Source organism: Heterodontus francisci, unplaced genomic scaffold (assembly GCF_036365525.1).
Source record: "Heterodontus francisci isolate sHetFra1 unplaced genomic scaffold, sHetFra1.hap1 HAP1_SCAFFOLD_157, whole genome shotgun sequence".
Taxonomy (NCBI): domain Eukaryota; kingdom Metazoa; phylum Chordata; class Chondrichthyes; order Heterodontiformes; family Heterodontidae; genus Heterodontus; species Heterodontus francisci.
In genome coordinates, this window is record NW_027140118.1 from 1,908,463 (window position 1) to 1,980,551 (window position 72,089).

The 72,089-nt window shown below is 43.6% G+C and overlaps 1 protein-coding gene across 1 annotated transcript; it reads right to left on the reverse strand.

Moving 5' to 3' along the window:
• Nucleotides 1-15,342: 15,342 nt before the first annotated feature.
• Nucleotides 15,343-47,996, reverse strand: LOC137358856 (scavenger receptor cysteine-rich type 1 protein M130-like). The gene is made up of 7 exons (XM_068025074.1): nucleotides 47,867-47,996; nucleotides 40,254-40,286; nucleotides 39,086-39,400; nucleotides 26,689-27,003; nucleotides 21,993-22,307; nucleotides 15,983-16,291; nucleotides 15,343-15,383 (listed from the first exon to the last, which is right to left on the reverse strand). The coding sequence occupies exons 1-7, from the start codon at nucleotides 47,910-47,912 to the stop codon at nucleotides 15,343-15,345; spliced, it is 1,374 nt and encodes a 457-aa protein (XP_067881175.1). The 5' UTR covers nucleotides 47,913-47,996.
• Nucleotides 47,997-72,089: the final 24,093 nt, after the last annotated feature.

Below are 72,089 nucleotides of genomic sequence, written 5' to 3' on the forward strand. Positions count from 1 at the left end.
ATGCCGAGCTGGTACAGTGTGAATATGGGTCAACCAGCCCAGGATACTGATCACATGCCGAACTGGTACAATGTGAATATGGGTCAGCCATCCCAGGATATTGAGCACCATGTCGAGCTAGTGCAGTGTGGATATGGGTCAAACAGCCCAGCATTCTGATCACTATGCCGAGCTGGTACAGTGTGAATGTTGGTCAACCATCCCAGAATACTGATCACCATGCCGAGCTGGTTCAGTGTGAAGAAGCATCAACAAGCCCAGGATATGGCACTGATACCTTCCTTTATTAACAAAGTTCCACTTTTGCCTTTTTTCCCCGAATGTCAGATATCCTTGAATTTTGAATTCCAAGTCTTGGTCAGTCTGCAAGCATCTCTCTGTGATTTCTCTCAAATCACATTCATTTATTTCTATTTGTGCTGTCAAATCATCTATCTTGTTGTAGATGCTGCGTCCATTCAGATAAAGAGCCTTAAGCTTAGACTTTTTTCCCATTACTACTCATTTTGGTTCTAATTTCTGCTGCAATATTTTGCTGATATTTTCTGCTCCTTCCTGTCACACTGTGATTACTGTTCACCTCTTCACTACCCTGCATCTCTGATCTCTCATTTCCTTTTGATTGTTTTTAAAACTTCCCTTGAATTGAAACCCACCACCCCCGTCCCCCGCACTAATTAGTTTGAAATCGAATCTACAACCCTAGTTATACGTATGGGCATATGGGCAGGACACTGGTCCCAGCATTGTTCAAATGAACCCCGTCCCAACGGAACAACTCTCTCCTTCCCTAGAACTGGTACCAGAGCACCATGAATCGGAACCCATTTCATACACACCAATCTTTGAGCCATGCATTTACCTCTCTAATCTTATTTACCCTGCGCTATTTTCCACGTTGCTCAGGTAGTATTGCGGAGATTATTGCCTTTGTGGTTCTGCTTTTTAATTTAGCACGAGCTGCTCATAGTCCCTCAGCGGAACCTCTTTCCGAATCCTTCCTCTGTCGTTGGTACCTACATGGGCTACAATAACTGGATCCTTCCCCTTCCATTCCAAGTTCGTCTGAAGCCAAGAAGAGGTCTCCTCAACCTTGGCACCAGGTAGGCAACACAGCCTTCGGGACTCTCTATCTTTGCTGCAGAGAACAGTCCCTATTCCCCTAACCATCCTAACCCCTATTAGTACATTTCTCTTTTCTTACCCACTTGAATGGCGCTCTGAACCATGGTGCTGTGGTCAGTTCGCTCATCCTCCCTTCAGCCTGTGCCCTCGTCCACACTGGGAGCAGGAGCCTCATAACTATTAGATATGTCTCCTCCAAAGCTAAATTCTAGATCCCCATACTTGCCTCACTCGCAGTCACACCCTCCTGTCCCTAACTGCAGTCCAAAGTTGATGTAATTAATATAAGGGGCGCGACTGTCTCCGGAAGCACAGTGTCCAGGTAACTCTAACCCTCCCTGCTGTGTCACATTGTCCGCAACTCGGACTCCAGCTCATCAACTCTGAGCCGAATGTCCTCGACCAACACTTGTTACAGATGTGGTCACCGTGGATCGCACTAGTGTCCACCAGCTCCCACATAATACAGCTACAACACATCGCCTCCCCAGCTATCTCTATTCTAATTAATTAATTTGGATGTTAAATACTTTAAATGTGAATTTCTTAACTGTACTCATCATCTGTAATCACGTCTCATCATTTAAACCACTTGGCTAATCAAAACAGGCACGGATGAGATACCCACCAATCACCTACCTGTTTTTCTGAGATGACACACCTCAGCTCTGACAGGTGGAGAGAGATAGAAGGGATTCTCTGCCACAGCTTTTTATCTCATGCCGCCGCTGCCCTTCTCACGCAGGTCCACTCTCCATGTGCAGTGAAAGCATGCGAAAGGATGACTTGATGTTCGCTGGTGTGATCATGGTCCAGGGAAATTGGGAAGATACGCCAGAGAGTTCGAGCTTAGGCGCCCCAAGGTTCTTTTCAGAAAACAACAACAGAGATTCCATTGTCAGCAGGTTTAATGACAATGTCATGGTTGAGAGAATGAAGTGTTGCAGATCACAGGGACATCGATCAGAGAGAGTAAAGGCGACGGGATTCATTTAATCATACCTGCCTCCATATTAACATAAACCTTAACTATTTTATTCCCTCCATGCCTCCTTAGATTAGATTTAGATTAGAGATGCAGCACTGAAACAGGCCCTTCGGCCCACCGAGTCTGTGCCGAACATCAACGACCTATTTATACTAATCCTACACGAATAGCATATTCCTACCAACCATCCCCACCTGTCCCGACATTTCCCTACCACCTACCTGTCCTAGTGACAATTTATAATGGCCAATTTACCTATCAACCTGCAAGTCTTTTGGCTTGTGGGAGGAAACCGGAGCACCCGGAGGAAACCCACGCAGACACAGGGAGAACTTGCAAACTCCGCTCAGGCAGTACCCGGAATCGAACCCGGGTCCCTGGAGCTGTGAGGCTGCGGTGCTCACCACTGCGCCACTATGCCGCTTTTCCCTGGTTCTGCCTTTGCTAAAAGTAATAATCTCAATCATTACATGGTTCTGAAGAAATCGCATTAACGTGCAAAGCTGGTGCTGTTTCTCTCTCCACAGATGATACCAGACCTGCTCAGTGTTTCCAGCATTATCTGATTTCAAGTCTGATAATGCTCGCCTTCTGCTGGTGGTTACAGGTGTTTCAGTCAGCCGACCAAAAACAAAAATCACCATCAGCTGGAGAGTCAGCACGATGTAGTCGTTCTCCCGACTGAGTAACAATTGCACACCACTGGTGACGAACTAAAATACTTAGAATTAAATTGCAAAAACACATTAATTTCTGATCAGATTCTCCTGCTCTACCGCCATACTCCGGGATAGTGCAGCACAGTAAAACAACATTGTATTGTATCTAGGAATTGGTGTATATTTAGAACTTGAATCATAATATTGGAATTAATATTGACAAAGACACACATTACAGCTAAAACATGGAATCAATGTTTTTATTAATTTTGCATTATTTCCATTGTACATCAACACTTACATTATAAACTGCAGTAATTTGTCCACATCGAGTAGATGGCGGTGGAGGAAGCCGATACAATAAATGCAGATAAAAGAGACAGACCATTTATTCTTCGACAGACGTATTCTAAACATTCTTTAATAGGATATGAACATGTGAAACGGTTACAGAACGAATTTCATACCAACTCTTTATTAATAAGCAATGGATTTAATCTCTGTATCAGTGTTGGTAATTACATGCGGAGGAATGTATCTCAGTATTTGTACAGACAGAAAAATGATCCGAAATCAATTCTGTTTGGTATTTTAATTAAACAGATTACACACACTTTCAGAGAAAATATGGAGAAAAGCCAAATTTGTTATTCCAACACCAAATAATCTGGTGACTGATGAACGCAAAGTGATGCTTATATCGTGAAGTAAAGCACATTCAGCATGTTCACACAGTTGGAAATGTTCATGCCAATGTTTCAGATTTAACACAGAATATTTTCCACCAGTCTGTGAGACACCTTTAGACATCATTTGCTGGATTTGAGGCTGACCTTTTAGCTGAAAGGATAACAGAAACGACTTGAGAGGGTTACAGCAATGCCAACCATCAAATAAACACATCAAATACAGTACATGTTCTCTGCTCAGAATATTTCAGTTTCAATAATCCTCCTATTTCAATAGTAAGTACACAGAATGTTCTCTGCGATACTTTAGAATCACTGACTGCTGAAAACACCAATCATTATCATATTAATATAAGAACCAGCCGGGACTGTACACTGTCAGCACAAATAAATGGAACAAATAATACAGCATTGGTCTTACCGGGTTTATGCAGATGTAAGATGTTGAACCGCACAGTCACTGCCCGTCATTGGTGGAATGTCTGCTGCTGTGAACGTGTCACAGTGAATATCCTCATTGTTTTCAGGATTGGAGGGAACCAGCAAAGCTGTTTCAGTGCGGGTCTGGGAGTTGCATACTATGGAGAGAAAGATGATGGATTAATTATTGAACTAAAAGTGAGTTCAGTGCGGGTCATCTGTATAAGTGTCAATGAGGTGATGGGGACTGGAATTTGAATGGTTTCCAGCTCCATTCACCGTGTTGTTATTTTCCCGCTGGGTGATAGCAGATGAAGTGGATCTGCTGAGCCCGAATCAGGGTGTTTAGATTGAGCAACTGAAGGATTTCCAGTGAATGTGTTCATAACAGAGATAACGTCAGGATGTATTTTCTAAAATAAGTCCAGCATTTACTTTTGTTCAGAGATACAGCACTGAAACAGGCCCTTTGGCCCACCCATTTTCGACTAATCCTACACTAATCCCATATTTCTACCACATCCCCACTTGTCCCTATATTTCCCTACCACCTACCCATACTAGGAGCAATTTATAATGGCCAATTTACCGACCAGCCTGCAAGTCTTTTGGCTGTGGGAGGAAACCGGAGCACCCGGAGAAAACCCACGCAGACACAAGGAAAACTTGCAAACGCCACACAGACAGTACCCAGAATTGAACCCGGGTTGTTGGAGCTGTGGCTGCGGTGCTAACCACTGCACCACTGTGCCGCCCCATTGAGGAGACTAATTTGCTTTAATCACAACATGAATTTAAATTAACCAGCAGTCTGTGAGATCGCCGATTGGAATGAAATTCAAAGTAGAAACAGAGAGATGGTGACTGTGGGAGTTTAACTCACTGAGAGTGGAGAGATCACCGCCGGCACTTGTCAGTGTGAAGAGATCATCAGGAACACTGTCCAGCAACAAGTGACCATCCTGAGTGTCAATGGCTCCAGTCTGAACATCATCATAATCACCGGGGACCAGACCTGAGAGGAAATAATGATTTTCACAAAAATCACATGGTAACACTGAATATTTAGAATGATATTGTTAGACGCCAATCTACTCAGGCTTGCCAGGTTTGACTGTGATCTTCAGCTGGAATGAGATTTGAGGCTGACGAATGGTAGGACCATGTCGTGCCGCGGCAGTTGAGTCATCATAGGCCCGTCATATATTTGAAACGGCAGCCAGCAATCGATTGAAAGACAGGAGCACTGTAGGACATTGGGTGGGAGGACTGACAACTGGTGTGTTTGTAAGATGGCAGCAGTCAGAGCAAGGGTGGAGCCCAGGTTTTCTCATGTCTCCCTGTACGTGTTCCTCCAAGCGGCAATGGCAGGAGGGAAGCGCTTTTCCCATCGGAACGGGTGGAGGAGGCCGGCTAGGCTGGCAGGCAGGGCCTGGCAGGAGATTGAGGAGGAGTTGAGCAGACGTGAGGTAGTCCCATGTAAGAGGCTTCAGTGCAGGAACAGGATCAATGCCCTGATGTAGTATGGCAAGGTGAGTGCAGTGCCTTACATTAAGCTGACAGCCTTAAATGTCACACAATATTAAAATGAAATTGGAGGAGGGGTGCCCCCACTCATTGGTTCAGATCCTCCTCCATCAGATCCTCCTCCAGCTCAGTGACCACCTCCCTGATATGGCACAATCTTCAGTGACACTGCTGCTCTGACATTTGCAGGAAGCAGAGCCTCTGATGGTAAACCCACTCGTGGGTAGCATCATCTGCACTCAAGAAGCTGCTTGCGTGCTACTGTGCTGCCCTGCTAATCCACACTCTGTTCCAGCCTCACGATTACTGTCCCTCTCTGGGTGCAGCAGACCAACCCTTGGGGACTGCTGTTCTCTCCATCTCTGATGCTCCTCCACAATGGGAGATCTCAAAACAGGAGTGGATGACACCTATTGTAAATTGCTGCACTCACTTCTCAAACCCTTCATTGTTTTCATTTTTTATACCTATATTATAAGTCAGAGAGGATGCTCATTCTGAATACCTCTGTTGTGATCGCCAAGATCGGTCAGCCTCCTGATTGCCAATACCGTGATTCAATATCTCTCCCCCTCCCTCCAGTGCCACAATGCTTTTCACAGCCAAAACTGACCTTCCTCTGAACTTCCCCTTGGTTATCGATGGCGAGTCTCTGAAACTGTTAGTCTCGCCCGCCTTTCACTAAATTGTGAATAGTTTGGAAAATTGCCATGAATTTCCTGTTTTCTTTGACTGTGGTCACTGTGTAACAAAATTCTGCCCTCCATTTAAAAGTCACGTGTGTCCCATTGAATCACCCATCCAACATACACGCAAATTTCACATTGCACCGCCAAGACAACAGTGTCAGAAAACATCATGAACTGAAAGTTTCATTCCATTATACTACTGGATACAATCGGGATGATTTTGTAGAAATCCAAATTATTTCTCCATTTTTTTAAGCTAAACTCACTCAGCAAATCTCCATGTCTTCAGCAGCATCATTTTCGGGCGAGTGAGTTCTGATTGATTTAATTGTTGATTTTAGATATCAGACAGAGTGATGGATTAAAAAACGTGATGGTAACAAGTAAAAATGTACCCACCCCGAATTCTAGAGATGTTCCCTTCAGGATATTCTGATCCAGGATCCGTGTCACCCAAACTGTAACTGGTGTAATATTCAATCTGATTGAGGGACTCAATGGAATCAGTAACTGTTAAACACAAACATGGATGGTTATTGGAGAGATTGATTGGCACGTTCGAATAAATAACATAATACCGTCATCATCTGGTGACAACGTCCTGGGACTTTGTATCTGACGTGATTGTGGAAAATTCATCACAGGGACTGCAGTGGTTCAAGAGCAACTAGGGTTGGACCTTAAATGTTGGCTCATACAGCGAGACGTTAAAACAATACGCAGTACAGCCGGTCGGTCAGATTTCAGACATCAGAGCAGAGACAATAGTGTAAAACATAGTCAGTGAGCACAGTTTCTTAATCCAAAATCCCTCCACCCTGTCTCTTTCCCTTTCAGAGTCTCAAACGGCAGGTGGTGGGGCTCCAAAACCGAGCCCCACCCCGGATAATGGGGTAGAAAAGTGTGCAAGGAGGGCAATAACGGATTTGAAATTCGAGTCATAGAGTCGCACAGCATAGAAACAGGCCCTTCGGCCCACAGCGTCCATGCCCACCATAATGCCTATCTATACTAGTCCCCCTGCCTGTATTAATTCCACATCCCTCTATGCCTTGCTCATTCAAGTACCTGTCCAGATGCCTCTTAAATGTTACTACTGTTACACTCTCCACCACCTCCTCTGGCAGCTCATTCCAGATAAACACTATTCCTTGTGTGAAAAATTTTATCCCCTTTAAACCTCCTCCCTCTCACCTTAAATTAATGCCCTATAGTTTTAGTCACCCTTAACATGGGAAACAGACTCTGGCCAGTTAACCTATCTATGCCTCTCATCATTTTATATACCTCTATCATGTCCCCTCTCAGTCTCCTTCGGTCCAGGGAAAACAGACCCAGCCTATCCAATCTCTCTTTATTAATCAAGCGCTCCAAGCCAGGCAACAGCTTTGTGAATCTGTTCTGAACCCTCTCTAGCTTAATCACATCTTCCCTGTAGTGCAGCGACCAGAACTGCACACAGTACTCCTAGTGCAGCCTAACCAACGTTATGTGCAACTGTAACATGACGTCCCAACTTTTGTACTCAATGCCTCGGCCGATGAAGGCAAGCATGCCATTCGCCTTTTTCACCACCCTGTCTAACTGTATTGCTACTTTCAGAGAACTATGTACATGCACCCCAAGGTCTCTCTGCTCAATAACACTCCCAGGGCCCTGCCATTCACTGTTTATCTCCTTCCCTGGTTTAACTTTCCAAAATGCATCATTTCGCACTTGCCTGCGTTAAATATACCATTTGCCAATCACTTGCCCACTTTCCCAGTTGATCTATATCCTGTTGTAGCTTTAGATAACCTTCTTCACTGTCCACTATACCACCAATTTTGGTATCATCTGCAAACTTACTAATCATGCCCCCTGCATTCTCATCCAAGTCACCAATATGTATGACAGACAACAGAAGGCCCAGCACCGATCCCTGCGGCGCACCACTGGTCACAGGCCTCCAATCTGAAGAACAACAATCCACTACCACCCTCTGCCTCCGATCACTAAGCCAATTTTGTATCCAATGTGCTACCACACCCTGGATCCCATGTGTTCGAACCTTCCGGAACAACCTACCATGCAGGACCTTGTCAAAAGCCTTGCTAAAGTCCATGTAGACAACGTCCACCGCCCTGCCCTCGTCAATCCTCTTGGTCACCTCCTCAAAAAACTCAATCAAATTCGTAAGATATGTTTTCCCACGCAGAAAGCCATGGTGACTATCCCTAATCAGACCTTGCCTTTCCAAATGCATATAAATTCTGTCTCTCAGAATCCCTTCCAATAAATTCCTCACCACTGATGTAATGCTCACCGGCCTGTAGTTCCCTGGCTTATTCCTGCTACCCTTCTTAAATAAAGGCACAACATTAGCTCTCCTCCAGTCTTCCGGTACCTCACCCGTTGCTAATGATGATACAAAACTCTCTGCCAGGTCCCAGCAATCTCCTCCCATAGCCTCCTAGGATACACCTGGTCAGGCCCCGGAGATTTATCCAACTTAATGTGCTTCAAAACCTCCAACACCTCCTCCCTTGTAATGTTGATATGCTCCAGGATATCGCTGGTCCCTCCCTTGAACGCATTAGCTTCCGTGACGTTCTGCACGGGAAATACAGACGAAAAGTATTCATTTACGACCTACCCCATTTCCCGTGGCTCCACACATCGATTACCACACTGATCCTTAAGGGGACCTACTCTCTCCCTAGCTACCCATTTACTCTTAATATACTTATTGAATCGTTTAGGATTCTCATTTATCTACCAAGGAAATCGTCTTTGTGTGTTTTGTTGTAACCTCAGAAATTTATCTCAATGGTTAAATCGCTCCTTAAATATATCACAGGACAAAGCTTTCATCGATTTTCTAGTGTTGTTGCCCCAGTATCATGAAGTGGAATTTGTAGATATTATGTTAAGCTTCAGAATACAAAGTGTCAGAATAAGTTTTTTTGTAGAAACCACTGATTTCAGGTAAGGAGTTCCTGATGGGAACGTGTTTCTAATCCAGAAATCCAGTCACCTCGAGAAATAAAATCTGAGTCAATGTGACTGTCTCCTCCTGAGAGCAGTGATTATTTATGGTCTAGTTTAAATGGAATAAAATTACATGAAAGTTACAAACAAACTGAAATCACGTTCTTTAACCATTCGCGATGGGTGGGAATCTTCCCAAACCCATTGCTCATCTTACTATACACACTGATATAGACACACTCGCACTGTGATAGGCCACCTTCACAGGGTGATAGTGAACGGATTTCTGACAGTGTTCAGTCAGTAAACTGACCATTAAAATGGTGTATTTAAGTGGAAGTGACATTTGTTTAGACAAAATTCGGTATGAAATATAAAACACAGACCTGAACGCCGGATCTGATAGGAATCCTTGCCAGGTGGAATATTCTCAATCTCTTCATAAATTGCTTGGTATAAACCAGCCGGTGAACCCTTGCCACCAGTGACAGAACCTGTCAGATGAAGGGTAGGGAGATTAAAGTTTAGTTGCAAACCACGAGCGTTTAACAGTAAATTATCTGCGAACACATCCAAATCACAGAGATGCCGATAGTAAAGAGACAAAGCCAGGTATTGTGAATGCAGAGTAGTTTTGTTGTGCATATTTTCGGATAAGTCTATGTATCTATTTTTTTTGCATTCTCATATATTTACCTGCAGCAGACTGGGGACAAATTCAATCAAGTTTGTTAGAAACGATCTCCCCCTGACAAAGCCATGCTGAGTTCCCCGATTAATGCCTGCCTGTCCAAGTGGAGATTAATCTTGTTCCTCAGGATTTTTTCCAATAGTTTCCGTACCACTGATGTCAGATTCACCAACCAGTAATTATCTGGTTTATCCCTGCTACCCCTCTTGAATAATGGTACCACATTCACTGTCCTCAGTCCTCTGGTACATCTCCTGTGATCAGACAGGATTTGAAAATCTGTGTCAAAGCCCCTGCTATCTCTTCCCTTGTCTCACATAACAGTATGTGGCACATCGTCCCAGGGCGGTACTGTGGCGCAGTGGTTAGCACCGCAGCAACCCGGGTTCAATTAGATTAGATTAGAGATACAGCACTGAAACAGGCCCTTCGGCCCACCGAGTCTGTGCCGAACATCAACCACCCATCCACACTAATCCTACACTAATCCCATATTCCTACCAAACATCCCCACCTGTCCCTATATTTCCCTACCACCTACCTATACTAGTGACAATTTATAATGGCCAATTTACCTATCAACCTGCAAGTCTTTTGGCTTGTGGGAGGAAACCAGAGCACCCGGAGAAAACCACGCAGACACAGGGAGAACTTGCAAACTCCACACAGGCAGTACCCGGAATCGAACCCGGGTCCCTGGAGCTGTGAGGCTGCGGTGCTAACCACTGCGCCACTGTGCCGCCCTTACCTGCGTACTGCCTGCGTGGAGTTTGCAAGTGCTCCCTGTGTCAGCGTGTGATTCCTCTGGGTGCTCCGGTTTCCTCCCACATGCCAAAGAATTTCAGGTTGACAGGTAAATTGGCCATTGTAAATTGCTCCTAGTTTAGGTAGGTGGCTGGGAAATATAGGGACAGGTGGGTATGTGGTAGGAATATGAAATTAGTGTAGGATTAGTATAAATGGGTGGTTGATGGTCGGCACAGACTTGGTGGGCCGAAGGGCCTGTTTCAGTGCTGTATTTCTAAACTAAGCTATCTCATCTGGGCCTGAGGATTTATCCATTTTAAGCCCACTAAAACATCTAATACTTCCTACCTTTCAATGTTAATTTATTCAAGTATATCACAATTCCCTCCCCTGATCTCTACACCAACATCATCCATCTCCATGGTGAACACAGCTGAAAAGTAATAATTTAAAACCTAATCTATGTCATCCGGCTCCACACAGATGGCTACTTTGGTCCCTAATCGGCCCTACTCTTTCCCTGGTTATCCTCTTTCCATGAATATACTTTAAAAACTCCTTGGTATTGTCCTTTATCTTGCTCACAAGTGTTTTTGCATGCCCCCTCTTCGCTCTCCAAAGTCATTTTTTAAGTACGGCCTGTGCTTTCTATACTTTTTTAGGGCTTGCGCTATTTTCAGCGCTCTGAAACTGTCATAAACCTCCTTTTTATTCCTTATCTAATCCTCCATAACCCTTGACATCCAGGGTTCCCTTGGACTTGTTGCTCCTACCCTTCAACTTTACGGGAATATGTTGGCCCTGATCTCTCCTATTTCCTTTTTGAAGGTAAGAGCCCATGGGACCCAGGGCAATTTGGAAAATTGGATCCAAAGTTGGCTTAGTGCCGGAGGCAGAGGGTGACGGTCAAGGGTTATTTTTGCGATTGGAAGCCAGGGACCAGTGGTGTACTGCAGGGATCGGTGCTGGGGCCATTACTGTTTGTAATGTACATTAATGATTTAGACGTGGATATAGGAGGTATGTCAGTAAGACCGCAGATGACACGAACACTACTGGTGTCATAAACAGTGAGGAAGAAAGCCTTAGATTGCAGGACGATATAGATGGGCTGGTAAGATGGGCGAGGGAGTAGCAAATGGACTTTAATCCTAAGAAGTGTGAGGTGATACACTTTCGGAGGACTAACAAGGCAAGGGAGTATACAATGGATGGTAGGACCCTAGGAAGTACAAAGGGTCAGAGGGACCTTGGCGTACTTGTCCATAGATCACTTAAGGCAGCAGCACAGGGAGATAAGTTGGTTAGGAAGGCATATGGGATACTTGTATGTATTAGCCGAGTCATATAATATAAGAGTGGGGAGGTTATGATGGAGCTGTATAAAATTATAGTTAAGCCACAGCTGAAGTACTGTGTACAGTTCTGGTCACCACTCCAAAGGAAGGATGTGATTGCACTGGAGAGAGTGCAGAGGCGATTCACCAGGATGTTGCCTGGGCTGGAGCATTTCAGCTATGAAGAGTGACTGGATAGGCTAGAGTTGTTTTCTTTAGAGCAGAGAAGGCTGAGGTGGGACCTGATTGAGGTATACAAAATTGTGAAGGGCATTGATATGATAGATAGGAAGAAACATGCTCCCTTAGCGGCGGGGTCAGTAACCAGGGGGGATAGATTTCATGTAAGGGGCAGGTGTTTGAGAGGGGTATTGAGGAAGAAACTATTCACAAAGAGGATGATTGGAGACTGGAACACACTGCCAGAAGGGGTGGTAGAGGCAGTACCCCTCACAAAATTTAAGGTATTTAGATGAGCATTTGAAATGGGATAGCATGCAAAGCTAAGGGCCAAGTGCTGGGTAACGGGATTAGAATAGATAGGTGCTTGATGGCTGGCACAGACACGTTGGGCCGAAGGGAGTGTTTCTCTGCTGCATAACTCTATGACTCCATGACCTGATCTCGTGCTTGTGATCGTTTGCAAACTACTTCCAGTCTAGTCAAGTTACAAGGCTCGATCTTTTCAGCTTTATGATTGTCTTGTTACAGAGGCTGTTCTGGCCGGGTCCTTGGCAGAGATAACAGGTCTATGCTGTCCTAGCTATGGACTCTTTCTTATTCAGAGAGAGAAAGAGAGATTTTTCTATAAGAACTCTATATTATTATGAAAAGTGCTTTTTATTAAGAGGTCCATTTCTTATAATAAATCAGGAGTGGGTTAGATGGGTGAAATATGAGTGCAAGCGTTGTTTTGGAATGTCGAATCACCGCTGGTGAATACAGGAGGTCCTATACAAGTATCACTTGTCAAAATAACTGACAGGCCCGGTTAGACAACTCGCGATTGGATGCCCAGAGCCCGAATCTGAAGGGCAGGAATTGATACCCAATGGATGAAGGAAGATGAACAGTCAAATAAATAGCTGAATGCACAGCCCAAAAAATCAAATTATCTTCCTGATCCATTGTTACAATAAGTAAATTCTTCCAGAGTTTCATGTATTATGTGATGAACTCTCACAGTGAATGTGAACACTTCAAATCACTCTCCGTTTTGAATGTCACATTTTATTCATTCTGGAGCACCTTGAATGGAGAAAACCAGCAAAAACGACTGCAATGTATTTCTAACAAGGTCACCTGACAGTCCATAGAAAGCTGCATTGACCGAAAGTCTTGCAAGTATATGACATGAAATCTGCGATTTTCTGTTTGTTCCACGGTAAGATATGAGCCTCACCTCTTCTGATTGACTTTTTCTGTATAACCACCATCAGTGAGACCAACACACAGATTAGCAGGACTCCGAAGCAGACTGCAACTAGGATGGAAGTAGTTTTATATCCCTGTTCTTAATGACAAAAATAAAGAAAGGTTTAGCACAGACACAGTCCATCTTGTGTGATAAAATATTTGCAAGAAGTATTTAATAATTATATCCACTGCTTCCAGGCAATGAGTTGGGCTGAACATTCCCCATTATGTGGTGCACATTGCACCAGAGGAAAGTGTGAAACAATCTAAATTACAGAGACAGTGCCCCCATGTTTCTGATCAGTGCAGGACAGTTCAGGTACAGCCAGAAACTGGGATTAACGGAATTTAAACTGCACCATTTGAAATATGCGGTGAGGCAACAAAATGTTCCAGTCAATGAAAACGTGCAAATAGCATCTTCAGAAAATGACAACAATACCAATTCAACTAATACAAACTCTAATGCTAGCTGGACTATTAATAATGGTAAGTACCTGCAGATGTGGATGGGAAAGCAATTGGAGGCACATCGAACCCTATGGAATATATTGTACAAAAAGTTCAGGAGGATGAAATTTCAGCACTTTCCATTTAAACGATAAATACTGTTCTTAATTTCCCGAACTAATGAGTCAATTTAACAAAACAAGGTACCCTAACCCCACTCTCCAAACCCTGCCACCCTCACCGGAACAAATCACACTGGCATCTTCCTTGTGATCACAGTCAGATTGAGCCGGCGATGAGGAAGGACAGTCGGCCAGAGAAGATTCGCTTCCAGTGCACTTCACCTCATCCAGCCAGATAACACCGTCACCCTGAGAAAAAGTAGCTCCTCCGGGGGCCAATAGAGCGTGACCACAACCCAGCTGTCTGCAGACAACATTGGCATCGGACAAATCCCAGGAGTCGTCACAAACCGTGCCCCAGCTGTTATTGCACAATATCTCCACTCTCCCAGAGCAGTTGGTGTTACCTCCAAACAGGCGCAACCAATGTCCAGAATCTGGCAAAGAGAATCAATTATTATTATTGATGTAGTATGAGACAGGAGTACAAGTCAGATAGTTGGCATAATAAAGAGGAAGTAGCACCTGGTGAAAGTACATGTTTACAATCATATTCTCGAATGCAGTCCTCTGATCGATGGAGCTGCTCCTCAGTTACTTTTGCTTCTGTTGAGAAGAGAAACATGCTGATTGTATCAGCCACCAATGTTTGAAATGACACTCACAGATTGAGACGTTTGTTGTGTTACCTGAACAAATAACACCAGCATCCTCCCTGTGTTCACAGTTGTGTTTCCCCCACGGTTCTGTTTGACACTGCCAAAGGAACGATTCGTGTGAAATACACTCCATCCCATCGAGCCAAATGGGTCCAGATCCTTCTCCGAATGACAGAGTGTAATAATCGATAGAACTGAGGGGACCGCACTGTAACTGTTTACAGATCACTTCTGCATCAGGTCCATCAAGTCTATCCGAGCACACTGTTCCCCAGGTGCCATTGTAGAACACTTCCACTCTCCCCTCACAGCGATGCTTCCCATTCACCAGCCGCAGCTCTTTGTGCTCTGTCAATGACACAATTGATATCCAGGTGTTTGGATTGATAACTCGTTGTATGTTCATACTGCACAGCTCAACACATGCTGCACCAGTTGTGTTCACTGATTTCCGGTAATTATTCAAGAAAAGCGAGAGAAAAACACCGGCAGCCCATAATGTATTAAAGAATAATCAACACGGATTGAACAACAGAAAGACAAACAACGTTACTGAATTGTTTTCAGACGTTACAGAAAGATAACGGGGATAATGCAGTCGATGCAACATGCACGTTTTTTTCAGAAGGCCTCCGACAAGGAACCACATCGTGAGATCATGACTGGGGTCAGAGCATGTGAAGTCAAGAGATCAGTGGAAGAATAGTATAAGACGAGCTACAAAGCACACTGTCGGGTTTAAATGTGGTAACCCAGAATGGCGGAAGGTGGGAAGTCGTGTTCCACAGGTCTGGGGTCACTGCTGCTCAATATTTACATAAACGATTTTGACTTAGACAAGGGAGACATGTTTTCAAAATTTCAGATTACAGCAATTTGGGGATCTAGTTAACACTAAGAACAACAAATACGAAATACGGAAGACGTTAGTAAAAGAGCCGAATGGGCAAACAATTGCCAAATGAGTTGAATACAGATAAGTCTAAGATGGTCAGTGTTGATAGGAAGAATAAAGAGGCAACGTACTTCTTGTAAAATAAGGATTAAAATGATGTATAACAGCAAAGAGACCTCGGGATACAGGGGCACTAATCACTTATAAAGTGACAGAGACCGAAGCTAGTGATCATAAATATAGGATGATCATGAACAAATCTAATAAGAAATTCAGGAGAATTATTTTTTTTAGCTCGGAGTGGTTTGAATTTTGAATTCCGAACACATGCAATTGTTGAAGTGATGAGCGTCGATGCCTTCAAGGTAAAGCTGTATAGGTACATGAAGAAGAAAGAAGTAGGCGGATATGCAAAGAGGGTTAGATGCAGTGATATGGGGCGATACTCGTGGGCAGCATAAACACCACATTGACCAGTAAGGCCGAATGGCCAGATTCTGTGCTGTCCATTGTATGTAATTCGATGTCATATCTTCCCTGTGAAGCCATGTGCACAACACTACGGAAAATGGGCACATGGAAGCACCCTTACCTGAACACAAGATCCTCACATCTTCTTTATGAGAACAGTCGTGGTTACCCCACGATGCTGAGGGACATTCCCAGAGAAATGATTCGTTACCGAAACACTTCAGTTCATCCAACCAAACTGGCCCTGAGCCTCGTTCACAAGATGCCGGAAGTGCCAGGTCCAAGGCCTTTCCACAACCCAGCTGTTTGCAAACCACGTCAGCGTCCGCCAGATCCCAGGAATCATCACAGACTGAACCCCATATCCCATTGTAATAAATCTCCACTCGGCCAGTACATGGGCTTCCACCGTCAGACAGCCTTACCTGCACGTGGTCTGTTGGACAACAGTACAGGAGGATTATACTTTCAATAGACATTCACCTCATCACTCAATGTAACTCATTGCACCATCACCAGCTTTAAAACAAGACATGTTAAATGCGCCTGTGACAGGTAAATAAAGCTATAAAACAGAATATCTGTTTACACATGCTTCTTACACAGAATGTAATGAACAGAAATGTTTCAGATATCCTACTACATCTGGCTTTGACATGTTATATTCTCCAGTTCCCATTTTATGTTTTGAACGCTGTGTACGTTGTTGTACAGGCGATCACTCACACGATTAACAATTAATTTATACCCATGTTATATTACTGTATATGTTCGTTGTCCATGTATGTTACCCTTATCTGTTATCTTGGTCAGACATTTACTGTCATCTCCTATTGCCTTTATCTTGAATTGCAAGTGACTTGCATTTATCTAGCGCCATTAACGTAATGCAACATCCCAAGGCGCAGTACAGGAGTGATATCAAAGAAAATTTAACACAGAGCACCGAAGAATATATTAGGTCACATGACCAAAAGGTAAGTCAAAGAGTTTGTTTGTTATGGAGTATCTTGAAGCAGGGAAGAGAGGTTGACAGGCAGCGAGATTTAAGGAAGCAATTCTGGAGCGTGTGACCTTTGCAGCTAAAGGCACGGCCGCCATGGTGCTCAATTGAAATCAGGAATGCTCAAGAAGCCAGAACTGGGAGCTGCCAGTCTGGAGCCGATTGCAAAGAGAGGAGCTGCGAGGCCAGGAAAGGATTTGAAAACAAGGATGAGAAATTTAAAACCGCGCATTGCTGGGAAAAGTAGGTCAGTGAGCAGAGGGCAGATGCCTGAGTGGCAATTGGTCGAGACAGCAGAATTTGCAGAGGTTGGAACTAAGGAAGCCAGCCTGGAGTACATTAGAATTATCGAGTCTGGAGGGAAAAGGGCAATCGACAAGAATAGATCACGGCAAATTCGGGTGATGTCCTGGAGGTGAAAATAGACAGTGTTAATGAAGATATGGAGATTTGGTAGGAGGCTCACCCCGGGGTCAAATGTAGCACCAAGATTACAAGCAGTCTGCCTGAGTCACAGACAGTTGGTGTGGAGAGAAATGGAGTTGGCAGCAAGGAAACATGCGATGGGGACTGATAGTTTCTATCTTTTCAATACTGAGTTGGAGGAATTTTCTGCTGATGCAGTACTGAGTGTCAGACTGGAATTCTGACAGTGTACAGGCTGTGGAGGGCTCAAGAGAGTTGAATGTGAGGTAGAGTTGGATACAGTGAGATACATGTGGAAACTGAGGCTCAGTTTGTGGATATCACTGAAAGGCAGCATGTAAATGAGAAATGAGGTATCAATGGATAGATCCTTTGGTGACACTATAGGTGACTTTGCAGAAGCGGGAAGAGAAGCCATTGCAGGTAACTTTCTGACTATGACTGAACAGATAAGACTAGAACCAGCTGAGTGCAGTCCCACCCAGCCAGGGGATAATGGAGAGGGTTTGGAGAAGAATTTCATGATCAATCATATCAACATTTGTAGACAAGTCAAGAAATAGGAGGAGGAAACGTTTAGATTTGTTACAATCACTTAGGATGACATTTGTGACTTTGATAAGAGTTATTTTGGTCTTGTGGTGTGGATAGAAATCTGATTTGAGGAATTGGAACATGCAGTCCATAAAAGATGAGCATGGATTTGGGAGGCGACAACACATTCAAGGACGTTGGCGAGCAACGAACAGTTGGAGCTGGGGCAATAATTGGCATGGACAGGTGGTCAATGGTTTCTTTCTGAGGAGAGGCATGATGACTGCCGATTTGAAGGAGAGGGGGCTGAACATGAAGAGAGAAAGAGAGAATCGTTAATATTGTCAGCTGTCATGGGACCCAGGAAGGGAATGTCTCTGTTCAGTATCTTAGTAGAAATAAGGCGCACACAGCAAGACGTGGATTTCATCAACAGCACAGGTTCAGAGAGAGCATGAAGGACTCTAGGAGAGAAACAAGAAAAGCGAATTCAGGGTGATGGTGCGGGGTGGGTTTGAACAACTGATAGGAAGTTAGGCCCGGTGGATTGGGGAAGAAAGGTAAGTTGTGGAGGCGACAGAACAGATATTTTTGAAATTTGTGACAAAAAGTCTAGGAGTCCTCTCATTTATTTTTGGAGTTCAGGGTGGACGAGGCAGGGGAGTGGTTCAGGGGGAAGATTTATGATGGAGAAGATATGCTGCGCGTTTCCTTTGCCTTCCTGGATGATCATTGTCTAACGGGTGGTTTTAGCAAAGAAGAGCAGGACCCGATGATGCTTTATGTGATTGATCCATTCAGGATTATATTACCAGATTGTTGGCCAGATGTCACCCAGCCTTTCTGTTTTTTTTAAATTCTTTCATGGGGTGTGGGTGTTACTGGCAAGGCCAGAATTTCTTTTATCCACCCTATATATTACTTCCAATTCATACTGGAGAATGTAACGTCCACAAGTTCTACCCTTGAACATCAGTCTTGCAATATACAGTATCTTCGTGTAGAACTATGTTCCAGGGTCGTGTTGATTATAACATTATCATAAATAGATGTAATATTAATTGCATAACAGAATCACTTACTTTTGTAAGGATGGGACTCTGTCTTTGACAATGAAGACATTTGAGTAATTTTAGAGATAAACCATACGTCTCAACAGAGAATATGCAGACCTCTCTGTCCAGACAGGCTGCTGCTATTATGTTCAATGAGCAGACGAAACTTGTGAGGCATATTATCAATTGCTATTGTCTGTAAAATATCAATGATCTAAACTACCAATTATATCAATATATGACTGTTGGAGTGAACAAAGAGGGCAGAAAACAGGATCTCTCTGCAAAATGTTGGACAGGATCAGGAAGTGTCATTGGACAATTGAACTCCAGATGTGTAGACCTCCTGGCTGAGCAGGAAACCAGTATTTAATCTGGACGAGACAAAAATGATTGGACTAATTGCGCCAGGCACTTTGGGGAATAAGAATCAGGATGTGACCCATCAGATAGAGAAGTAGAAGACAAGGAGAAGACACATGGCTTCTGTAGGCGGACATAAATGTTGGGTGGAGCTGAACATCTACCTAACTAAAGAACAAGATGACATACTCTACTCTGTCCAGTGACTGAGTGTGTAATAACCATTCGGCACTGTAAACTTCTGACGTGAAACGATGGAATGTATTGAATGCCGCTGTGTCCGAAAAAAATACTTACTGTAACCAATCGGTATTAAATCTGAATCATTAACTATCTCATATGTTGTAAGTTCCACTCTGTCATATTTAAATAAATGTTCGTTGGAACAACCCCAAACTATCATTAGCGAAATATCAGCACGGTTTTGTGAAGGGTAGGTCGTACCTCACAAACCTTATTGAGTTTTTCTAGAAGGTGACCAAACAGGTGGATGAGGGTAAAGCAGTGGATGTGGTGTATATGGATTTCAGTAAGGCGTTTGATAAGGTTCCCCACGGTAGGCTATTGCAGAAAATACGGAAGTATGGGGTTGAAGGTGATTTAGAGCTTTCGATCAGAAATTGGCTAGCTGAAAGAAGACAGAGGGTGGTGGTTGATGGCAAATGTTCATCCTGGAGTTTAGTTACTCGTGGTGTACCGCAAGGATCTGTTTTGGTGCCACTGTTGTTTGTCATTTTTATAAATGACCTGGAAGAGGGTGCAGAAGGGTGGGTTAGTAAATTTCCGGATGACACGAAGGTCGGTGGAGTTGTGGATAGTGCCGAAGGATGTTGTCGGGTACAGAGGGACATAGATAGGCTGCAGAGCTGGGCTGAGAGATGGCAAATGGAGTTTAATGCGGAAAAGTGTGAGGTGATTCACTTTGGAAGGAGTAACAGGAATGCTGAGTACTGGGCTAATGGGAAGATTCTTGGTAGTGTAGATGAACAGAGAGATCTTGGTGTCCAGGTACATAAATCCCTGAAGGTTGCTACCCAGGTTAATAGGGCTGTTAAGAAGGCATATGGTGTGTTAGCTTTTATTAGTAGGGGGATCGAGTTTCGGAGCCACGAGGTCATGCTGCAGCTGTACAAAACTCTGGTGAGACCGCACCTGGAGTATTGCGTGCAGTTCTGGTCACAGCATTATGGGAAGGATGTCGAAGCTTTGGAAAGTGTGCAGAGGAGATTTACTAGGATGTTGCCTGGTATGGAGGGAAGGTCTTCCGAGGAAAGGCTGAGGGACTTGAGGTTGTTTTGGTTGGAGAGAAGGAGGAGGAGAGGTGACTTAATAGAGACATATAAGATAATCAAAGGGTTAGATAGGGTGGATAGTGAGAGTCTTTTTCCTCAGATGGTGATGGCAAACACGAGGGGACATAGCTTTAAGTTGAAGGGTGATAGATATAGGACAGATGCCAGAGGTAGTTTCTTTACTCAGAGAGTAGTATGGGCGTGGAACGCTCTGCCTGCAGCAGTAGTAGACTCGCCAACTTTAAGGGCATTTAAGTGGTCATTGGATAGACATATGGATGAAAATGGAATAGTGTAGGTCAGATGGTTTCACAGGTCGGCGCAACATCGAGGGCCGAAGGGCCTGTACTGCGCTGAAATATTCTGATTCTAATTCTAAAAAACAAACATCGGTCGAGGCTTTCATTCTGCACAATCCAACTTCCCCAGAACATATGCCTGCATTAACATGCTGCACAATGGAACTTTCAAGCATCTGGTCCAAAACATCTGTCTACTTTTATACACAGCCTAATGAAACTTACACCAGAACAACTCCCACACAGCTACCTGCTCTTATATACTGTACAATGGAACTGATTGCACGCTCGACGCCGGATTTGATACCACAGCTGAGAGTCCAATTCTGTATTCTATTTATCACAAAATAGAGATCTTTCACGTCTATCATCATTCACCTCCCTTCCTGCCGCAGCCCATCTGCTGCTGAAATGCTCACCCATGCTTTGTTGTCTGTGGAACAGCATATTTCAATGTTCTCCCGGGTGATAACCCATCCTGCATCCTCCAGAAACATCAGCTCATCCAAAGCTTTGTCGCCTGCCCTCCATTAAGCCCCTCTCAGGAACGCCACTGCACTCACTGGTATCCCTGCTGCCAATGCATCGAGTTTTCAATTATGATCTTCATGTTCAGACACCTTCATGCTCTCCCCCTGCCATCAGTATAACCTCCTCCAGCCTGAATCATTTCGAGAGCTCTGCATTTATCTGAATCCAGCTTCTTGTACATCTCCCACTTCCATCCCCCACAACTTTCAGTCTAGCCTTTAACCATCTAACCACCCAGATGTGAATTTCCACCCCAAACATCTCTGTGTCTCCGCCTCTTCAAATCCAACCATCTGACTAAAAATTTAGTCACCCACTCTAACATCTCTTTGACTGGCTCTGTGTCAGTTTTCTGTCCGATTACATTCCTGATAAACTCTTTGTGATGTATGTGTTTATTGAAAGTTCTGTGAGAAAAAAGTTCTTGTTGTTTAATTGTGTCTGTGTTCTCTCTCCCTGAACACCACCCCATCCATCCCCAGCTCCCCCACCGCCCACCCTGCTCATCCCCTACCCCCAAATGAAATTACTGATTTGAGACACCCAGGTACAAGTAACCTGTATTATCACTTTTCTCAGCAGATTAGACATTTCACTTCTTTGTTATTGTAAAAGCAGTGAAGAATTTGTTTACCTGAACACAGGACCCCAACATTCATACTGTCAGTGAGAGACGAATTCAATGTGAACAAACTGCAGTTCTGGAGCTGCAATTCATTTCCTCCACATTGGACATCATTCACCCAGATGGGTCCTTCACTCTTTCCGTCCTTTGAATAATTATAAGCGGCTGTCGCTTCACCGCAGCCCAGCTGTGTACAGACCACGTTGGCATCATTCAGGGTCCAGAGTCTGTCCTGCAATCTCCTCCAGCTGCCGGTGTAGTAAATCTCCACTCGCCCATCACACCAGCTTCCCCCGTTAGTCAGCCTTAGTGACCAATTTTCATCTACAATATGAAACACTATGGTGAAATTGAAGCATAATTCACTGCCACCAGAAAAATTATTAATTTTGATGGTTACTATTTCTGTCATCATTGTTCAGAAGGCGTGTCGGCAGATGTTGTTCACCATCATCTTTTCTCAGTAAATACATTTTGGAGACATACCGAGTAGCTTCCGCTGTTTAAACTGGGGGCCAAGGGTAAAATGAACTGGAGGTGAGCGCGGCACATACCGGCAATTGATAAGTGATAAGACCGAAGGGTGGGGCAGGGGCTTTAAATGGCTCCTGACAGATGACAGTTCCTTTCATCCCATATGGAGAGAAACAGACCAGTTTACGTTGCCACAATGCTTCCGATGACATCTGAAGTCGCCTCACAGGCAATGAAGCACTTTTGATTTGTAGTCACTAATGCTGACAGGTGACTGACCTGAGGGACTGAAGGTTGTCCTCCTGTCCACATGTACTGTTATGTCCTGCTCTCGCCCTGTACTTGAAGCATCATCAACGTTTCTTCCAATTTCTCCCCCTCATTTTCACATAGTCCATCTTCAACTCTTCCATTCCCTTCCTCAACATCTGTGTCTCTGATTCTGGGGACTCTCACAGTTATCTTGTCTATGATTCCTCACACCACGAATACTAGAATGATTCTATCACATTCTTCCACTTTCTCCACCTGCATTGTATCTGTCTGGTGATGCAACCGATCATACCAGTGCTTCCAGATATGTCTTCCTTTTTCCACATCCGAGGACTCTCCTCACCTCCTCATCCACCCACCATGGTTGACAGTGCCCCATCACGTCCATTCCATTTCCCATACTTCTGCTTTAACCCTTTCCCCCCTCGCAGAACCATGATAGGATTCTGCTTCTCCTCATCTTCCACTCCATCAGCTTCCATATTCAACAGATGATCTTCCACCATTTACACCACCTTTAATGTGATAGCACTACCAAGCACATCTTCCCCTTCCCTCCACTTTTTACATTCTAAAGGGACCATTCCCTCTGTGACACCCTGATGCACTCTTCGCACTCTTCAATCATTCTCAGCAACCCTTCCCACAGGAACTTCCCAGGCAAGCACAGAAGATGCAACCACTGCCTTGTTACCTCCACCTTTCTCACCGTCCAAGCCGACAAACACTGCTTCCAAGTGAAACAACGATTTGCTCGTACTGCTTTCTCTTTTGCATACTGTATTTACTGTATTGACTGATTATGATGCTTCTCCTTTACATTGGCACAGCAAACACAGTTGAGTGATTACTTTGCAGAACACCTTTGTTTAGTCTGCAAGCTTTACCTTTATCTTCCAGTTGCCTGTCATTTTCATTGTATACTCCACTCCCACTCTGACCTCTCCCTCCATTTTCTCCTACACAGTTCCAATGAAGGCTAACATAAGTTTGAGAAATAGCAAATTAAAAGCAAAATACTGCAGATGCTGGAAATCTGAAATAAAAACAAGAAATGCTGGAAATACTCAGCAGGTCTGGCAGCATCTGTGGAGAGAGAAGCAGAGTTAATGTTTCAGATCAGTGACCCGCCTTCACAACTGACAAATATTAGAAACGTAAAAGGTTATAAGCAAGTTAAGTGGGGGTGGGGCAAGAGATAACAAAGGAGAAGGTGTAGATAGGATGAGGTTACAGAATAGCTGACCAGAATGACATGGAGCAAAGATGTGTTAATGGTGTGTTGAAAGACAAAGCATTAGTACAGAAAGGGTTTTAACGGACTGAAAATTGAACAGCCACAAGTACAAACATAAAAAACCAGTGGGTAAACCAACTGAACAAACTAAGATGAAATAATATAAAAACAAAAAAAAATTAAAAAGGGAAAAGAAAAAATAACTAAAAATAAAAGTAAAATGGAGGGCCCGTCATGCTCTGAAATTATTGAACTCAATGTTCAGTCCAGCAGGCTGTGGAGTGCCTGATCGGTAAATGAGATGCTGTTCCTCGAGCTTGCGTTGATGTTCACTGGAACATTGCAGTAATCCCAGGACAGAGATGTGAGCATGAGAGCAGGGGGAGTGATGAAATGGCAAGCAACCAGAAGCTCAGGGTCCTGCTTGAGGACTGTTGGAGGTGTTCACAAATCAGTCACGCAGTCTGCGTTTGGTCTCCCCAGTGTCGAGGAAACCACATTGTGAGCAGCGAATACATTATAGTACATTGAAAGAAGTACAAGTAAATCGCTGTTTCATCTGTAAGGGGTGTTTGGGGCCTGGAATAGTGAGGAGAGAGGAGGTAAATGGGCAGGCATTACACCTCCTGCGATTGCAGGGGCAGGTGCCGTGGGAAGGGGATGAGGTGGTGGGGTAGCGGAGGAGTGGACCAGGGTGTCACGGAGGGAATTATCCCTTCAGAATGCTGACAGGGGAAGGGAGGGGAAGATGCATTTGATAGTGGCATCACGCTGGAGGTGGCAGAAATGGCGGAAGATGATCCTTTGGATATGGTGGCTGATGGGGTGGAAAGTGAGGACAAGGGATCCCTGTCACGGTTCGGGGAGGGAGGGAAAGGGGAGAGGGTAGAGGTGCAGGAAACGGGCTAGACACGGTTGAGGGCCCTGAAAGCCACAGTGGTTGTAAGGACCTCCTATAAGGACTCCATTCCATTCTCCCAGTTTCTCCGTCTCCGTCGCATCTGCTCTGATGATGCTGCCTTCCATGACAGCGTTTCTGATGTGTCTTCCTTTTTCCTCAACCGAGGATCCCCCCCCTCACTGCGATTTGCTTGTACTTCTTTCAATGTAATATACTGCATTCGCAACAAAAACGACTTGAGAGGGTTACAGCAATGCTAACCATCAAACAAATACTCCAAATGTATGATCTCTTCAGAATATTCCTGCTTTAATAAGCCTCCTATTTCTTTATTAAGTATAGAAAATGTACCCTTATACTCTCTTCAATCATTCTCAACATCCCTTCCCACAGGAACTTCCCATGAAAGCGCAGGAGTTCCAACCACTGCCCAGTTACCTCCACCTTTCTCACCATCCAAGCCCCAAAACACTGCTTCCAAGTGAAACAACGATTTACTTGTACTGCTTACTCTTTCGTATACTGTATTTACTGTGTTGACGGATCATGATGCGTCTCCTTTACATTGGCAGACCAAACACAGTGGAGTGATTACTTTGCAGAACACCTTTGTTCAGTCTGCAAGCTTTACCTTTAGCTTCCAGTTCCCTGTCATTTTCATTGTGTACCACACTCCCACTCTGACCTCTCTCTCCTCTTTCTCCTACACAGTTCCAATGCAGGATAACATAAGTTTGAGAAACAGCACTTCCTCTTTCCACGAGACTCTTTGCAGCATTTTAGAATGAACACTGAGTTCAGCAATTTTAGATTAGATTCCCTCCCCCTTTTTTCTTTATTGGACGATATTTGCCTTCCAATTTGCACCTCCTCTAGAAATGTGCTTTTTACTTGGCCCATTCCAACATATTTTTGTTCTGCATTGTCCGTTTTACCATTTCATCTCTCCTGTCTTTCACCACATCACGGAGCGTTCCTTTCATTCTTTCCTTGTTTCCCCCTTTCTTTAAAAAAACTGCTAAATTTCGAAGTCCTGATGAAAGATCCACAAACTGAAAGGTTGATACTCTTTCTCTCACCATAGATGCTGCCGGAACTGCTGAGTATTTCCAGCACTTACTGTTTTTATTACCTATATTTTAAGTTGTGAAACGTGGGAGCACTTTTGCATTGAGCAATGTCCCACATACAGTGATCAGATAACTGAGCAGATATTCTGTTATGTGAGGGTGCTGGCTGAGAGATAAATGTAATCCCGGAAACTGGGCGAATTTAAATTTACATCATGTTTGTGAAATTTTCAAAGACATAGCACATTGGTGAAATAACGAATTACGTCATTCAATATCATTTTATTGCAATCGGTGTGGTAGAACTTAAAATATATCTCACACTATGTATCTTGCAACAAGCTCACAGTGTTTTCTATTGAACAGCTGATCTTTGCAGAGAATTCCATGATCATTCATATTTGAACTGCCTACATTGATAACAGTTTCAATGCTCGAGCAACATATCCATTCCATGGCAGTGGTCCTGGGAGCATCTTGCTGATTCTATAGCCCTTGAATAATGCCCCAGATTTACCCAGAAATAGATATTATATGACGCGAAGTACTTCCAACTAGTCATTGTATGTATTAAATGTTTACTGGAGTGAAGCTTTGATTCATTTGTAATTTAATTCAGACCAATAAACCCACAAACACATCTCAGAATCTTAGTGACAAAGGAAGCATGGGATCAGCAAAACTAGTGAATCAGAAACCTGTGGAAATAGTCAATGATGCTTGAAAGCAGAATTGACTGAGATGACTCACCCGCACAGATGACACTTGCATCGTTTTCATGTGAGAAGCTAAACTGTTCCCAGGATGAAACAGGACAATCCCACAATCGCGTCTCGTTCCCCAGACACCTGTAATTTTCCTTCCACACTGGACCAGTTCCCTTCCCAAAGTGAGCTCCTCCCGGGATTGAGTTTACTGTCCCACACTGTAGGTGCTCACAGACCACGTTGGCGTCTTCCACATCAAAGTAAAGGTCACACAGCGTCCCCCATTGGTCTCCATGTAGCACCTCCACCCGGCCGGAGCATCTGTTCATCCCACCAACCAATCGAGGTTCAGGTTTCCCTGTGTTGGAAACAAATACAAATCCAAATAATTTCTAAATCATCCTCTGCATAGAAACAGCAAAATAGAAAATGGGTAAAAAAAAAAGTAAAATTTTATCTGCACGATTATCCAGCCATACCTTACACAAATTATCTATCAAAAAACAATTAGAATTACTACAGCAACACAAAAGTAACATTCTGAGGCTGTTGAAGATCTGAAATGAAACAGAAAATGCTGGAAATACTGAGCAGGGCTTGCAGCATCTGTGGAGAGAACAAGGGTTTCAGGTCTGTGTCCTTCCCTCACAATAATTACTACAGGACCTCTTTAAGAAGTTGGCTGAATACTCAAAATTTAACAGCTCTTCTGTCAAACGTTAATCGATTGTTGGACTTTATCTCTTGGGTCTTGGAATATAAAACTCAGAAGGATGTGATGTTTCTGTTGTATCTGTTGTCGCTTTTGGGCACCGCACTTCGTAAACCATTGGCTTTGGAGGTGGTGCTGGACAGAGTCACTGGAATGACAACAATGCTTAAAGCATTACATTATGAAGACAAGTTGCATAAACTTTGTTTACAGTAGATTGCGTTTAGAATGATTAGACCTTATCGAGTTGACGTGTTTAAAATGTTTAAGGGGTTTGATAGATGCGCTAGAGAAGATCAGGAGAACAAATACAAAACAAGGCCATTTAGGAGCTGCTTGTCTTCATGAGGGATGTGGACATCTCTGGCAGTTATTGCACAACTTTATTTGCCATTGAAACCGTTGTCAGAACCTTCTTCTTGAACTGAAATTGATTGCCTGGGCAATGTTCTTCTGCAAGTTCTGAGGTCGGTCGAGTTAAGTCAAAGGTTTTAGGCATAGTGTGGACCTTTAGCTGCATGTGTTATAAACAGAGTGGGAAGTGTAGAATTTGGTAATTAGTGTGTAAGACTGAAATTCAGCCTTAACATTTAGAATTTAACTTGCAATATAAAAAAGCTGCAAGGCAGTTCATGTTAGTAGTTAATCGTGCAAGTCAAGTTCGCAGTCAGCAGTCAATCAGCTGTGTTTGTCCGATCTGGGGTAATTACTGTCAGCTGGAAACGGTCTAAACTGTTGCAACTTGAATGAGCCTTCAAAGGCATAACACATTAGACTTCATTGCAAGTGGGTTTGAGTGCAGGAACAGGGATGTCTTACTTCAGGGCCTTGGTGAGACCACATCTGGAGTACTGTGTGCAGTTTTGGTCTCCTCATCTGAGAAAGGATGCCCTTGCCATGGACAGAGTGCAAAGAAGATTTACTAGGCTGGTTTCTAGGATGGCAGGATTTACGTATGAGGAGAGATTGAGTCCACTGGACCTATATTCACTAGAGTTTAGAAGAACGAGATAGAGCCACATAGAAACCTATAAAATTCGAACAGGACGAGGCAGGCTCGATGCAGGGAAGATGTTCCCGATGGCTGGAGAGTCCAGAACCAGGTGTCACAGTCTCAGGATATGGGGTATGCTATTTAGAACCGAGATGAGGAGAAATGTCTTCACTCAGTGGGTGGTGAACCTGCGGAATTCTCTACCGCAGAAGGCAGGGGAGGCCAAACAATTACATATTTTCAAGAAGGAGATGGATATCTTTCTTAATGCCAAAGGGATCAAGGGGTATGGGGACGAAACGGAAGAGGGTACTGAATTTGATGATCAAACATGTTTTTTTTAATTGCTTGGCAGGCCCGAAGGGCCGACTAGCCTACTCCTACTCCTATTTTCTATGTTTCCATTTTTAGTCTTCTAGTAAGGCAGAGTGTAACCACAGATTGCAATGTTAACTGAATACATTATGAACATAGTGGGAAGTTAGAGTTTGCTCAGAGAAAGTATTCGGTGCAGAGGGGGAAAAGGAGGTTGTTTTTTTAAATTCTTTCACAGGGAGTGGAGGTTTTTGGCCAGGCCAGCATTTATTACCAAACCCGAATTGCCCTTGCAAAGATGGTGGTGAGCCGCCTTCTTGTACTGCTGCAGCGCATGCGCTCTCAGTACACCCACAGTGCTGTTCGGTAGGGAGTTCCAGGATTTGACCCAGCGACGGTGAAGAAACGTTGATATAGTTCCAAATCAGGATGGTGTGCGGCTTGGAGGGGAACTTGCAAATGGCGCTGTTACCATCCATCTGCTGTGCTTGTCCTTCTGAGTGGCAGATGGCGTGGGTTTATAACGAAGTGCTTTGTTTTGTCTGTTCAGCTTGAGAAAGTGTGTGGAGTCACTGATTTAACACAGCACCACAGCCAGCAGCAGCAGAGCCTATTGGGAGAAGCAGACACCAGACAAATAGAGGGGAAGCAATTGTCAAGTCAGAGTATGAGGGGACGTGGATAAGTTTCAAATAAGTATTAAGTTAATTGGTGAGTGCTCAGTGTTTCGGCATTAGAAGACCAGTAAAATAGCTTTAAACCTAAAATGCATCTACAAATAATTTTAACTCTAAAATAAAGACAGACTAAGTTATGGCAGAGTAGTTATTTTTTTCAGGATATAGGATTTTGTGGATGACGCAATTATCCCGAGGGAAAATGACCGTAGTAGATGTATCCACCTGCAAACTCTCTGGCTCTGGGCCATAAAGCTGGAGTGGGAATTGGAGATACCCCAACACAGACAGCAGCAAGAGGAGTATTGGACAGTTTGCTGCAGATTTCAGTCACATCTTGTAGAGAGGTGCGGGGTCAGAATGAGGTTGTTGCAGCTTCTAGTCCACAGTAATGGAAATCCAGATTTGTTGGTGAACGAGGATATGCAGAAAATGAATCTTTCCAACAGGAACAATGTACTGGCTATTTGTGAGGATAAGGATGAAGACTGTCAGAAGGACAGCCAGAATGTTGACCGTGATACGTTGGAACAGGAAGCTGTGCAAAAGGTGGAGGAGTGGAGCATAATTTGATACTTTTAAGTAGTTCAGTCATTAGGTTATGAGGAGTCACAAACAGTATTTGCCCAACTTGTGCGAAGTGAGGGATATATCAAATCAGATTGCAAGAATGCAGGGGAAATATCCAGTCGTTTTGGACCATGCAAGGACCAACAGCATAGGAAAGAAAAGGCAATAGTTTCTTTTCAGAGAGTACCTGGTGCTGAACTATAAAAGAAGATCTCAAGGATTGTAATCTCTGGATTATTATACAAGCCGCTTGCACATTTGAACGGGGAGTGGGGGTTTGGGGAATAGGGAGGTCAACACGTTGTTGAAGGTGTTGATGTTGGAAAGAGGTGTTACTTTTTATGGTACCCACCACTTGTCCTGGGATATTAAATAATTGTTCTGTTGGAATGCGCTTCACCTGAACCGGGTTGGGATCAGGGTCCTAGAATAAAGGATAAATAAGGATGTTACAGGAATCTTAAACTATTAAGTGGATGAAGGGAAGCTGGTGGGGGCTGGCTGAGGGGGTAGAGCAAAGTTGGAAATCTAACCTCAATAGGCAATACCGGGAGAGGAAAAACTAAAACATGCAATATTTGAGTAAGACAATTTTACAGCTTTACAACACTTGAATCTGCGGTGAAAACAGCTGTTGCTTCCTTGACAAAACAGTTGCTAGAAATACTGGCAGACCTCGACGTTTTGGGCAGTGTACTCTGTCCATTGTCTGGAGAAACAACTGGAACTGGTGGAAGCGATCGGTTTATATGTAGTGGAGAATGGGAATATGGACAGGATCTTAGGTTATTACAGGTGCTTGTTCTAGCTGCTATTGGTCTGTTAATTATATTCCGTGAAAGGTCGGTACATGCCATTGTGCTTGCTGCTGTTTGGTCAGCTACAGTGTATCGTGGCAGGTCAATCCATACTATTGTTCTGGTCGTGGTATGTTGGCTGCAGAGCAGGGGATGGTGTGTCTCTTGAGGAGAGACAACCAGATATCCACTGAGGAGCAGGCCACTGTTAGGGGGACGTTGTGGTGTTTATAGATCTCCATACCTTCCCTGATGCAGTGAATGGGACAAGCCTGCCATCGTCAAGTAAACTCAACGCAATGACCACAGCATTGAATGGTCCAATTCCAAACTCACCTCATCGATTATGGACTGGCATGCAAGACACAGTAACATCATAAGTATAAAAGAAAACAAAAACATGGAAAAGTAGGGAAAAGAGCCCAGATTCTCGTGAATGGCAGATATACAAAAAATAGCAAAGGGTGACAAAATAGATCGCAAGAGCTACAATACTTTTACAATAATTTCGAAAATAGTTTGTAAGTAAGAGCAATGTGGCCTCATTAAAATGACAATGGTGATATTATAAATGAAAATAAGGAAATGGCGGGAATTATACATAATTACTTTGCATCAGTATGGACATGGACGTCACTTTTCTTAAGGTTCCTTGTTGCCACAGATGACCAAAAGCTGCCTTGACGTCGAGGACAGTCACTTTCATCTCACTTCTGGAATTCAGCTCTTTTTTCCATTTTTGGACAAAGGGTGTAATGAGGCCTGAAGCTGAGTGGTCCGACAAACCCAAACTGAGCATCAGTGAGTAGTTTATTGGTAAGTACTGCTTGATAGCGCTGTAAACAACACCTTCCATCACTTTGTTAATGATTGAGAGCAAACTGCTGGGACAGTAATTAGAAAATTGCAATTGTTACACGGCTATTTAAAGTATGTTAGCGAGGGAATCGAGGGAATTATAAATTGGTTCGCCTAACAGCTGTTGTCAGGGAATTACTAGAGTGTACATTTAAAGCTGGAGTGTCTGATCACCTTGAAAAGTTGCAGCCAATCAGAGATAGGCAACATGCATTTGTAAAAGGTAGATCATGCCTGATGAATCTGATCAATTGTTTTGTGGAGGTAACTAAAGTAGAGGGCAGGGGAAGCTCAATGGATGTTAATCAGATGGACTTCCAGAAAGCAAACAACAAAATCCCTCATAACTGATTGTTGGCTAAAGTTGCAGCTCATAGGATTTAGAGCAAATTATTGACTACTTAGGACGTGAGCTAAGTGGCAGGAGACAGACAGCAGGGATAATGGGCAGATCATCTAACGGGCAGGATGTGATGGCGCCGTCCCACAGGAACCTCTACTATTTATTAATGATTTAGATGGCTGAATAGAAAGCCACATATAATTGACATACTCAATATTGCCATTGAAAAAAATCAACGATATTGTAATCATGCATATTTTAAGCATAAATTTGCAACAAGAAAAAAAGCAGATTAAGTGACTGTGTAAAACTATTACAATATTGGCAAGTGTGAGGTGTCCAATTTGGAATTTAAAATGTTCCAGTATTTTCGAAATGGTGAAAAAACGGAAAATAGACTTCAGGATCAAGGGCAAGGACAGAAAAAAAAAAACAGCAAATGGAATGCTGGGCTTTATATCTGGAGGAACGGAATACAAGGGGCTAGAAATGATGCTACAGCGAAAAAAAAATCCTGGTCAGGTCACATCTACAGTAGTGTTCAGCTGTGTGCAAACAAAAAGTATTTTGGGCAGTTAGAACTGTGCAAGAAGTATTGTGCGACAAGAACTGATGCTGGGAGTACTATTGATCATATTTTGCATAAATGATTTCGACTCAGGAAAGGGACATACAATTACAATATTCATTAATGACATGTACTTGGCACAATGGTTAATACTAAGGCAAATTGTGATAAAATACATGACGTTAACGAAATTGTAAGTGAATTCTAATGCAGATAAATGTACACTTACAGATTAGGGTAGGAAGAATGAGAACACATTTTCCTTGGACAATGATAAACTAAATTGTGTCGAGGAGCAATGGGATTCAGGGGTACAGATAGAAAAATGAATACAACAGCAATACGGGTTAACAAAGCTACAGAAAATACAAAAACATTGAGGATTATTTTCAGAGAGATACGTTGAAAGGGGAGTCATACCCAGCACAAGGAAAGATTTGCTGTTGATGGGAGTCGGTTGATTGGGTGCGAACTGGTCAGTGTTTCCCTGCTTTTCGAGGAAGTATGCAACAGGGCAATTTTCCACCGTATCAGTTGGATCCTAGTGCTGTAACTGTACTGGATCAGCTAGGCTCCAGTTGTTGCTAGTTTTAGAGCACTGATCTTCAGCACTGCAGCTGGAGTGTTATCGGGCCCCGAATCTTTGTTATGTGCAGTGTGCTCAGCCGCTTCTTAATGTTGTGCACTGTAAATTTAGGAATGGACCGAGAAGTAGAAAGCATTTGCACAGCAGTAGCTCATTGGCATGGATTGTCACGCACTACTTCTCACCTTTTGCCAGTCTGAATAACTACCTTTAACCCACACTTTGTTGACTGTTTTGCAGCCAGTTTTCTACAGTCTGTCATGATCACCCTTCAAAGTATGCAATTAATTACCTTGAAACCACATTCACAGTTTTAGGTTTAAAAACTGGACAGACAGCTTCTGACCAGCAAGATGCAACAGTCAGCATATAATCATAGAATGTTTACAACACAGAAGGAGGACATTCAGCCCGTTGTGTCCATGCTGGTTATCAGCAAGAGCTCCTCAGCTGGTCCTATGCTTCTGCCCTTTCCCCATAGCCATGCAAAGATTTTCTCTTCAGGTGCTTGTCCAATTCCATATTGAAAGCCACAATTGAATCTGTCTCCATCAGACTCGCAGGTAGAACATTCCAGAAGATCCTAACCACTCGCTGTGTAAATAACTTATTCCTCATGTCACGGTTGGTTCTTATCCCATCCACCTTATAACAGTGTTCTCTGGTTATTGACCTTTCTGCCAAGAGGAACACTTTCTCTCTATCTACTCTGTCTATTCCCTCATGATTTTGAACACCTCTATCAAATTTCCACGCAGCCTTCTCTGTTCTCAGGAGAGCGACCACAGTTTCTCCAAACTATCATTGTAACTGAAGTCTTTCATCCCTTGAACCTTCCTTGTAAATCCTTTCTGCACCCATTCTATAGCATTCACATTCTTCTAATGTCCCGTGCCCTGAATTGTACACAGTACGCCAGTTGAGGTGAAGCCAGTGTTCCACAAAAGTTCATAATAACTTGCTTACTTTTTTACACTATACCGCCACTTAAAAAGGCCAACATCCCATTGAATATTAACCAATTTCTCAACCTGCCCTGCTACCTTCAACGATTTGATCAAAAATACTCCCAGGTGACTGTTGGCTGCAGCCACTTTCTAATTGTACCCTTGAAAAGAGACTGGCAGCAAGCATTAAAAGAAATCCCAAAGTATTCTATAGACAGAGAAATAGTAAAGGGGTGGTAAAAGGAGGAGTGGGGTCGATGAGGGATCAGAAAGAGGATTTACATATGGAGGTAGCGGGTATAGTTCAGGTATTATCTAAATTCTCTGCGCCTGTCTTTGCCAAGGAAGAAGATGCACCCCGGGCAATGGTTACAGAGGAGGTAATTCAGATACTGGAGGGGTTTAAATTAATAAAGAGGATGCATCAGATATACCCTGTTAATAAGAACATACGTATGAACATACAAATTAGGAGCAGGAGGTGGACACTCGATTCGTCGAGCCTGCTCCACCATTCAATACGTTCATGGCTGAACTGATTACTCCACATTTCCACTGACCCCCGATAACCTTCCACCCCCTTGGTTATCAAGAATCTACCTACCTCTGCCTTAAAAACATTCAAACACTCTGCTTCCACTGCCTTTTGAGGAAGAGAATTCCAAAGAGTCACAACCCACTGAGAAAAAAATTCTCCTCATCTCTGTCTTAAATGGGCGACCCTTATTTTTAAACAGTGACCCCTAGTTCTAGCTTCTCCCACAAGGGGAAACATATTTTCCACAACCACCCTGTCAAGACCTTTCAGGATATTATATGCTACAATCATGTCGCCTCTTCCTCTTGTAAATTCCAGCGGAAGCAAGCCTAGTCTGTCAAATCTTTCCTCGCATAGCAGGTCACCCATTCCAGATATTAGTAGAGTAAACCTTCTCTGTACTGCCTCCAACGCATTTACATCAGTCCTTAAATAAGGAGACAAGTATGGTACACAATATTCCAGATGTGGTCTCACCAATACACTGTGTCTCTGAAGCATAGCCTCCCTACTTTTGTATTCAATTCCACTCACGATAAATGATGACATTTTCCTAGCTTTTTTAATTACTTGTTGCACCTGCATACTAACGTTTTGCGTTTCATACACTAAGACGCCCATATCTCTCTGTATCTCAGAGCTCTGCAATCTCTCACCATTTAGATAATATGCTTCCCTTCTATTCATACTCACAAAGTGGACAATTTCCCAGTTTCCTACATTATAATCCATTTGCCAGGTCTTTGCCCACTCACTTAACCTATCTATATCCCTTTGCAGACTCCTTATGTCCTCTTCTCAAGTTACATTCTTACCTATCTTTGTGTCATTAGCAAATTTAGCAAGCATACCGTCGGTCCCTGCATCTAAGTCATTTCTATAAATTGTGAAACGTTGAGGCCCCAGCACAGATCCCTATGGCACACCACTCGTTACTTCTTGTCAACCAAAAAAATGACCCATTTATGCCTACTCTCTGTTTCCTGTGAACGAACAAATCTTCCATCCATGTTAATACGTTACCCCCTACACCATGAACTTTTATTTTCTGCAATAGCCTTTGATGTGGCACCTTCTCAAATGCCTTCTGGAAATCTAAGTACAATACATCGACCAGTTCCCCTTTACCAACAGCACATGTAACTCCCTCAAAGAACTCCAATCAATTGGTTACACATGATCTGCCTTTCACAAATCCATGTTGACTATGCCTGATTACCTTGAATGTTTCTAAATTCCCTGCGATAACATCTTTAATAATAGCTTGTAACATTTTCCCTAAGGCAGGTGTTAAACTAATTGGCCTATAGTTTCTTGCTTGCTGTTTCCCTCCCTTTCTGTCTAAAGGAGTTGCATTCGCTATTTTCCAATCTAAATTAACCTTCCCCGAATTTAGGGAATGTTGGAAAATTAAAATTAACGCATCAACTACCTCACTTGCCACTTCTTTTAACACCCGAGGATGAAGTCCATCGGGTCCCGGGGACTTGTCAGCCTGCAGCTCCAACAATTTGCTCAGTACCTTTTCCCTGGTGTTTGCAATTTTCCAGAGTTCCTCCGTCCCTTCCATTTCCCGACTTACAGCTAAAACTGGGATGTTACTTTTGTACTCAATAGTGAAGACCCATGCCAAATATCTGTTCAATTCATCTGTCATCTCCTTATTTTCCATTATTAACTCCCCAGACTCACATTTTATAAGTTTAACGCTCACTTTATTACCTCTTTTCTTTTTTTTAAATGTATATATATATATAAACTCTTACTATCTGTCCTTATATATCTATCTAGCCTTCTCTCGTCCTCTAATGCTACCTGACTTATCAATATTTTTGTCATCCTTTGTTTTTTAAAAATATTTTATCCAATCTTTTGACCTGCCTCCCATCTTTGCGCAATTACAAGCTTTTTCTTTAAGTTTGATACGACCTTTGGCTGTTTTACTTAACCACGGATGGTGGGACCCACTCTTGGAATGTTTCTTTCTCGTTGAAATATGAGAAATTGTGTAATCTGAAATATTCCCTTAAATGTCTGCCACTGAAACTCTATTGACCTATCCCGCAACCTGATTTGCCAATTCACTTTAGCTAGCTCTGCATTCATGTCCTCATAATTGCCCTCATTTAAGTTTAAAATATTAGTCTTGGACCCACTCTACTCTCCCTCAAACTGAATGTAAAATTCAATCATATCATGATCGCTGCTACCTAGGGGCACCTTAACTGTGAGGTCATTAATTATTCCTACCTCATTGCACAATACCAGGTCTCGTATATCCTACTCTCTGGTTGGCTCCACAAGGTACTGTTCCAAGAAATTATCCCGAAAATATTCTATGCATTCCTCATCTAGGCTATCTCTGCCCATCTGACTTTTCCAGTCTAAATTTAGGCGAAACTCCGCCCCTAATTATCACTGTACCGTTCAGACAGGCTGCCATTCATTTCTTCATTTATAACCCGCCCCACAGTGTGGTTAATGTCAGGTGGTCTGGACACCACTTCTGACAAGCAAATTCTTGCCTTAATGATTTTTCATCTCTACCCGAACAGCTTCTACATCCTGGTCTCCTGAACTTAGATCATCCCTCACCATTGCGCTAATACCATCATTAATTAACAGAGCTACCCCTCCACCTATTCCTAGCTTCCTGCCCTTCCTAAATGCCATGTATCCTTCAATCTTCAGGTCCCTGTCTATATATATATAAATGAACTAAACCTTGGTGTACAGGGCACAATTTCAAAGCTTGCAGATTATACAAAACTTGGAAGCATCGTGAACTGTGAGGAGGATAGTACAGATCTTCAAAAGGACATTGACAATTTGGTGGAATGGGCAGGCAGTTGGCGGATGAAGTTCAATGCAGAGAAATGTGAAGTGATTCATTTTGGTCGGACTGACATGAAGATAAAATATCAAATGAAGGGTTCAATTCTGAAGGGGTTACAGGAGCAGAGGGACCTTGGTTTAATAGTGCATAAGTCATTGACGGTGGCAGGCTAGGTTGAGAGAGCGTTAAATAAAGCATACACGGCCCTGGGCTTTATTAATAGGTGCATAGAGTGCAAGAGCAAGGAATTAAGTTGAACTTGTATGAGACACGAGTTCGGCATCAGCTGGAGTATTGCATCCAGTTCTGGGCGCCGCACTTGAGGAAAGATGTGAGGGCATTGGAGAGAATACAGAGACGTTTCATGAGAATGGTTCCAGGGATGAGGAATTTCAGTTATCAAGATAGATTGGAGAAGTTAGGACTGTTTTCCTTGGAGAAGAGAAGGCTGAGAGGTGATTTGATAGATGTATTCAAAACACTGAGGGTCCTGGACAGAATAGATAGAGAGAAATTGTTTCCACTGGTGAAAGGACCAAGAAGGAGAGGGTACAGATTTAATGCATTTGGTAAAAAAAGCGAAAGTGACATGAGGAAAATCTTTTTTCATGCAGGAAGTATTTAATATCTGGAATGTCTGGCTGAGAACGTGGTGAGGCAGGTTCAATTGAAGCATTCAAAAGGGAATTAGACAGTATATGAAAAGGAAGAAGATGCAGAGTTATGGAGAGAAGGCAGGGGAATGGAAATGAGTGAATTTCTCTTTCAGAGGGCCCATGCAGACATGATGGACCGAATAACCCCCTTCTGCACTGTAACAGTTCAGTGATTCTGTGATATTGCCTCTCCTCCTTGTTCCAACCAGAATGTACCAGTTCCCACTTCTCTGAATTAAATTTCATCTGCCACCTGTCCGTCCATTTCACCAGCCTCTCTTTGTCTTCTTGAAGTCGATCACTATCCTCCTGACAGTAACTGGTCAGGATTTTAGGAAAACTCGGCGCTTTTCTTCCAATAGTTCAATGGTGTTGAGTTTAATCGTTGCAACTGCTTCCTGAACTATGTTATCTCTTTTGTTTAATATTCTGTGCATCACACTTTCTCAATATTTGCCAAAATGTAAATGGCAATGCGCAAGTAGCTGCGGGATCTTCCAGAGCAGTTATCTTTGTGATTCCCACAATAACTGCGGACCCATTACTTCAGCTCCCCGAGGCTGAGGAACCTCCCTCCCTCCCTCCCTTCCCTGCTCCCCAGTCTCAGCTTCACAATCTGTGTGATATATCAGATCTGAGGCCAAGCGATCATTGCAGGTGGACAGCCGGGCTGACAGTACATGCCCGGCAGCGGCTGCTGGGTTGATGAATGGAGAGTTGGATTGAGATTGTGACATTTCCAGCCATTCAGATCATTCACTGCGGATCTAGGGAAAATCTCAATGGAAACTGCACTGTCTGCATTGTAAATGTGCTGAGTATCAGGTATTGGCTGCTCCCGGTGGACAATGTTTATTAAATATAATACTAATGATACAATTTTAAACAGTGATCCTAATATTAACATTAATTCTAACCAGAGATAACTGGAATTATTATCATCTGACTTTCCGGGTATGGATCGTCCCGGATTGTTTTACTTTCACTTCTTCACAGAATCTAACAGCCACGGCGGGAGATGAGAGACTGAGAAAGATTTTTACCTGAGCAGATGACGCCGGCATCGTTGGAGTGTGACAAGGAATAGTGATCCCATTGAGCTGACTTACAGTCCCGCAGAGCGGCCTCGGTCCCGCCACACTCTACAAACAACGTCACAATGGGTCCGGACCCTTCCCCAAAGTGAGCCCGGCCCGGTGCAGAGACCGCGGTCCCGCAGCCCAGCTCCCGACACACAACAGCAGCATCCGGCAGGTCCCAGAGATAGTCATTCACAGTCCTCCACTGCCCCCTGTAGTGAATCTCCACTCTCCCAGCGCACCGACTGCCCCCATTCACCAGTCTCAACTTCACCATCTCTGTAAAATATCAGAAATATCATCAAGCAGTTATAGTGTGTTAAACCCACAGGTTCCCAGCGCCCAGACCCTCCCCATTCACCAGTCTCAGCTTCTCCGTCTCTTTAAAATATCAGAAATATCAAGCGGTTCTCGTGTGTTAAACCCACAGGTTCCCAGTGCACAGACCCTCCCCATTCACCAGGTATGAATTGACAGGAATATCAGTCTGCACTCAGAACACTAATAAAAATCGGAGTATATATTACACACGAAAAAAGGGAAGGGAAATACTAACACACGGTGAAAACGAGCAGGGAATCGGGAGACAGCCGGATATCCCCATCAACACAGCGGCTCCAATGAGAACTGAGTGGGGACAGGCTCAGAATAGTTCGAACCTGCAGAAGTGGGGAGATGGGCGTGGCTGTAATGATCACATGTTCACGCGCTCAGAACTCATTGGACGAACACAGTGAGATCCCAGCACCAGGAAAGAGCAGAGGAAATTGCACCCGCACCCAGTACAGCCAATGAAGACAGGGCTGGATGGTGATGTGATCTTGATGTCAGTGCAGATTGGTTAGCTGGACCTTTGGACCGGCAGCAGTGTCAGTGGAGCTGATCGTTCACACTCTGCTCTTCAGAGACCCTCAGTTATTGTCCCTCTGCATGAAGGCAGCAGTCATCTCTCAGCTAAAATTAAAGATCTTCAGTCACAGTATGAGGGACACCCTCCCTTTCTGACTCTCAACTGGGCAGCGGGTTAATCCGTGATCAAAGAAAATGCTGAGATTTTCGCCCAAGCTTCATATTTAATGGGATGGATTAGAGCAGAGAGAAAGCAGATAGTGTGAAAATAAAGGGCGATTACCTGACGGGTCAGCCTTACTGTTCCCAGGTCTGCCTGAAATGAGAAGTTAACCATTAGAGTTCACTGGGGCAAGAAATGAATGAAACTGTCAGAAAGAAAAAACACAAATACAACTAACTGCAGGGTCATTATTCCCGTGCCTTGCAGAAGAAATTATATCGGGATCTGTGATTTCATTCCTTAAAACAGAAAATACAGTTTCTGCACAACATTAATATTGGTAATGGGATAAAATATATCCAGAATTGTTTTCACATATACACACACTGACACCCAGATACACTCTCTCCTTGTGCTGACGGTGGGTGGGCTGCATGTATTACCAGTGTGAAGGTGCCTGAGAAGGCGATGGTGATGGTCCTCTCCCTTATAGAATCTTACAATGAAACAGCACAGAGGGACGCCATTCGGCCCATGGTGCCTATGCTGTCTCTTCGTCAGAGCAGTCTAATTAGTGCCACTCCCATTCCCAATCGCCCTGTAAATTTGTGCTGATGGTGCTCTGATCATTGATGACCCGTATGTAGATACCCTGAGAAGAGGGTAGTGATGGATACCCTTTTAAACCCACACTGATGGCACTGTCAGTGAATTCAGCTTTCCGATCTAAAGTTCGAGAAGGGATGGCAACACAAGTTAAAGATTTTCCGATCCTGCGGTAGATTTCAATGCCTTTCAATTTACTGCAAATTCTTCCACCTGTAACTTTCAAAGTATCTGTAAACGTGTAATTGGGCTATTCTGTCGTTCAATAAATTACATAGCTTCCTCAAACGAAACAGAACAAGATTAACGGTCTGTCAGCCTCCTAACTCCGTGCTGACTGTTTCTCACTAAGCTCCTGCAGTTCTGATTCTCTTGTAACCTGCCATCGCCGACGTGCCCTGTTCTTTTACCCATTAATGATGTTCGATCAATGGTCCCCCCGTTTACTGGTTAAGCGTTTCTGCTTTTCAAAAATTCAGTTACTCGGTTGACCTGAACCCAATCCCCCTGATCACAATGTGTCTCACAGATCTCCAGGTGTTTTTCTATTCTCAACACTATATACTACAGACGGTGTGTTGACCTGATCCCAATCCCACTGATCACAATGTGTCTCACAGATCTCCAGGTGTTTTTCTATTCGCAACATGGGGTGGCACAGTGATGCAGTGGTTTGCACCGCAGCCTCACAGCTCCAGCAACCCGGGTTCAATTCTGGGTACTGCCTGTGTGGCGTTTGCAAGTTCTCCCTGTGTCTGTGTGAGTTTTCTCCGGGTGCTCCGGTTTCCTGCCAGAAGACTTGCAGGTTGGTAGGTAAATTGAGCATTATAAATTGCCCCTAGTATAAGTAGGTGGTAGGGGAATGTAGGGATAGGTGAGGATGTGGTAGGAATATGGGATTAGAGTCGGATTCGTATAAATGGGTGGTTGATGGTCGGCACAGACTCGTTGGGCCGAAGGGCCTGTTTCAGTGCTGTATCTCTAAACTAAACTAAAATTATATACTACAGGCGGTGTGTTGACCTGTTCCCCAACTCCCTGGTGAAATTATATCTCCCATGTATTATTGTCTCTTTGTATACTCTGGTGATATATTATAGACAACGGGACACGGATTCCTGTCCTCAGCTGTGCTTCCCGAGTAATTTTGAATGTGTTACTGTTTCCCAACTATATCTCACTGGTCTCTTAATGATCCTAATTCTGGAATGCAAAGAGTGTGTGATTTCCTCCCAGTCCTGGAGCCTGAGCATTCCTACTAACTTTCCCTGATAATAGTCAGTTCCCACAAATTCCCCTTTTCCAGTCACCCAATGACAGACGTGGGGGAGGGGGGGAATAATCTTTCAGTATTTACTGAAAAACGGTTCCAGTCTCAGTGTTTCTGTAGAGTCCGTGAATCGTCTTCAATCCACTCATTCATTTCCCCTACTCTTCATGCATTTATCATTTCAGCCTGTAACCATCCATGTCACGTGGGATTTTTTTCTCCAAATAATCCAGTGGTTCAAGGAGAAAGCCCACGAACACCCTCTTAGGGAAACTAGGGATAGACAATACATGGGTGGAGGACAACGTCGCCAACATGACGACAGTGGTTCAAGAAAACACCCCGTCATCCTGTCTGGATAACTAGGGTTGTTCAGTAAATTCTGCCTGGCCAGCGAACTCATATCCCGAAAATGATTTTAAACAATTATAACCGAGATACCCATACTTGTCTATTCGGCCTGTTTATCTCTTGCTGTCTCAGAGAAATGTTCAGTCAATCCCCTTTCTCAATCAATACTATTTTTCCATTTATCTGCACTACTCCTCATTTCTGCTGATTCCTCCATTTTGCTCTCAGATCCTTCCTCGCAGTTTCTAACTGCTCTCATTATTGTTCTTGAAAAAGTTTGAATGCATTTCTGTGTACCGTTTTTCAAATCTCCGATATATGCAGAGGATATACTCACTATTCCAACACTCTTCTGGTCGGCCTCCTACCCTAGGTAAACTTCAGCTGATCTAAAACTCTGCTGCTGTTCTCCTGGCATGGACAGTCCCGCTGTCACTGACTCCCGGATCCCAACGCCTTAGATTTCAGTGTTCGCACCGTTACCTTCCTGATGTTTAGACTAATGGGTTTGGTGCAAAACTGTTAAGTTATTTTAACAATTTATACATCTGTTAAATTACTATGGTACCGTATTACGACAAACAGTAATATAGAAATATTAATTATAAATAACAATTAGCTCAAAGGAGGTGAACAGAAACGGGACAAACGTGGGATATTCAAAGCCCAAAATTTAAACTCTTGAATGATTTACAAAACCAGGGACAGCGGTGGTTTAGGGGATACAAAATACAGTCAATGCAGAGAGTTTATGAGGACATGCTTCGAACGGCAGATTATTAGATGGGTCAAGAATCAAAATAATTATATTATATCAAACTATTTCAGGTCCAATTTGAACTACTTCCACAATTAATTGAGGTCTTGTGGATTTCAGAAGCAAATTAATTGATAGAATTACAGTTATTGTAGCTTACACTCACAAGCAAAGCACTGGACAGAAGGAAGTCATATTAAACAATCCGGATTCTGTGTGCCAATACTATTATCAGTAACGTTTAGCAATCTATCTCCATAACACATCAACGAGTGTCTGAAGAAACGTTACCACGGTTCGAAATAACCAAACACGCATCGAACATTTACAGTACCGAGAAAAATTGTTCTGTGCACTCTCTGTTGAATTTCTATATGCAAATAAATTCAGAATTTGTTCCACAAGGTGACCAGAGTATGGCACATGTAGAAGGACATTAAAGAATTTAATAGGAGTAGGATTAGGCCATGCTGCCTACCCAGACTACTCCGCCGTTCAATACGATCATGGATGATCTACTGCCCCAGATCAACTTTCCCACCTTTTCCCAGAGATTGGGAGACAACTCCGGATCTTTCATTAAACACTGCATCGCACCATATACAAAGTATGGGACATGTGGAAAGAGATTCAGAAATACGTCTGGATATTAAATAGTACATCAAATGTATGAATCATGTAGAAAGAGACTGAGAAACACTAATTATTACACAACACCGTGCATATAAATGTATGAAATCGAAATCATGATTTAATGTCAAAAGACATAGTTTTGAAGATTGTCGGTGATGAAATAATATTTTTCATAGGCCAAATCCCTCGAAACCAGGAGCATAATTTTTGGAGGGTGTAATTGATAACTCTATTAATAATCAGTACAAATGAAGCAATATGGATTCCACCTCCAGCTAATATATTATACAATATTTATTGCCCTTTCTGAATATTCCAAATGCTGGACAAACTATTTAATCTAATTCTCTCCAGCACATGGCACTTCACTGAGAAATTCCGGGGACAGAAATCTCAATGTGGGATGAGTCGACTGGATGCAGATCCCAGTATTCTACAGTTCTGACTCCCATACACTCGATTGTAACACTGACTACTTTCTACTTCCAGAAGTCTCCGTTTTAAACGTCTGATTAGAATTTTAACTCGAGTCTGCTGCGTCCGTACGAGAGCCACAGGAAACAATATAAAACCAACTCTTGCCGCATTTCTGTTCGATTTTGGCAATAAAACAAAATTTAACTCAAATTATCTCTGGAAATGCAATTAAATATTAATCAGATGACAAATATTAGATTCGTTTTTGCTGTTGGCGACAAAAATGAATAACAGTTCCTTATTTGAATTTGATTAACTTAAAATCAAACAGGACAGAATGTATTCAATGACAAATTTATAAATTAAGGAAACTGTTTCAATATTCACTTGTGCGATTTCAATAAATTACAAATCAAAATAAATATGCACATTCCCCAGAAATTGATTTTGATCTGGGGCCAATAGCTAAAAAAAAGTTTCAGGGAGTCAGATAGATTTCATACTTTCTCTCTGTTCTATGGCTTGCAGAAAATATTCTCAAATTACCTTAAAAATCAGAATTTTAGAATGCAATCCCTTTCACAAAACCAAAAGAAAATTAATCATGGAAGTCTGTAATAACATTAAGGGAGTGTTTCCCTGTCGTGAACCTGCATTCGCTGTCGATAGACATTAACAAATGTCACCAAACCCGCACTGGAAACAGTGAGAAACTGAATCGAATCATCGACAGAAAAACTGCGCAAAATTATCGAGCAGGTGGAAGGAGACTATTCATGATATCTCATTAAACACTTCACGATGCTTTACATAAAAGGAGCATGTGGAAGGAGACTTTGTCACATTAATTATTACTTGACGCTGTTCATATGAATATGTGAAATAAGTTGAGAATTTATAATACAAAGTTCTAAAGTTCAAGGTCATCATTAAGTAAACAATAACAAATGGAAAATCGTCCAGAGATTTTGGAATATTCATTAACATTATCTTTGGGAACGGCACTTCACAATGACAGTAATAACTAATGCTAATTGAAATAATATTGGTTCTGCCTACAGTTAATACATTATACAATATTTATAGATCATGTACAACACTCGAACGTGGAACAAACTATTTAAATCATTTCAGTTCCACTCAGTATATCACACAGGGTCAGACAGCACTTCTACTGTGAAATAACTGGGACAGAAATGCCCGCGTGGCTTCGGTCAGCAGTAGATTTAGCTTTGACTGCTGTTCTATAATCCCTGCATTACCATCGACCCCACACCCCGAGACCTTCTATTCTCACTGTGATCACTTTCTACTGCTAGATTGCTGTGTTTAAATAATCTGCTTAGAATTTCAACTTCAGTCAGTTGTGTCGGTACGAGTGCCGCAGAGGACCAAATAACACAAATTGCCACGATATTTGTTTTCAATTTTGCATTTAAATCAAAATTCTGCACATGTCCCACCTGGGAATTTAGAAGACGTGTTAATAAGATGCAAGATATTATAAAAACAATGTTTTTTGATCGCAAAAGAATGGATAATTGTTCCCTATTTAATATTGATGGAATGTAAAATCAAACCAACAGCCCAAGATTCGTATTCAACGTGAATTCTACAAATGAGATAAACTATTTCAATATTCGCTTCATATGATCGCAATGAATCACAGTGTTTTTTGTCATAAAGCATGCCTGCTTTTTAAAAATGATTCTGAGCAACTAGCGATTGGAGAAACGGATACAGGGAGTCATGTGCAATTCATTGTTTATCTTTTCTGTGGCTTGAATACAATTTTCTTTAAATAATCCACAGAACAGGCTTTTACGATCCAATTAGTTAATATTCACGGAAATACAATTCGTTAAACACATCAAGTATCTGATAACACTGGGACTAAGCTGGCCTGTCAGTAAACCAATAAAGTTTGTAACAGACAGAGATTGATAAATGTAACCAAACACTCACGGGAAATAGTGAGAAACAGAATGGAATCATCAATGGAATAAAACAACAAATATCGAGCCGTTGGAACAATCATAAAGAACAATATCGCTAACTCTTTACACACAACATGACACTGTGTGAAAATATGTGATTGGGAAAACTTAACTATCTTCAGGCACTGTACAAAAAAATGGAGGCAATAGAATAATTAATTTAATATAAAAGATACTAGTTTTGAAGATCATCACTAACTGATCAATAATACAGAGCAAATTCCCCAATGATTTAGGAACTTACAGTGACATCATTTTTTGCAGAGTGCTCTTGATAACTATACTAATCATGAAAACGAATTGAAAAATATTGGTTCCACCTCCAGTTGAGTGGTTATTATAGATTGAAGGTAACACTTCAACATTGAACAAATTATTTTAAAATATTTAGTTTCATGAACTGTATCACTAGGAGAGCAGACAACACTTGTGTTGAGAAACATCTGTTTCAGAAATGTGTGTGGCGGTTCATGGTGGCAGTAGATGTAGTTTTGACTGGTGATCTGCACTCAGTGAGATAACTTACACCTGACTCTGATACACTCTATTCAAACAAAGACGGCGCTCTACTTCTATCAGACTCGCTTTAAATACTCAGATTAGAATGTCAATTCCAGCTGGCTGTGTCAGTATAAGAAACACAGGGGGAAATATAAAACAAACTCCCGCAGTCTTTGTGTTCGATACAAATTCAACTGGGAATTTAAAATACCTGTTAATTAGATGTAGAATATTCCAAACTCGTTTACTGTAACCAAAACAATATTACTGTCAGCAATAGCTCAATTGCTAGCACTCTCGCCTCTGAGTCAGGAGATGGTGGGTTCAAGTCTAATTCCAGAGACTTGAGCACAGAATCTAGGCTGCCACTCCAATGCAGTGCTGAGGGTGTGCTGCACTGCCCAAATTCTTTCCATCGGAGGAGACGTTAAAGCGAAGCTCCGTCGGCCCTTTCAGGTACACTATTTGGAGGAAGGGTAGGGGTATTATCCCCAGTGCTCTGGCGAATGTTGATCCCTCAATCAACATGTCACACACAAAAAAAGTATTCTGGTCATTATCACATTGCTGTTTGTCGGCGCTTGCTGTGTGTAAATTAGCAGCCACGTTTCCTATATTACAGTATGGACAACACTACAAAACAATATCGAATTGACAGCAAAGCCCTTTGGGACGTCCTGACGGCGTAAAATGCGCTATGTAAGCGCAAGGCATTTTTATATAAATAGGGGTTTATTCCTATTTGTAGTTGAAAGAACTTAAAATTGAAACATTCAATCCAAAATTTGTAGTAAATGAAACTACTACAAATTATATTACACAGTATCCATTTCATACCATCCCAATGAATGACAACTGAAAATAAAATAGATCCGTTTTACGTAAATTGATCTCAGACACTGACATATTCTATTCTAACAGCGAAGTGTCTCTTTTTCTAACAGACCCTGCTTAAATCGACCCATGAGATTTTCAACGCCAGTCTGCTCTGTACGAGCGGCTGGTAGAAGGCAATAAACAAGTGCCAATATTTCATTAAACTCTACACAAGAAAATTAAAATGTATAAAGCATTATTTACTTTCTACATCTCCTGAATGGGTTCTGTATTAAAGATGATAATTAGATTAATAATATACATCTTGTAATAATAATCAGTGTATCAGTAAATAACATAATGCATTCAAAAATCTGTAACTTACAGTTCAAAAGCTGCAGTAGAGACAGGGTCAGGAAGGTTTGCATCATGGTTCTGGCGCTGGGTACAGCGATGAGAACAGAACATTACCCGAACGCAGTTCTCAGACACTAAGAGCTCCTTGCAGCAGCTTCTGAAACTCTGGCTGTTGTGGAAATTAATTCTTTGACAGAAGTTTCTGCAGAAAAAATGTTTTCTTCCAAATAACCAATAGATTTTGACTTGTGTGAACCGTGAATTACAAGCTGGTAAAATACACCAATGAGACGAAATGTGACCATAAATGGATAAAATGAACCCAGGTTCCAACTACCAGCCTATCCTGCGAGGATAATGACGTGTGACAGTTTGAAAAGTAAATGAATCACTGATCTGGCGTCCAGATCATAGATTCATAGATGCACAGGAAAGGCCATTCGGCTACTTTAGTCAGAGTCGTCCCTTTGAAAGAGCTGTCTAATTTATTGTCACATATGTAGCTTTTTCACGTAACCTGGAAATTATTCCATTGCAAGCACTTGTTTAATTGTCTTTATAAATTCCTCTGGAATCTGATATCATCACTCTTTCGGGTCGTGCTTTCCAGATCTAAACAAGCCTTAGTGTGAAGAAATGTCTCTTCACTACCTTTCTAGTTATTCTTCCGGTTCGACAGAAGGTCTCGGACCCAGGCCCATCTCTGGAACCGCAGAGAAGAGGTAGGTGAGGCGGTGTCACCAGAGCCAGTACGCAAGGCCCCGGCGAGAGGGCCTGGGCGGTTTTCTTGTGCTGCAGGTGGAGGGAGGTCCCAGGGAATGAACTGGTTCCTGGTGGGGGTGCTCTGTGCGTCACAAATTGGCCATGAAGGAGGCAACGCCCCACCGCACCCACAAGGCCACAGGGAGAATGCTTCGTTTTACAAGGTGTCCTCTCTATATGGTGGAGGACATCGCTGCTGGTAAGATCCCAGCGGCGGTGGAATGATCCCATAATTGTCCCTTAATTGGCCACTGAAGATCCTCAATCTGCCATTGGGCGAGAAGGCTCTTGTCGGTCTATGCTGCCTCCAGGATCACTGGACGATGGGGAGGCGCTGGGATCCCCATCCTGCCAAGTCCCTTGTCACACACCGCTTTTCTCCGTGCCCCCTCCCCACCCCTCCCGGCTTCCAATCACGCCTCTGGGGGCCAGTAAAATCCTGGCCATGATCTCTGATGACAAACGTATTCATGAGAGGAAATAAGTTCGCATTCTTACTCTACCATAACCCCTCATTATTTTGAACTCTGTTAGATCTGGGATGGCGGGACTGGCGTATGAGGAGAGATTGAGTCGGTTAGAATTATATTTGTTGGAGTTCAGAAGAGTGAGGGGGAATCTCATTGAAGCCTACAAAATTCTAACAGGACTTGACAGGGTAGATGCAGGAAGGATGTTCCCGATGTTGGGGGAGTCCAGAACCAGGGGTCACAGTCTAAGGATGCAGGTAAACCTTTCAGGACAGAGTGAAGGAGAAATTGCTTCACCCACAGAGTGGTGAGCCTGTGGAATTCGCTACCACTGAAAGCAGTTGAGGCCAAAACATTATATGTTTTCAGGAAGGAGTGAGATACAGCTCTTGGGTCCAAAGGGTTCAAAGGGTATGGGGCGAAAGCGGGAACAGGTTACTGAGTTGGATGATCATCCATGATCATAATGAATGGCGGAGCAGGTTCGAAGGGCCGAATGGCCTACTCCTGCTCCTATTTTCTATGTTTCTATCCCACTGAACTTTCCCTGCTCCAATTCGAAAAATCCAAGCTCCTGAATTCTGTTTAGTTTTTTTTAGTTTAGAGATACAGCACTGAAACAGGCCCTTCGGCCCACCGAGTCTGTGCCGACCATCAACCACCCGTTTACACTAATCCTACACTAATCCCATATTCCTATCACATCCCCACCTATCCCTATATATTTCCCTACCACCTACCTATACTAGGGGCAATTTCTAATGGCCAATTTACCTATCAACCTGCAAGTCTTTGGCATGTGGGAGGAAACCGGAGCACCCGGCGAAAACCCACGCAGACACAGGGAGAACTTGCAAACTCCACACAGGCAGTACCCGGAATTGAACCCGGGTCGCTGGAGCTGTGAGGCTGCGGTGCTAACCACTGCGCCACTGTTCTCTCCCTGTAAATGAATTCCCTCACCCGTGGTGCCTTCTTGATAATCCTCCTTTGTACGTTTTGCAGGGCCTTGAAATTCTTCCAAGGTATTCGTGCCCGGAATTGCACACAGGACGACAGCTGAGTCATAACAATTGATCTATTAAGTAGCAGCTTGATGCCCTTTATGTTTGAATTCAATAACCCCATTTTCAAATCAAATATCTCGTACACTTTCTCAATCAGCTTCTCTACTTGCCCTGCAATCCTTAAAGATTTATGAACATGCATTCCCCTGTCCCTCTGTTCTTGCACCTCCTGCAAATGGTACTATTTATGTTATATTGACATGATGCTGTCACAATGAACATCACTTCTGACTTGACCACAATAAATTGCATCTACCGTTGATCTGCCCATTTCAGCAGACTGTCTACCCTGAAGTCTGCGATTATAATATTCACGATTTAATGCAGAGCCATGTTTTTCACCATCCACAAATGTAAAAATTATACATTCTAAACCCAAGTCTATGTAACTTGCATGAAGAAAGTAAGAACAATAATCTTAAGACGAACCCCCGGGCAACAGTCACTCTCGCCTGTCAGAAGAGCATCCATTCACCATTGTTCCCTCCCTCCTATCTCTTACCCAATCGACTACTCGAGCTGACATCTTCCCTTTAATAATATGCATTCCCATTTTCTGAATAAGTCTGTTATGAGGTACTTCGTCAGCATTGGATGCCCAAATACACAAGGCCTACTTCAGTCTCTGACTTGATTAAAGAACTCAATCAGTTAAGTTACACGCGATTGGCCTTTTATAAATCCGAGATGTTTTTCTCATCTTACCTCATGCTTCTGCAAGTGAGAATTAATTTTGTCCTTGATGAAGGCCTCTAGTAGATCTCTCAACTTTCACTGTGGTTAGACAGATTAGCGTGTAGTCACATGGTTTACCCTCTCCTCTCGTTTTGAAAAGGAGTCTAACGTTTGCCAAATTCCAGTTCTTTGGCCCCAGTGCGATGTACAAGGAGTATTGAAACATTGTGGTCAGACCTGATCTTATCTCCAACCCAGCTTCCTTTATCTCCCAGAATGCTTCCCATCTGGACCAGGGATGTTGTCGACATTTAGTGACAAACTGTTTAGCAACGCGTTCCCATCTATTTTATCCTATGCAGGATATCTGCATCCCTCTCCTCGATTGGGACATTAATTTCAGCCTCTTCCTTTTTGAAGGCAGTTGCAAATTACTCATTCTGTACCTCAGTCACGCCCTCTGCCTCGACAGGAATATTTATTTGCTTCTCCATAATCGGCTGCACCGTTCCTTTATTTTTACTTGTATATGTTTGACAAGATTTCTGAACCCCTTTACTCTTAGCTGCTAATCTTTTCCATGCTTTCCCTTTGTCCTTCTTGTATTCTTTTCCAATTCTCCCTGTGCACTCTGCTTTCTATTTGTTTTGAGATTATATTCTTGATTTGGAATTTGTAATGAATCTCTTCTTTCTCTTTTCCTTTAACTGACAATTCATTTTTCATCCAGAGAGTGCAGCATTTAATTCCCCATCTTCACCTCCAGATTTGAGTACTCCAATGCATTCGTGGCCAAACTCCCTGTTTGCATCCTCAGTCATCCTGAGGACATCCAAACCTCTGCTGCCTACATACAACTCTCGCAAGGAGACGTTCATCCATCACCTCTACACTCACATTAGCTTCTGGTCACACACCTAAACAATATTGAAATTCCCACGTTTATTTTATAATCTCCCCATGAGCTCTTCTCTCCCTATCTCTGTAATCTCTTTTAGCCCTATAAGATATTTGTCCTCCTTCAATTCCGGATACCTGAGCATTCCCAAATTTAATCGCTCCACCGCTGCCAAGATCCGAAATTCTGGAATTCCCACCATAAACCTCTGCCTCTCTACATATTTTTCCTCCTTTAAGATGCTGCTTAAAACTTACCACCTTGACGAAGCATTTGGTCATCTGACTTAATATCTGTTAACGCTGCTCGCTATCAAATTGTGTTTGATAATATGACTTGGAAATTTTAACTATGTAAGGACACCTCATAAATAAGAAGTTGTTGATCTTGTTTTCCACCTTCTCCTTTACTCTTCTCCAGTTAGAAGTGTGCTTTAGAATGAAGTGTATTTAGCTCTATGCCACCGTGGCTGAAAGAGCCTTTGAACCTCTCCATTCCAGTTCCACTATCATTCCTTCCATCCTTCCTTAACCATAATGAAGTTGCGCTTACCCTCAACTTTCACTCCACCAGACTCTACATTCAATGAAATATCCTCCATCACTTCTGCCAACTTCACCACAATGCTCCCACCAGACATCCTCTGCTCTATTTTCAGCATTCTGAAGGTACAGCTTGACCCACTCTTCCTTCACTCAAAACACCCACTACTCTTCCAATGTCACCTCCCCAGGCAAGTGTTGGTGATGCATGACCTGCCCTTTCACCTTCTCTCCTTCAACTGTCAGGACCACAAACAGTGATTTATTTGTATTTTTGTTTTTGTTTAATCAATGCATTACTTCTTAACAATTGTCCTCAACACCATGGAGATGAAGCATACATTCTGCAATTGCTTTGCTGAGTTCTTCCATTATGCCCAGTAGCTTCCATTCACTTGCCATTACAATTCCCTGTCCCACTCAGAGCTGACCCCTCTGTGTTCAGCCGCCCACATTGTTTCAATTTTTCTGACTCAGCATCAACTTCAAAAATAAACACGTGGGAACTACTGCCCCCATTTGTTTTTGACAGCAGGTTCTGGTAATGATTCTGTTCTTCATTTAATCACGACTGCCTTCCACCCCATCACAGTTTCTCTCTTTATCTCCTTCCTCTGTTCCCATTTTCCCAGCCTCTGTCCTTACTGAAACACTGTTACAGCACAAACCTTTCCTGTTCTGAAGAAAATTCTCTTTCTCAAAATGCTACCTCGCCTACTAAGTAGTTCTAACATTTTCAGTTCATGATTTAGATTTCCAGCATCTGCAATATTTTGACTTTTTAAAGAAGTTGATGTCATAGAGAAATGTGGTTAGGTTGCAATTGAATATAAATACATACACACAATAGATAAATAACTTCGGAGAGAGTGGCAAATGGGAATATGATGGGATCAGGAAAGTAATCTTCTTCGGCAGACACTTGGTCAAATGTTGACTTGTTGCCCAGGGCAGCCACCTCGATTACCATTACCACCATTACCAGCAAAACAGCAATCACTGCTTTTCTGCTCAGTTTTGCTGTATTTGCCCACTGTAGAACAGCAGAGTGTATCTGAGACATTCCTCTCAAAACTGCTGCACTCCATATAAGGACTGTGCAGCTTTATTGGGAAAACTGCCAAATATTTGAGGAAATGTGATCTCTAATTGAGACTGTCGAGAGACGCAGAACACACTGAGACACTGAGTGGTCATCATAAGTTGTGAATGTTCACCATCGTTGAACTATACAGGGAGGGATGTGATGTGTTTCCTCTAAAACAAAGGAATCTGTTTTCTGGAAGGTGATCACTTGGAGTCAGGAACGGCTTTCCATTGCCGAAATATGTGAAAAGCAGCTCACAGTCTGCAGAACCTCAGAACAGCCACTGTGTGTTTTTCTGTTCTGTTGAAATGAGAGGAAGCACCTGGCGTTGTGGTGATTTCTCTGCTTCCGTTTTTCTTGCCTGCTGCTCTGTAATGTCAAGATACTGCAGCAGCATATTAAAACTCGGAATCTGAAATTACGTTGTTTAAAATCCAAAAGGACAAAGTATCGGGGGAAGAATTTCTGGGCAATATCATTAATTCATTGGAAATATTTGACAGCTTAGTGTCTGCAAGTAAACGTACCTCTTATCACAAAAACTGAATCACAGCACAGAATATCTGTAATCTGTGTACAATTTCCAAATGTATAACACACAATATCAACAGGCCATGATAAATCACTCTGAGTCCAATTCAATCAGCAAAGTCAGATACACCAAAGCATCAATTCTCGCTGAGGTTTTAATTTAAAATAGAAGAACCCATGTGATGTTGCCTGTCCAGGTTCATGAAGCAGGAATACTGTTAAGAATCAAATACAATCAGGAGGATTGAGCCTGTGTTAATGTAAAGTGTTAACTCGCTGCGATCCGATCACTGGAAATGCAGCCTGTGTCAATGTCAGTAGTTAACTTGCTGTGATTCAATTCAAAGAGGGGATCTGAAGGTAGACAGTTGCTTCAATAAATTGTCCACTGTACCTCAATAAATAACATTTAATGTCAGCCTGATTTCTCTGGGAATGAAAGTAAATCTGGGTAATGAAAAGAGTCTGAAGAACTAAAACAGATCAATAAATGAACACAGCTGAGCAGCCACTGTAAAGTTATCACAGGTAGAAAATGTTCAAATGATTAATTCCTCCGGATCTCACATAGAATGAAACAAAAACTCCCCAGAAATGGACATTTAATAAAATAATTCCACAAACTGCATTGTCAATCTGGACAAAAATGATTTGAAACGAGGTAAATCCCCCATAACATTGCCACACACTCTTTGGTTTCTGAGGATGTGTCAGGTACTTTCCCAATCTGATAGACTTGTCCCCCTGAGGTGTGTTTTGCAGATATCACAGACTGACAATTTCAGTATGAGCCATGGGTGTTGACAGCAACTGGTTGTCAGAGAAACTTGAAACACATGCACAGAATGGTGGGGATTGAAGATATTTGGGTCAATATCTTGTATCTGTGAGGAGCTGATCGATCCTGTAAACAGTGGCACTTACACATGAACATACTGAGAAATGGTAGCGCTAACCAAGGAACTTGCAGTAAGCACTGATACTCAGCAAAGAACCTATATAAATTATGTTATACATGCAAGATCTCCTCAGACTTTCTCAAATACTTAAGAGAACGCAGTATGAAAGTACTGGGCGGCACAGTGGCGCAGTGGTTAGCACCGCAGCCTCACAGCTCCAGGGACCCGGGTTCGATTCCGGGTACTGTCTGTGTGGAGTTTGCAAGTTCTCCCTGTGTCTGCGTGGGTTTTCTCCGGGTGCTCCGGTTTCCTCCCACAAGCCAAAAGACTTGCAGGTTGATAGGTAAATTGGCCATTATAAATTGTCACTAGTATAGGTCGGTGGTAGGGAAATACAGGGACAGGTGGGGATGTTTGGTAGGAATATGGGATTAGTGTAGGATTAGTATAAATGGGTGGTTGATGGTCGGCACAGACTCGGTGGGCCGAAGGGCCTGTTTCAGTGCTGTATCTCTAATCTAATCTAATCTAATCTGAGGATCTCTCTGCCAACACTGTCATTTTCTGGGGTCACTGTTAATAATGTGACACTCAGGCAACCTAATAAACACTGACCTTAAATCAGAAAGTGCTGGAAATACACAGCAGATCTGATAGCATCTGTGGAGACGGAGTTAGCATTTCAGGTCTGAGACCTTTCATCAGAACTGGAAAAGGTTAGAAATGAAATAGTTTTTATTAGAAACTGAAAAGAAGGTGGCAAGAAGAAATAAAATTAAGATGTGTGATAGGACGGAGGGCAGGAGAGATTGTTGTTGTTTTTATTATTATTCATTCATGGGGAGTGAGCGTCCCTGTCTAGACCAGCATTTATTGACCATCCATAATTGCTGCACTCCTTGGGGTGTAGGTACACCTACAGTGCTATAGGAAGGGAGTGCTAGAATTTTAATCCAGCGACAGTGAAGGAACGACTGTCTTGTTATTTTTCTGGATGGTGAGTGGCTTGGAGGGGAATATTAAGGTGGTGGTGTTCATATCCATCTGCTGCCCTTGTTCTTCTAGGTAGTAGGGGTAGCGGCTTTGGTATGTGCTTGGTGTGTTGCCACAGTGTACCTTGTTCTTGATACACATTGCTTCCACTGTGTGTCGGTGGTGGAGGGAGTGAATGCTGGAGGTTGTGAATAGGGTGCCAATCAAACGAGTTGCTTTCCTGGATGGTGTCGAGCTTCTTGTGTGTTGTTGGAACAGCACCCATCCAGGCAAGTCTAGAGTATTCCATCATACTCCTGACATGTGCCTTGTAGATGGTGGACAGGCAATGGGGAGACAGGGTATGAGTTACTCGAGGCAGAATTCCTAACATCTGACCTGCGCCTGTAGCCACAGTGTTTACCTGGCTGGTCCAGTTCAGTTTCTGGTCAACGGTCACCCACTGGATATTGATAGTGGGGGATTCAACAATTCTAATACCAGTGAACATCAAGGGGAGATGCTTAGATTACCTCTTGTTTGAGATGGTCACTGACTAGCACTTGTCTGGTGTGAATGTTACTTGCAACTTATTAGCACAAGGCTTGATGTTCTCCATGTCTTTCTGCATATGAGCACAGGCTGCTTTAGTATATTCTGATTCACAAATGATGTTGAACATTGTGCAATCAGCAGCGAACATCCCCACTTCTGACCAGATAATGGAGGGAAGGTTATTGATGAAGCAGCTGAATATGGCTGTGCCGAGCACACTGCCTTGATGTTCTATGGCTGAGATAATTGAGATCCAACAACAACAACCAACTTCCTTTGTGCGAGGTACTACTCCAACAAGTGGAGAGCTTTCCCTCTGATGTCCTTTGATTCCAGTTTTTCTCGGGCCTCTTAATGCCATGCTCAGTCAAATGTTGCCATGATGTCAAGAGCAGTCACGCTCCCCTCACCTCTAGCGTTGTGCTCTTTTGCCCATGTTTGGACCAAGGCTGTAATGAGGTCAAGAGCTGAGTGCCAGTGAGCAGGTTATTGCTGAACAAGAGCTGCTTGAAAGCATGGTTGATCACCCCTCCCATTACGTTGCTGATGATCGACAGTAGACTGATAAGGCGATAATTGGCCAGGTTAGATTTGTCCTGTTTTTTGTGGACAGGCCATACCTGTGCAATTTCCCACATTTCCATGTAGATGTCAGTGTTGTAGCCGTACTGGAGCAGCCTGGCTCAGCGTATGGTTAGCTCTGGAACACAAGTTATCAGTACTATTGCCGGAATACTGTCAGGGCACAGAGCATTTGTAGTGTCCGGTGCCTTCACTATTTCTTAATATTTCGTGGAATGAATAAGATTGGCTGAAGACTGACATCTGTGATGCTGGGGACCTCAGCAGGAGATCGAGATGGATCATCCACTCTGCACTTCTGGCTGAAGATGAATGTAAATATTGCAGCCTTGTCTTTTGCACTGATGTGCTGGGCTCCACTATTAGTCAGGATGTGGATATTTGTGGAACTTCTTCCTCCTGTTGGTTGATCATTTGTCCACCACCATTCGTGACTGGATGCGGCAGGACTGCAGATCTGTTTCAGTGTTATTAGACCTGCACTCATCCAGGAAAGTGAGTGGGGACAGTATGAAGAAAGATTTTTCAACTGTGAGCTTCTGGGTTTAAGAGAGCACACAAAGCTTGTGGGATGGGAGAGGAGGAGTTTTATATGAATTGTGGGAAAATTGAGTTCATCGACCAAAAGACTTACTTGTTTTTTCTACAAGTTATTTTATCTGGTGTGTCATGTGGCTGGAAGCCTTGCCTGATTCAACAGGCTGAAATTTTCAAGCATTTTGGAGATGGTCTGGGAGTCAGGACGGCTGGCAATACTGGTGGGGAAGACATCGAGTTGGGAGCTGATCTGTGTGTTGTGGAATTGTTTAACTCTGTCTATCACATGTTGCTTCCACTGTTGGGTATGCAAGTAGTCCTGTGTTGTAACTTCACCAGGCTGACACCTCATTTTTAGGTATGCTTGTTGCTGCTCCTGGGAAGCCTTCCAACACTCTTATTGTACCAGGGTTGATCCCACGGCTTGATGTTAATGGTCGAGTGGGGATATGCCGTGCCATGAAGTTAAACATTATGGCTGAATATAATTCTGCTGTTGCTTCTGTTGCCTATGGAACAAAGCGTCTCGTGGTTACCCAGTTTAGAGTTGCTAGATCTGTTTGCAATCTATGCCATTTAGCGTCGTGACAGTGCCACACACTACAATGGTGAGTATACCTCAATATAAAGACAGGACCTTGGCTCCAGAGGGACTGTGCGGTGGTCAATCAGAGAGCCATAGAGTAATACAGCACAGAAACAGGCCCTTTGGCCCAACGTGTCTGTGCTGGCCATCAAGCACCTAACTATTCGAATTCCATTTTCCAGTACTTGGCTCGGACCATTGTATGCTCGGGCGTTTCAAATACTCATCTACATAATTCCTAAATGTCGTGAGGGTTCCTGCCTCTACCACATCTTCAGGCAGTTCGTTCCAGACACCAACGACCCTCTGGGTTCAAATTCTTTTCCTCAAATCCCCTCTAAACTCCCTGCCCCTTACTTTAAATCTATGCCCCCTGGTTATTGATCCCTCAGCTGAAGGAATACGTTTCTTCCTATCTGACCTATAAATGCCCTCAGAATATTGTTTCCCTCAATCACGTCCCCCCTCAGCCTTCTCTGCTCGATGGAAAACAACCCGAGCCTTTTCAGTCTCTCTTCAAATCTGAAATACTCCAGCACAGGCAACATCCTGGTGAATCCCCTCTGCAATCGCTCCAGTACTATTACATCCTTCATATAAGGTGAAGGCTAGAACTCTACACAGCACCCTAACTGTGGCCTAACTTATATTTTATACAGCTCCATCATAACCTCCCTGCTCTTATATTATATGCTTCGGCTAAAAAAGGCAAGTATCCCATGCGCCTTCCTAACCACCTTATCTAACTTTGCTGCTGCCTTCAATGATCTATGGACAAGTACACCAAGGTCCCTCTGACCCTTTATTTCCTAGGGTCCTACCATCCATTTTGTATTTACTTGCCTTGTTATCCCTCCTATGCATCACCTTTGCAGGGTTAAACTCCATTTCCACTGCTCCGCCCATCTCACCAGCACATCTATATCGTCCTGTAATCAAAGGCTTTCCTCCTTCACTATTTACAATATCATCAATTTTAATGCCATCTGCAAGCTTACTAATCATACTTCCTATATTCACGTCTGAATCATTAATGGACACTACAAACAGCAAGAGTCCCAGCACCGATCCCTGTGGTACAACACTGGTCACACGTCTGCTCTCCCAAAAACAACCCTCGGCCATCAGCCTTTACCTCCTGCCACTAAGCCAAATTTGGATCCAATTTGCCAAATTACCCTGGATCCCATGGGCTCTTACCTTCTTAACCAATCTCCCATGCGGGACCTCAGCAAAAGCCTTACTGAAGTTCATGTAGACTACAGAATCCACTTTACCCTCATCTACACATCTAGTCACCTCCTCGAAAAATTGCAATCAAGTTTGTTAGACAGGATCTTCCCCTGACAAAGCAATGCCGATTACCGCTGATTAATCACTGCCTCTCCAAGTGAAGATTAATCCTGACCCTCAGAATGTTTTTCCCAATAGTTTCCATACCACTGATGTAATTATCTGTTAGATCCCTGCTCCCCTTCTTGAATAATGGTACCACATTCAGTGGCCTCCAGTCCTCTGGTAACTCTCCTGTTTCCAGAGAGGATTTTAAAATTTGAGTCAGGGCCCCTGCTATCTCCTCTCTTGCCTCATATAACAGCCTGGGATGCATCTCGTCTGGGCCTGGGGATTTATCCACGTTAAATCCCACTAAAACAGCTAATACTTCCTCCGTTTCAATGCTAATTTGTACAAGTGTATCGCAATCCCCCTGCCTGATATCTATGCCTACATCCTCCTTCTCCATCGTCAAAGCAGATGAAAACTAATCACTTAAAACCGTACCTATATCCTCCGGCTCTACACACAGATTGACACTTTGGTCCCTAATGGGCCCGACTCTTTCCCTCGTTATCCTCTCGCCCTTAATATACTTATAAAACGCCTTGGGCCTTTCCTTTGCCTACACATTCTACAGGCTTGAGGGGCAGAATAGCCTACTCCTGCTCCTATTTTCTATGTTTCTATTCTCCTCCATGGAAGCCACTGTTTTCAGCGCTCGAAATATGCCACAAGCCCCCTTCTTTCCTGATCCAATCCTCGAGATCCTTTGACGTGCAGAGTTCTCTGGGTTTGTTAGACCTCCCTTTCATCTTTACGGGTACGTGCTGGCTCTGAACTCTCACTATTTCCTCCTTGAATGACTCCCAATGGCCTGATGTAGACATTCCTTCTATTAGGTGCTCCCAGTCCACTTTAGCCAGATCCTGTTTTTCATATTGATATTGGCCTTCCCCCAATTCAGTACTTTTATTTCCGGTCCCTCCTGGTCCTTTTCCATAGCTGCCTTGAATCCTACAGATTTATGACCACTAAGCCCGAAATGCTCCCCCACTGATACTTCTATTACTTGTCCAGCTTCATTCCCTCGGATTAGGTCCAGTACTGCCCTTTGTCTTGTCGGACGTTCTACGTACTGGCTCAAAAAACTCTCCTATATGCATTTTAAGAACTCCGCCCCCATTCAGCCATTTCCACAAAGAATATCCCAGTTAATATTGCTGGAACATGAACTCCCCTACTATAGCCCTATCAGTGTTACACCTGCCTGAGATTTGCCTACGTATCTGTTCCTCTATCTCTCCCTGACTGTTTGGAGGCCTGTAGTACACTCCCAGCCAAGTGTTTGCCAGTTTTTTTGTTTTGAAGTTCTACCCATATACCCTCATTTGAGGATCCCTCTAAGATATCATCCCTCCTTACTGCAGTAATTGACTCCTTGATCAACAGTGCAATGCCACCTCCTCTTTTACCCCCTCGTCTGTCTCACCTGAAGATTCTATACCCTTGAATACTGAGCTGCCAGTCCTGCCATTCCCAAAAATATGTTTCTGTGATAGCATTAATATCAAAATCCCATGTAATAATTAATGCCATCAAATCATTTGCCTTGCTAGTAAGACTCCTCGCATTAAAAAAATAGATGCAATCCATCCTTGCATTATTCGCTCGTGCCTTAACAGGTCTGTATTTGCTCTGCCTTCCAAACTGATTTAGATGTTCTTCTTCATTTGACAGTGCATCATCCCGACTGTACCTCCAGTCTTATATCATTGCGCTGCCAAATTATTTCACCCCCAACAGCAACTCCACCCCCCAACCCCAACAGCACTAGCAAATCTACCAGCAAAGAGGTTGATAAAACACACACACAGGCACACACACACCGATCAGACCCCAGGCGCTGAGCGAGACAGCTATATAACCACATACACAGACTGACAAAGAGAATCACACACACACACACACACACCGACCAGACCCCACGTTCTGAGCCAGACAGATATACAAACACGCATACACAAACAGAGACACACACAAACACACACACACACAAACACACGGAGGGATGGGAACCTTTGCAAAGAGTCAGAGGAGGGACGATCAAAGACAAGGACAAAACACAGTAAGAGGAATAGGAAAAGTGAAAGCCAGAGAAATCAAGGGCCAGAATCAAACATGGCCACAGTGAAAAATAGTGGGAAGGGGCCAACTAATGTTTTAAAACAAGCCTTAAGGCTGTGTGCCTTAACACGTGGAGCATTCACAATAAAGTGGATGAATTAATCGCGCAAATAGATATAAACGAGTATGATGCAGACGGGATTATGGAGACATGGCTGCAAGGTGATCAGGGATGGGAAATGAACATCCAGGGCTATTCAGTATTTTGGAAGGACAGACAAAAGGCAAAAGGCGTTGGAGTTGCATTGCTGGTTAAAGAGCTTTTTAATGCAATAATCAGGAAGGATATTAGCTCTGACGATGTGGAATATGTATGGGTAGCGCTGAGAAACTCTAATGGGCAGAAATGGTTAGTGGGGGTTCGATATTGATCCCCAAACTGTAGTAGTGATGTTCGGAATGGCATAAAACAGGAAATTGGAGACGCATGTATTACGGGAACATTTGTATTTTCGGGTATCTTTAATCAAACTATAGAGTGGGCAAATCAACTTAGTCACAATACCATAGAGGAGGAATTCTGGAGTATAAACGGGATGTTTTTCTGGACCAATACGTTGAGGAACCAACTAGGCAAGAGGCCTTCCTAGACTGGGTATTGTGTAATGACAGAGGAATAATTGACACTCTGGTTGTGCGAGACCCCATGGGGAAGAACGACCATAATATGATAGAATTCTTCATCAAGATGGGGAGTGACATAGTTGATTCTGAGACGAGGGCCCTGAATCTTAGTAAAGGAAACTATGAAGGTATAAGGCGCGAATTGTCTATGATAGACTGGGAAACGTTACTTAAAGGGACGACGGTGGAAATGCAATGTCAAACATTCAAAGTTTGCATGGACGGACTGAAACAATTGTTTATTTCTGTCTGGCGCAAAAGTAAAGCAGGAAAGGTAGCCAATTCATGACTTACAAGGGAAATTAGAGAAAGCATTAGATCCAAGGGAGATACATATAAATTCGCTAGGAAAAAAGCAACAAACCTTAGGATTGGGAGCAGTTTCGAATTCAGCAATAGAGAACCAAGGGATTGATTAAGAAGGGGAACATGGAGAATGAGAGCAAGCTTGTGGGGAACATAAAAACTGACTGTAAAGGTTTATATAGATATGTGAAGATAAAAAGTTTAGTGAAGACAAATGTAAGTCCCTTACAGTCAGAAACGGGGAATTTATTATGGGGAACAAAGAAATGGCTGACCAACTAATTGTATACTTTGGTTCTGTCTTCACAAAGGAGGACACAAATATCACACCCGAAATGTTGGGGAACACAGTGCTCAGAGAGAGATGGGAAATGAAGGAAATCAGTATTAGCAGAGAAATGGTGTTGGGAAATTCGTGGGATTGAAGGCTGATAAATTCCCAGGGCCTGATGGTCTGAATCCCAGAGTACTTAAGGAAGTGCCCTAGAAATGGTGGATGCATTGGTGGTCATCTTCCAAGATTATATCGACTCTGGAACAGTTCCTACAGATTGGAGGGTATCTAATGGAGCCCCACTATTTAAAAAGGGAGGTAGAGAGAAAGCAGGGTATTATAGACCAGTCAGCCTGACGTCGGTAGTGGGGAAAATTCGAGAATCCATTATCAAAGATTTTATAGCAGAGCACTTGGAGAACAGTGGGAGAATCGGCCAGAGTCAACATGGATTTAAGAAAGGGAAATCATGCTTGGAAAATCAACTGGAATCCTTCGAGGATGTAATTAGGAGAGATGATGAGGGGGAGCCAGTGGATGTGGTTTATTTGGACTTTCAGAAGGCATTTGAAAAAGTCCCACATAAGAGATTAGCATGTAAAATTAAAAGGCATGGGACTGGGAGTACTGTACTGCGATGGATAGAAAATTGGTTGGCAGACAGGAAAAAAGGAGTAGGGATAAATGGGCCTTATTCTGAATGGCAGGCAGTGACTAGTCGGGTACCACAGGGATCGGTGCTTGGGCCCCAGCTATTCACAATATATATTTATGATTTAGTTGAGGGAACTAAATGTAATATCTCCAAACTTGCAGATGACACAAAACTGGGTGAGAGGATGAGTTGTGAGGAGGATGCAGAGAGGCTTCAGGGTGATTTGGACAAGTTGACTGAGTGGGCAAATGCTTGGCGGATGCAGTATAATGTGGATAAATGTGAGGTTATCCAATTTGTCAGCAAACGCAGGAAGGCAGATTATTATCTGAATGGCTACGAACTGAGAGAGGGGAATATGAAATGAGTCCTGTGTGTTCTCATACATCAGTCGCTGAAGGTAAGCATGCAGGTCCAACAGGTGGTAAAAACTGCAAAGGGTATGTTGGCCTTCATAGTGAGAGGATTCGAGTACAGGAGCAGGGATGTCTTGCTGCAATTATACAGGGCCTTGGTGAGGCCACACCTGGAATATTGTGTGCAGTTTTGGTCTCTGAGGAAGAATGTTCTTGCTATCGAGGGAGTGCAGCGGAGGTTTACCAGATTGATTCCTGGGATGGCGGGACTGACGTATGAGGAGATATTGAGTGGGTTCAGATTATATTCGCTGGAGTTCAGTAGAGTGAGGGGGGATCTCATAGAAACCTATAAAATTCGAACAGGGCATCACAGGGTAGAGGTAGGAATGATGTTAACGATGGTGGGGGAGCCCAGAACCAGGGGTCATAGTCTAAGGATACGGGGTTAACCTTTCAGTACTGAGATGAGGAGAAATTACTTCACCCAGAGAGTGGTGAGCTTGTGGAATTCTCGCCCACAGAAAGCAGTTGTGGCCAAAACATTGTATGTTTTCAAGAAGGAGTTCGATATAGCTCTTGGGTTTAAGGGGACCAAAGGATATGGGGAGAAAACGGGAACAGGTTACAGAGTTAGGTGATCAGCCATGATCATAATGAATGACGGAGCAGGGCCGAATGGCCGAAGGGCCTACTCCTGCTCCTACAGACATACACACACCGATCACACCACAAGCACTGAGTCAGACAAATTAGACGCACACACACATGCACTGATCAGACTCCAGGTACTGAGCTGGAGCCATATGCAAACACACACTCACAAAGAGACAGACAGACACAAATACACAGCACACACACATACATTAACACACACACACACGCACAGGCACACACCGATCAGACCACAGGCACTGAGCCAGACAGGTTTGCATATAAACACACACGCACACAAACACAGATTAGAGGACAAGCACTGAGCCAGACAGATATACATATACACACAAACACATACACACAAACACTGATCAGACCCCAGGCACTGAGCCAGACCGATATACAAGCACATAAAGTCAAACACAGACACACACCACACACCCAGAAATGCACACCGATCAGATCTCAGGCACTGAACCAGACAGATATGCAAACACACAGAAACAGGCACACGCACACACACACAGATCAGATACCGGGCACTGAGCCAGTCCAATATACAAACACACATACACACACCCACACACCCACACACCCACACACAAACAGTGTGCGGCACAGTGGCGCAGTGGTTAGCACCGCAGCCTCACAGCTCCAGCGACCTGGGTTCAATTCTGGGTACTGCCTGTGTGGAGCTTGCAAGTTCTCCCTGTGTCTGCGTGGGTTTCCTCCGGGTGCTCCTGTTTCCTCCCACAGCCAAAGACTTGCAGGTTGATAGGTAAATTGGCCATTATAAATTGCCCCTAGTATAGGTAGGTGGTAGGGGAATATAGGGACATGTGAGGATGTGGTAGGAATATGGGATTAGTGTAGGATTAGTGTAAATGGGTGGTTAATGGTCGGCACAGAATCGGTGGGCCGAAGGGCCTGTTTCAGTGCTGTATCTCTAATTCATAATTCTAATTCACACCGATCAGACCTCAGGTACTGAGCCAGACCGATATTCAGACACACAGACGCAGGCACAAACATAGACAGACAGACAAATATTCACCAAAGATACACCAATCAGACCACAGGCTCTGAGCCAGACAGATATGGAAACACATACACATAAACACAGACACACATATACACAATCGCGCACACACACTTATCAGAGCCCAGGCACTAATCCAGACAGATAATCAACCACATACACACAGACAGACAGAGAGAGAGACACACACACACACACACACAATCACACAAATCAGAACCCAGCTGTGAGCCAGCCAGAGATACAAAGACGCACACACACATTCACACACAAACACACACAGACACACACCGATCAGACCCCAGGCACTGAATCAGACAGATATACAAACACATAGACACAAACAGAGCGAGACAGGCTCACACACAAACACACACACACACACACCGATCTGAACCCAGGCAGCAAGCCAGACAGATCTACAAAGACAAACACACACACGTGCACACAGACGCAAACACAAACTCACACACACACCGATCAGACCCGAGGCACTGAGCCAGACAGAGATACAAACACAGACACACGCCACACACAAACATGCACCAACTCACACAGGTCAGCTTTGATTAACGCCCAACCTGCTGCTGTTGGGGCATTGGTTTCCACAATCCCTTCCAGCCTCGAAAAGTATAGAGGCAGCATTGACAGATTTAGTGATTCGAATGGAGAGGAGATTTGGTCGGATCACTGATGTCCTTGAGTTTTCTCTCATGCAGATCACTGAGAGATAATGTACAGCCCCATGGGAGCAGACTGGCGCAATGGGAGCTGCAGGCGGTGTCCTCTTTCAAGAAGGAAGTGCATCTGCACCCTTGACAGGCCCTCGTTCGATGCCCATCAAGTTAGTCGAGATGCATCAACCAGAAGTCATTCACTGCTCTCGGTCGCACTGCCGAAAATTCCGGTTGTAAATATCTGCAGTGCCATTTTTACTACTGCAGTCAGCGTCCACCACGCTGAGGTCAAAGGGGCAGCTCTAGAATTAGAAAACACGCAGCCTTCAGGAAAACACAATTAGGTGGCCCATGAATGAATATTAATTTGAGTGCAATTTGTGAACGTAATATTAGTCAAACGTTTATCCATGTCAATTTGTGCAGATTGTTTTGTTAATAACTTTAGTTCCTTCACAGTGTGTGGGCATGTGAATGCCTCATGCAGGGATGTTCTCTGTCCAGGTGCAGTGGAGATCTGAGCTAAATGGAAGAGAAGAATGATGTTCGTGGATCACGGGGTGCAGGGGTGGGAGGAAGGGGGATGGGTAGCATTTCAATGCAATCAATGTTTAATAACTTGTTCTCAGACTTCTCATGTTACTCGCTGCTTCACCATGCAATGCCAGGCAACGCATGGTCAGCTCTCGGTGTGGTCTCCAATTCTGCCTGCACGATGACAGTGCAGTGACTGGCACGACAGAGCCATCTCTCAGTGTGGGCTCCAGGTCTGGCTGCTGAGACAGGGCAGTGGGAGGGAAATATAAAATATCTGTCAAAGAGGAGAAGTGCTTTTGTCATCCCCCAATGTGATGTCACTGTCTCACTGCAGTTACTGTCCCCCTCTCACCATCTCCATCTGCTGGTGGCCCTGTCTCACTGCAGTCACTGTCTCCCCGCTCACTATCTCCATCTGCTGATGTCCCTATCTCACTGCAGTTACTTTCCGCTCCCACCATCCCCATCTGCTGGTGTCCCTGTCTCCCTGCAGTTACTGGCCCCTCTCACAATTTCCATTTCTGGTGTCCCCGTCTCACTGCAGTTACTGTCCCCTCTCACCATCTCCATCTGCTGGTGTCCCTGTCTCACTGCAGTTGCTGTATCCTCTCACCATCTCCATCTGCTGGTGTCCCTGTCTCACTGCAGTTACTGTCTCCCCACTCACTATCTCCATCTGCTGGTGTCCCTATCTCACTGCAGTTACTTTCCGCTCCCACCTACTCCATCTGCTGGTGTCCCTGTCTCCCTGCAGTTACTGGCCCCTCTCACCATTTCCATTTCTGGTGTCCCTGTCTCACTGCAGTTACTGTCCCCTCTTACCATTTCCAACTGCTGGTGGTCCTGTATCACTGAAGTTACTGTCCCCCTCTCTCTATCTCAACCTGCTGGTGTCCCTGTCTCACTGCACAGTGACATAAAACCACACCGTATCTATCTATCCATCCATCCATCTATCTAACTATCTATCCCTGGGTATTGTCTGTACCAGTACATCTGAGGGATACTGGTCCCATCCACGGTGCATTTCAGCTTCACCTGCTCTCCAGGAAATTTGGAGACAGCGGTGGGAGTCTGGTGGATAGTCTATGAGTTCACATCTGGGAAAGAGACAGTGAGAGGAGGAGATCAGTAAACAGGGACAATCAGTCCAGTGGAGAGAGTTAGTGAAAGAATGAGAGAAAGTGGGAATAAGTGAAGAATTAAGTAGAGCTATTGTTGAAACAAACCCCTTATGATGAAACTGGGTGATCAGAGCCAGTAACAAATATATCTTTTATTTTAAGCTGCCCTCTGAATCAGCAAAGGGGAGAGAGCAGGAACGATGAGTGTTGTCAATAACCAACCCACTCCTTACAAGTAATTGGGAGGAACAGGAAGAGCATTAGGAAGTGAGGCAGAGATGGTGACGTTCATTTTCCACGTCAACAAATCAGAATGCAGAAGATTGTCAATGCCTCTCTTTGTCTCCTTCTTTCTCGTTGTTTCTGATCGCGAACTTGTGGGAGTGAAAGGAAGACTGGGAGAGGAAAGGAAAGTTATTCACAATATTATTGTATGTCACACTCACTTACAATGAAACAGGATGATCAGACCCAGTAACAGATACATCGTTCACTTCAACTTGATCTCTTAATCGACACAGGAGTGAGAGCAGGAGCTTAGAGTCTTGTGAGGGTCCAAATTCACTCTTTACAAATCATTGGAAGGAACATGAAGATTATTAGGAAGTGATATAATGTTGGAGACTCCCATTCCTCGAGGTCAACAAACCAGAATTGAATTGGTTGCCAATCTCCTTCTCTCTCTCTCAGCTTACCTTCCGCTCTCTTGCTCTCTTGCACTCTCTCTGTCACTTTAGCTCTCCTCATGTATCTGGAGTTATGCCGCCCACTCTCGCCCTCTCTCTGACTCTCTTTCTCTCTCTCTATCTCAGTCCATGTTCCCTCTCTTTCTCTCTCTGACTCTCCCTCTCTCGTGTATTTAGGGTTATATCTCCCACTCTTTCCTTCTCTCTGACTCTCCCTCTCTCTTACTCTTGTTAACTCTTCAGTTCTTTCTCTGTCCCTGCCTCTCTCTAGCTCTGTCTCCCTATCTGTCTCAGGCTCTTTATCTCAGTCTCTCTTTCTCTCCTTCTCTCTCTCAGTGTCCTACTCTCTCTCTCTCATTGTGTGTCTCTTGCTGTCTCGCTTTCGTTCCCTGTATCTCTGTCTCCCTCTCTGTCTCAGTCTCTTTAACTCTGTCTGTCATTTTTCCTTTTACTGTCCTCTCCCTCTCTAGATCTCTCTCTCTCTCACACACACACTCTCTTTCTGTCTCTGACAAAGTGGGTGTCCTTGTCCTGTTGATGTGTATCAAGCTGGATCTGCATGAACTCCTGCTCTTTCAGTTTTCTCACTAAATCCTTCTCGAAGCCATTGTTCGTTCCCAGGTCCTGAAGCCCCACTCTGCTGTCCGTGTGGGGAAGGAAAACACAGGGTCAGTGCACAAAAACCCATCTTATTGTCATTGATTCATGATAGTTACAATCTCAGTTCTAGTGGCATCCTGATGAATCGGTCTTTGCCCCTTTCTCCACTGCCTGCATCTCTAATCTCTCAGTGCCACTCTAACCTGTCTTTTTTTAAGGCATGACGTCCTGTAGTTACCTCCTACATCCGTTCCCCCTCACAAAATGTGAAAACCAGACCTCCCCCGCACCCCCCCCCTCCCCCCCCCCCCCCTCCCCGCCCCACATTAGAAAACGGATAGCTCGTTTCAGCTTTACCTCGATGGGAGGATGCAGGGAACATTTGTATGGAGGATAGGAGAAATGTGTGGGTGTGCTGGATCCAGAGGGGCTGAATGGCCTCCTCCTGTTTACTGTGTTCCTGATAATCACTTTCCTCATCCCAGGGAAAGAAGAAACTGTGCCAATGGATAGCATCCAAATCTTTTTACTGATATCCTCCCCTGATAGTTAAAACCTCTCAGTTCTAGCATCATCCTTGTTAATCATTAATAGAAAGATAGAAAACTTACAATACAGAAGGAGGGCATTCCTTGCATCTTCGCCAGTGTATCTGCATTTAGTTTCTGAGTTTTATCCTAACCGTCTTGTATTGTCACAAAAACGGTCTCCCTGCAGCTCCCAGTCCACTGATGGCCCGCGTATATATTTCTCATCCTCAGACTCAAATGCCTCATTGGCTTCGGCATTCACTAGCTGTGAACCACCTCCAACCAAACACCCCTCCGAGATCGTGTCTGCATGTTTGTTGGTGTGTCTATGTGTGCATATGTGCATGTTTGTGTGTTTTTGTGTGTCTGTACTGAGGGAGCGCTGCACTTTAATATGTTGGCACTTTTCCAACGATTTTCCAAAGTTTATTTGCCCACTTGTAAACGCCTCTCATTGAACCAATCAGTCACCAGATCAATAAAACCTCAGTGATATCAGCAAAACACAATTGGCCCTTTTACCCCTTCTTGTTTGCTGTCACCAATTAACTCAGGCCTTGTTAACTGTTCAGGGGCCATACTTAGAGAGCACAACACTCTCGGAGGGATAATACTGAATGAGTTATGTTGAGAGGAGCGCTGTAAGGGGGCCTGGGGAATTAAGGCTCCCTCGACAAATAATATATAAAAGGGGCCTGGGGTATGAAGGCTTCCTTTAAAAACAAACGGGGTTAGATACAGAATAAAGCTCACTCTACGCTGTGCCGATAAAAAAGAAAGAGAAAGCGGGGTTGGCTGTTGCTTGATTGGATGTGCTGACTGCTGGTTGCTGCAACGAACCTCAGCGAAAGAAGAAAGAAGGGGCGCTATACTCAAGTGGATCTGGGCCCTACTGGGAGATTACAGCACCATCGGAGGTGCAGTAAGGAGACGGTGATGTACTCTTGGGAAGCAGTTCTGAGGGAGAGCGTTACTATCGGAGCATCACTCTTCCCACACAGCAGTTGTACGGCGTCCTGGAGTACTGTGTATAGTATTGGTCTCCTTATTTGGGAATGCTATGCTAGCATTTGAGTGAAGGTTCACAAGGGTGATTCCTGGGAATTCGGGATTATTTTATGAGCTGAGGTTGAGAGGTCTAGGTTTATGTTCCCCATAGTTTAAAAAATATGAGAGGATTTCTCATTGAAACAAAGACAATTGTTAGGGTATGGTGGATGCGAAGAGTACCTTTCCCCTGGGGATAGAGACTCCAGATCCAGGGAGTCACAATTTCAGGATAAGGCGTCGGCCATTTGGGAATGAGATGAGAAGAAAACAATTCCTCACTCAGAAGGTTGTCAATCTTTGGAATTCTCTACCCCTGAGAACTGTGGATGTTCAGTCGTTGAGTACAGTTAAGAGCTAGATTGATAGATTTTTAGATTCGTAGAGAATCCAGGGATATGGGGATTGGGTGAGAAGGTGAAGTCGAGGTTGAGGATTAGCTGTGATCCTATTGAATGGTGAAGCAGGCTCGAGGGGCTGAATGGCCTGCTCCTGCAGCTCTTTAATGAGTTATATGCTCCCCTGCCCATCATGCTCTCTATTTCTCTACTGCCCTCCACTTTTCCATTCCCCCTCCTTCTCTCACTCCTCCCTCTGCTCTGTGTGTGGACAGTGAGCGGGTTCAGTGACGGAACCACTCCTGAGCTCAAATGTTGAGCTTAATCACGTTTGGTCTGGAAACCATGAGAGCAAAGAGTTTCTCCATATCTGCTCAAATAAATCCACCACTCATCCAAAACACCTCAATTAGATGACACTTTATTGTTTTATATTGAAGGGAATGCCAGTCTACTTTCACCAAAATGTCCTGATCATTGAACTCCTTCTGCTCAGGTATCATTGTAGTGAACCTGGTCTGCACCCCCTCCAAGGACGATGCTTTCTGAGCTCTGGTGTACAGAACTGAATGTAGTTACTCCACATGGGGTTCAGTCAGAGTTTCCCAGAATTGTATTGTATCCTTGACCCCTTTACATCACAGCCCACTTGTGATTTAGAGAGTGGCGGGGGGGGGGGGGGGGGGGTGGATCTGCACAGGTTTATTGTGGCAGCGGTTAAGTCAACAGGAGTTGAACTGAAATCGTTGCGTGTTTGTCACCCTGTCAGACGGACAGTGAGAACATTGGACTGCCAACTGTTGGTGGTTTAAGCAGAAGAGACTGATCGAAGGTAAAGTATAAATTATAATCACAGTGCGAATCGGTGAAATATTTCATGGTGCCAGCTGATCGTAGATGACGTTGTTTAAAGACATGTAGAGAATTGTAAAAATGTATTTTTGGGATGTGGGCATCGTTGGCATGGGGGCATCACTCGCTCAGTACTAACCCTCCGACTGTGCGGCACTCCCTCAGTACTAACCCTCCAACAGTGCAGCGCTCCCTCAGTACTGACACTCCAACAGTGCAGCACTCCCGCAGTACTGACCCTCCGACAGTGCAGCACTCCCTCAATACTAAACTTCCGACAGTGCGGTGGTCTCTCATTACTGCCACCGCAATAGAGCGGCCCTC

Excerpts from the sequence above, each read along its gene's own strand:
- LOC137358856 (XM_068025074.1), bottom strand. The coding sequence starts at position 47,912 with ATGATGCAAACCTTCCTGACCCTGTCTCTACTGCAGCTTTTGAACT. Across the intron at positions 39,401-40,253 it reads CAGTAAGGCTGACCCGTCAG|AGATGGTGAAGTTGAGACTG; the intron begins GTAATCGCCCTT and ends GATATTTTACAG. Across the intron at positions 27,004-39,085 it reads TGCCGGCGTCATCTGCTCAG|GGAAACCTGAACCTCGATTG; the intron begins GTAAAAATCTTT and ends TTTCCAACACAG.